Source organism: Anguilla rostrata, chromosome 16, assembly GCF_018555375.3.
Source record: "Anguilla rostrata isolate EN2019 chromosome 16, ASM1855537v3, whole genome shotgun sequence".
Taxonomy (NCBI): domain Eukaryota; kingdom Metazoa; phylum Chordata; class Actinopteri; order Anguilliformes; family Anguillidae; genus Anguilla; species Anguilla rostrata.
Genome location: NC_057948.1, coordinates 25,681,494 through 25,753,582, shown reverse-complemented (window position 1 = coordinate 25,753,582; position 72,089 = coordinate 25,681,494). Strand labels below are relative to the sequence as shown.

The following is a 72,089-nucleotide window of genomic DNA, read 5'->3' as shown; positions in this document are numbered from 1 at the left end:
ATATTATAGTGGGTTTTTTTGTTTGTTTGTTTTTTTTTCTGCGGAGGCCCTCTACTGTATGTTTAATATATTCCGAGCACTACACACAAATCAAACTTAAAGCATTAAAGTTATCTTCATGATTCAATGCTTACATTGATTGTTCCCTCTTGTTACCAGGATTGCATTTTTAAAGATGACACCACTTGATAAGTTATCAGCTCAAAACACAATTATTGCAGCCTCCAAAAGCACACGTGTACAAAAATGTATAAATCAACCCTAGACATGGCTAGATATAAAAATGTAAGATCTATACCTTTACATGTACAGAGGATATACATAGCTCATTTGATATAGGAGATATGGTATATCTCGAACAGAATATGAACTCAGTTATATTTATTTTGATTTATTTCTCTTTGAGCTCTGTACATATATACAAAAAAAAACATCAAAATAAGATTCCTCTACTTACTGCAGTGCGTTTATCTGTAGCATAGCTGATGCACAGTGCTGTGAAACTATTTTCCCCATTCATACATCCATCCATTATCTATACCCACTTATCCTGTTCAGGGGCGCAGGTGGTGCTGGAGCCCATCCCAACACGCACCAGGCAAGAGACAGAAATGCACCCCGGACAGGTTGCCAATCCATCGCAGCACACCCACACCATTCATTCACACACTCACACCTATGAGCAATTTAGAGTCTCCAATTAGCCGACCTGCATGTCTTTGGACTGTGGGAGGAAACGGGAGTACCCTGCAGAAACCCAGGGGGAGAACATGCAAACTCCACACAAAAAGGCCCAGGCCGGGATTCAAACCCACGACACCTTTTTTCTGCTACAGTGCTACTTACTTGATTGCGGCATAATGTGCTTGTAGAAATTTTGTGGTGACTACTGATGGTAAGGTTCAATATGAGTGCGGTTTAGATTCAACAGGGCCTGCTGCAATCAAGCAGAATCTAATTATCAATTAAGTCTGGCTTATTGCTTGATTGAGTGACTAAGGGGGCAATTACTTATTCACATGGAAGATATTGGTGTTTTTCATTAAATAAATGAAACAATCATTTTTTTTAAAATGTGTTTTGCATTTACTTTGTTTCCCTTTGTCTAATATTACATTTTCTATAGATCTGAAACCACTGTGTGACAAATATGCAATAGAGGAAATCAGGAAGGGGCAAATACCTTTTCACAGCACTGTATGCTGGTAAACGAATGAGTGAATTTTGAACTGTTTGCGTTAAAACTGAATGGAAATGGATAAAGCTTGCAAGCATGGCTATTAATGATTTGTAAAGCAATGTATGTGGCCCATAGAAAAAGAAGTGAGCACATAATATAAATTTCTCTTTAGAAATGTACCATTATTTTGAATCACAATGAGTGAAATTGCCCAGATGGACCATACATTTGGGTAATCCTTTGTTAGCAGTGATGAAATATAATTTTGCTCATATTCCTTCAAATAGATGTGCTCTTTATGTATTTACAATGCATATTAAATGGTCTTGGCTCATTATCAGCAGCGATTTAGCCAATGAGAGCTAATCCACACTGACAAGCTTTCAAATTACTTTTAACTGATTTGCTTTTTCTGAATCAAAGAAGCAGCATATTACGAACACTGATATTTGGTGTTGTAATACTGCAACTGTCAAATGATTGCCACCCTTCCTGTGGCATTAAACTGGACCACTTCTCCTGGGATCGTTAGTGTTACAGTAGATACGCCTTCATCCTAAAAAAAAATTATCTTTACATAGCCTGCCTTTTGTCCTTGTGTCCTTACTCTGGTTTGCAGTGGCCTTCAAGCTAAAGACCCTGGTGGTAGTATAGTGGACATCCACAGGCACAGCACCTACCTACTGTTCATTCAGTGTACCACAGTGTCCTAGACCATCTGTTTTTGGCAGATTTCAAAACTGCAGACTGAAATGAACTGCACTGAGTAAACTGCAGTAATGACAGATTACTGCACCAGACTTATATGCAGGACGGCTGAGTGTATTTCAGTTCTTAAGAGGTGAAATTCCACTGCACCACCACTCTGAGGTGTTTCGTTTAGAATATCAAAGATTATTATTACTTTTTTTTTTTTTTTTTTTTTAACAGACCAGTTGCAATTATGCAATGATCTCATGTTTCGAATGAGCACAGGAGCTGATACCTCTACCAGCAGGGTCATGTGATAATACATGGAGAGCTACATACTGTAAAAACATGCAAATATTCATCCACTGTTAACATACCTATAGGAGCATCCATGCACAGACCAATATGCACAAAACAGCAGTCATTACCACCTGCTCTCCTGCAACAAATGAATTTCCCACACCTGCGTCTGCCAGTCCCATTTGAAATCCAAACGAATGCTAATCAGATTAGACCTAAAAGAAAGTGATGCAATAAAGCGGTTCTAATCTCTGATGCACCTTGGTTCACAGCCATGAAGGACGTGGGTCCTTCCTCATCTAGATGAGGTGAAATGTCCTGTTAAAAACCTTGAGGGCCACGTGCTCCCCCATCTGTCATCAAAGTTAAATGACAGTGAAAATTGTAACAAAATTATTTGGTAAAGTGGGTACTAGGCTCTCAGCCAGCTCTCAGAAGACAGTTGGAGGAAACAACAGGGCTCTGTTTCGTAATGCACTTCCAAAGTGATGCATTTTAAGGGGAGGCACTTTATGCAGTGTTGGCCATTACCCACAATTCCATCATGCATTTGCAGCATTATGAGAGATTGAGGTGAAAGATTTCAGGCTTTCCCAAGTGAATGTCACACTGTACGGTTACTGGCTACCGGCTACCGGCTACCGCCAGCATCGCCATTATGACTGATTTTCTTCTTTCTGCAGATTCAGCTAAGATGCAATGCCTATCCTTTTTTAATGCAACACAAGTATGCATGCATATTGAGCGCAAGCACACTTGCATATCTGTTGCAATGCAATAGCCATGTTGCACAGCATATTTATTTGGCTGGTTTGATAGCATTCCTATGTAAATGGTTTTATTTACAACGAAGAAGCGATTGTCAACCAATTAGAAACCGTAATAATAGAAAAAAGACAATGACTATTAATTGATGGATACAATTTTACTGATTATAGGACTATGCCTAGCCTATTTGTAATTTGTAACTTCAGTCCTCACCTGACATTAACTGACATACTTGTTAACGTCTAACTTCAAAATGGGCTTAACTTAAAATCCACCATAATGTTGCATGGCAGAGATTGTAATGGAAAGAGATATGACATTGTAGCCTTTGTGGGGAACTCCAATTCTGTTGCTATACTGCTTAGAAGGATGAGGGGGCAATCATATGGATAATGGCTGTATGTACACCATACGGTGTAAAAAAGGCATTATTTACTCCTAATTGATCATTGAAGTGCAGCTCTAATTGGTTTAAACTTTGCTATGACTGTCCTGGGACCCAGGCACTTAATTCCAGTGAAATGCCGATATTGATGAATCTAGTGTTTTGAGAAGGAGCAGCTGTAATGATCTTAGGCCCCTTGTCTCACATTACCTTTGAAGGGAGGGAAAAAAGCACCATGGAGATGGATAAAGCTGACCCCGTGGCCACCTCACGCAGGGAAGGGCAGAGGAGAAGATTGAAATTTCAAGCACTGCCAGCCCACGCCCATTCTTTTAATTGCCCTGGACCTCTGCCAGCCCACGCCCCTTGTCAGTTTTTTATTGCCCTGGACCTTTGCAAAATGAGGTCAGATTTTCATATTACAGCAAACCAACTCTTTTTGGCACAGCTGACTCCAGTATACTCAAAATAGTCTTAATGAAATGGGCAGGCTGTAGGAGGGGGAATACAAGGGTGGATTGACAGGTGGTCATGACACAAAGAAACTGAGAGAGAGTGTACGCCAATCAGGAAGGCCTTGCTAGCTATTTTGCATCAGTATGATGTTCTCACTGGAGTTCAACCACAGCGAGCTACGGATAGTGTACAAAACTGTATCTGTACAAGCTGTTCAAGATTCAGAGAAACTGGAGCATGTCTGCTTCGCAAGGGCTAGGGTTGCTGCTAGTTTAACCTTGCACACCAATTTGTTTTAAGTGGAAAACTTTAATTAGTTGACAATTCAAATCTTTAAGGCTTTCCAGGTGCCATTTGCAGATACGTTTGTCTCTGTCAAACTCATCGATGAGTCCTACAAATAACTGTGCAATCAAATAATGGCTGGACAATTAGCAATTATGTTGAAGAGCCGTTCTGCCTCAGGCCTAGGTGAGAGATGGTCTGTACTATCATTAAGTCCTTTATCAATGTGGATTAACAACTTCTTTTCTTGTACCCATGTCCTCATAATTGAAGAAGGCCCCAGTGTTACAATCACCAGTTCATGTTTTTTAAGCTTTTCTTTCAGCTTCTTCGATCAAAGAAATTAGTAGTTCACTCATAGGCCTTGACAGAGGAACACTGATTGGGTAATCATCCTGTATTTTCATCATGCATCACTGCGTACACCACCTTACAGATGAAAACCTTCCACTGGTCCCAATGTACAACCTGCCCGGAAATTGGTTTTCATTGCAGTCTTTGTTATTGCAGGTATTTAAAAAAAATATTTGCAATTGCTGTTTGCCACACTTCCCTTTGGAATGATCTACACAATGAATGGAATAAATGCATTGACAAAGTAATCAACTGCCTTGCATCTTCTAAAGAAGCTTTTTGAAAATGGCGTCTTCAAATAAAGCGCTAGTCTTAATTATAGGTCATTGCTCCTCAGAGCTCCTGGAACGAACACAGTAATGGGAAGTTTTGAAGGGGGAAAGACAGGCACACTGACATTTGGATTATCATTATCTCCTCTGTGCACTGTCCAGTGCTTGTGAAGACATGGCTCTGCAAGGTGAAGAGATGGTCAGGTATGTCACAGCGGGTTGACAGTTTGACAAGCCGAGCTGACAGGTATAATTAGACAAGGCCAGCACAGCTATAGTTCCCCAGAGACACACGCCTGTCCTGCTCATCTCTGAAAATGTGTCAGAAAGGTGGGAAGCAGGAGGAAAGAAAAGAATGACGGCTGAGTCTGTGTTTTTTTTTATTTTTTATAAATAAGCATTTTCTTTAACAAATTGCCTCTGTCTGCTTCTCTAATATGTACTGTGCTACTGGAAAACCATGTGTGCAACTGTTGAAATAAATGGGATTGAAACATTTTACTTTCAGTAGGAAAAAAAAGGCTTGGCTTTGGATTCAACACCTACGTCCAAATTTCACCCCGAAAAGCGGCACATTTCAAACCTGCTTGAAAGCGGTTGTCGCAGTTGCTTTGAAAGCGGAGGAGAGCTGGGCACCGAGGCGTGTGATGCAAATTAAAGTCCTCTCACGGAGAATCAGATTGAAGTCAGGGAGGAAGCGGCCAAGCTTATCACAGACCCCACATGCTCCTTTCCCCTCCGATTCCCACTCAACGGACCGCGGCGAGTTGCGCCTGTCCCAGAGCCGCAATCGTGCGCTACGCACGTTTGAATCAACCGCAAGGGAACATTGTTTTTATTTGGGAATGAAAACGGGCAGTTTATATTTGAACAGAGCAGGCCTCGGCAATTCATTACGAATGTGGTAAGGGAAACCCTATCGCACAAAGCAGGTAGAATAATTGCTCAGACCAGAGTAGGCGTCTGTAAACACAGTCAGCTGTCGGCGTTGGTGCATGTGGCAAAGCGAAAGCAGCCAGCGTTCAGGGGAGCTGAGGTGGTGCCAGAAAGAGGCATGCGCCCGGTGTGACGGATAATGTCTATTTCTGAACCCAGAGGTGCATTAGCGCTGCTTATTTAAACAGCCTGGAAAAGCCTGACTGAAAATGGCTCTTTAAATGAAATAAAACGGTCCCATCAGAGATGGTGAACTGAACTCCCCTCATCCTGGCTCTTCGCCCGTCAGAAACTATGAGGTGTATGCAAGCCAGTTAATGAGAAGCAGAGCTGACTCCCTGGTAAGGCAGAGACATTGTGATACAATGGTGAAGAACCTGAGAAAGAAAACCCGCTGCCCTGTATATAATGTTAGATTTTTCTCCTTAAATCGAAATTTGGTTGACTGTCTGCATCATATATATATATATATATATATATATATATATATAGATAGATATATAGATCTCATTTGTAATACCTGTATCTTGTAATAATATAATATGTGAATTTTGCTGCCCCCTCCTGTCTCTTTTGGTATTTTTTACTTTGTTCTCCCATTTCAGGTAATTAGGTACACCTGTGTTGCTGTCTATAAAAGGTGTAGTGTTGTTGCACCTGGGCTTTTTCTCTCATATGGCTGTAGTCCTTTTTGGTTTTGCTGTTGGTATTTGGTGGAAGCTGGGTGCCTCAGCCATTCTTGTTTCACATTTATTATGTCTAAATTTTATGTCTGACCAACAACAGGGGATAGGTGTAACATAAAACGAAGCCTTTTTTGGTAGGTTTTTCCTGTATTCAGGACCTGTTTGGGTTTTCTGAGAGTCTCTCCTGCCCTCTCTGGAGGAGCTGAACACGCAGCGCCAGTTTGGGGTTGGAGTTTTCTCTCTGGGATTCCAGATGGGTTGCCTGGAAATTGATTTTTTTCTGTGTGTAGTTAAGAGTTTTGAGGAACTGCTTGATCAGCATTGCATAGATCTGAAAGTGCCGCCATTTTACTTGCCTGTGGAGGTATACCATCTAAGGCTTCGGTTGCCTTCCTTTTATTTATTTTTTGGTAACACCTATGCGGAATTCATGAGAGAAAATGAATACTTATTTGATAGGTATTATACCTCAAAATGTTAATACAAGGGGAAAATGTTACATTTGGGGAAAAGTAGTGATGTTGCATAGGATTTCCTTTGCAATTCTTATTTTTCAAAGCTTAGTCCTAATGGTTCTATATTAACAAACACCAAAAACTGCACAATAATTTAAAAACGCTGGAAGAAAATGTCTACTGGTATTGCCTTGTCCTGAATAGCAATTGGCTCACTAAATCCATAAATTGGTAGTATAAAATCATCAGTTAATTAAATCTGCTAACATTTACATGGACATTTCGGTTATAAGGGTGGTGTGTCTAGTTTATAATATCACCTGCAAGAAATGCATGCTTTCATAGCTACCTTTAGCCGGCTAAACAAAAACGGTGGTGGGCAAACCTGCAACAACCCTTCTGACTTAGCTGGAGTGGCAGAAAATAGCACTAAGCAAAGGTCTCTAGGTTCTAAGTCAATGACACTCTGTGCATCAAAAAAAAAAAGAAAAAAGTCACCAGCTCAATTAGTGTGTATTGCATTGAATACCATGCCAATTAATATGGTCAGGGGCAAAGAGTTACAATGGAAGCATTCCTACAATTAGAATGGGTTCCACGGAGTAATTACATTAACAGGTTTAAAGTTTTTCACAAATTGAACTTTCAGCAAGATGGTCATCCCTAGCACCATGCGTACCTCAAAATGAATGACCCAAGAAATTATTAACTGACCCCAATTGTTTTGCCATGACAATTTCAGTTTTCACATAAACCTGACTGAACATTAGTGGTTTGACCTGGCGAGCAAGCAGAGAACAATGGATCTTGAAAGATTCTGCATCGGGGAATGGTCAAAGTTCTTGTCCCCACCATGAATTATTCCCTCATAAAAGACTAAAGAAAGTGAATCCATTTCAAACTTCTGAAATTGCATGTTAAACAATTTAATTCTCTGAGCTATTGTATAAGTATAAAATACAAATTTCTATTTTGGGCATACACTCTCGCCATAAATTTATTTTGTACAGCCTCTTGTACTTCATATAGTGTGTGTGTGTTACGCACACACAAGTGTGCGTATATACTTTTTTTCCCCCCTATAGAATAGAACTCCACCTCTGTGCCACAAAAAACTGCTCCCTTACATATTTAATTTTTTTTCCTAGTTTCCTTGAAACCACTTTCTTTTATGTGTTTAGAAACTGCACATATATTTGCTCTGAAATGCATTACAACCAATAACACCAATTACTCTGGCTTTTACAATTGTGCCTGCTTTTAAGAATTCACTTATCCTGGGCGAAAACACAACATTATGCAACCATTAAATAGATCTGTAATTTTCCTTCCAGAAACAAACTTATTTTCAAAGCATATATCAATTATTAAATCTTTTTTTTTTCTCTCCCTTTTTCATCTTGCTCAGACAATGTATTTTGCATGCCTTCTTCCTTCAGAATCCTGCCCTGCATTGTTTGCTCAAAACTGGGCAAACCCAGAGCTTCCTCATCATATCACTTAAACATGATCTATGTTTTCATTAATTATGCATGCCATGTTGTTCTAAAATGTCCCTCTACACTCTACAAACAAAAACAAGGATGTTTTCACCAATAAATCATTTATGGAACTAACAAGCAATGCTTCCTTTGCATATTCCTGCATAGTGTTTAATGAATGCTTTCCTCTGTTTTTGGCACCCAGGAGAACAAATTAAACTTACAGCATTAATTAAAACCAATACATCTCTTAACTTTGAACTGCAGTTCACTGTCATGTTTTTCAGTTCAGGTTAAATAGAGGTGTACAATGATTTCCTTTTATTTGTTTATCTTAAAATTATAGAGGATGCTATATAATTAAAGAAAAATATAACCCACATTATTTTCAAATATTGCTTTTCTGAATATTCAATTTAATCATTTTAACCCGTCACTTCTCCACATAAAGTGGTTCCTATAAATCACAATTTCAAACATTTGATTTATTGATTTGAAGCCAAAATTACTCATTGAAACATTTTCCTAATTCATACCCTTGAATAACTAACTATAAACTTCAGTTGAAATGTCAAGAGTGGAAATTATAAGGATTCAGAAGAGTAAATCAGGGAGTTTCTCTCTTTGAGGTATTTTCGTAATAGTGTGTATGGAGTCTACCTCAGTATCTGAATGATTCCTACACTGTTGTGTATATATCTGTATATATTCAAATATATAAAGTTGGTTCCAGGTTGTGATTGTTCTTAACATAATTGTTTCTAATTTTCTGATGTGTAAATGTCTGTATTTTAATTTGTCAAAGCTGTCAGAATATTTTTTCTGACAATCTTTGACAAAACCCTCAAATGGAAAGTGAGATTGTTTAATGACATCAAGTTTCAGACCATCAAGTCTTTTCTTCAGACTAAGAAAGTCTGTTTTCATTATATCTGAAAAAAACCCAATACGGTTGTTGTAGTACATACAGTGAGCCTCAGCAATTCTGATTGAATTAATATACACGGTCGAATGATAATCTGAATATGACTACTGTGTGCTGCTGTCTGGACGTGGTCTGTGCTTGCAGAGTCTCTGTGTGAATGAAGCAACAGTGGCACAATCGGTGCCGTGAGGGCGGCCTCATTTCAGTGCTGCAGGGCTAGAGTAGTCCTAGGAGGGATGGCGAATAATTCTTTAAGAGTTGGCTCCTGTGTATTTTACTCCTGATTTAAAACGGAGTAAGGACTAACGTCAAAAAACCAAATCCCCATTCAACCCTCCTCTGATTTTCAGTTGCTGAATGCAGTCTGAATGTTAGAGCCCCCTTGTGGCTCCCAGTTAACACACCAGTCTATGGTCTATGGAAACGCTGTTCAATTTATGGCACGGCAGCTAGGAGCTCAGTCACTTTTAAGCCCCAGATATCCCTGGCAGGTGCTGGTAGGAGGGCAGTGCGTGAGCGGGAAGCGGACAGTAAGATCTCTTGGTCCGGGCTGTTTGACACAGCCGCATGCTGCCTGCCGCCTGTGAAAGATGTGCGGACAGCCCTGGGATCTGGGCCGGCAGCACCGGGGCCGGCTGTTTGCGCAGCCGTGGACGGCTCTATTCTCTCCTCCGCTCTGATTGATTTTCCTGACTACTGTGGCCTTGACGCGTTTATGAGTCATCATAGGCAGCCTTCAGCCGTCCTATGTAATGAAAACGCTTATACTTCCTCTCCCTCACTCGTTCTTTCTCCTTTTCTCGATCTCTCCATTCTCTCTATCTTATTTTTCACACACGTATGGACAAGTGTGCTCTCCGATATATTTTGCTCCAGGTCCTGTTATCAGGTACATTTTGTACATATATTCATTTTTGTACAAAAGGCTTTCACTGCCAATAAAAAATGTTTATGGTATGTCTGTCAAACTGTCTATGTTTATGATTATTTAATGCAGTATAATGCTAGTGGTCAGGAGGACTTGTAGACATATGCATTGTCAACCATGCTGCTCCCCTGCAGTACAGGCACATCGGTGTGTTGTGTGTGGATCTGAGATCTTAGAATGAAGAAATTAAACTGCCATAGCCCAAAATAGAGGTCTCATTTTCAAGGGCATTGGTTCTCTGGCACTATCTACATTGTATTGGAAAAATCTGAACCTAACTGATCCTGCAAACTGATCCTACAGTACAGATATCAAGTGTGCAAATCCTGCATGTAGCCCATGCCCACCTTTTTTTTTTTGGGGGGGGGGGGGGGGGGCGTAGATCAGTCCTCTACTCTTGTAATCTTTCCCATTGCTTTCAAAGCATACCTTGTGTTTCAGAATCCATGAATATCTGAATAAAGTAATTCTCTTGAGGAATTAAACAACACTGCAGTCCCTGAAAACCACATCCAGTGTGCTGGTGGAACGTGTTTGCGCAAATGGAAAAATGACATTCAAATTAGGCTCATTTCTGCTCCAAATCATGGAAATGGATACTTTCATGTAGACATTCGTGTGACATTGAGAATACCTGAGTGATGAAAAGCAAATGGAGGCTCTGCCTGCATGTTGTTGTCCGCATCAATTTAATGGAAAATATTGTAGTGCAAATACATAGTTTATTTTCAAGAAAATTGAGATGAATCAATGACTTCAGAAACATCTTCCACTGATTTTCTTATGTCAAATATAACACGCAAACAAAAAAAAAATATATATAATCAACACAGGCATATAAGAACACTGATATAATCAATGGGGTCTAAAGCTCGAGGAACAGCAATAGATGGAAAAAATGTGCACAGTACATTGTGTGCCGAAGAAATGAGTCGTGTAGCAGCAACACATGCCTGCTGACAAGTTTGGTGAAGGAAGCGAGTTACATTGCTGATCCAGTCAAGGCACATACCACTGAGACTGTAGATCAAGCCTTCTAATCATAATCAAATAAGAAATCACTGATTCATAAACATTTAATGTATTCCCCAGTAAGTGTCATGGCCACATAGGGACTCATTCAAAGAGAGATCCAAACTGCTTAAAGAGCCATGGATTCATGTTTAATAACGTCTAATATTTATGTCCTACTCATCCATTATGCCTGAAAAAGCATTTCTTGTCCTGCACTAGCACTTCTCTTTATACAAAGCACATGTCAATAAGCCTTTTGAACCCAGCTTAAAATATTTAGATTCTGAAATGTTTTAAATTTTTAAAGATATCTTTTTTTTTATTTTTATGATGGCAGTTCTGCTTGAACCTCTTGTGCAGATTGTAGCAGTGTGTCCTGTGGCCTGAATCCAGTGCCAGCCATAGCAACAAGTCCTGCAGGTGTGGCAGTGGTAGGACAGGTCAACAGTTGCAATTGGCCCTTCCAAATTACAGTGAAAATGGGAGAAATGTTTTTTTCTTTATTCTTTGAATAAATTGAAAAAAATGCTTGTAAGGATTTCAAACTCTTTGTGAAATCTTGTAGGCTGCGAGTGGCCATCTGAACAGTTTTCTTTGGGTTGCTTACACACCTTTTGTCCTAGAAAGACAGTTGTTATATTCCAGTTTTAAATTTTAAATTATATGAAATTCCCAATATTTTCTCTGGGTAACAAGTGAGTGCACCCATGAAAACCCACACACAAAGCAACACAGAAATTCAAAGAGATGGCTGGGATGCCACATCACCGGATGCAGGTGTGCTTTTCAGCAAAGTCACCAAAGGGAATGAAAAAGTCACAGGGATAATGAACGCTCAGGAAGACAAGCGAGTGAAAGAGGAAGGGAAGAACTAGCTGACTGGTGTGGAGATGACCTACATTGACAAGACTCTCTTTGAATTCGCAATGAAGTGGCCCAGCTCGTTAGTACTCTGGTGAGAAGGCGGGCGTGATCAGAAATGCACAGTCGGCTATCCTGGCTAACCTCTCTGCAATTCTATTACACTTGTTTATAGCTCTTGGCAAACAGTCCCAAATATACTTTAGCAACTGAGGCAATGGTTGGGTGTTAAAGGGAGGGAGTGGGTGCTAATTAGCATTGTGCAAGGAGAAACCGGAGATGGGGGGGAAAGCCAGTCCGGAAAGTAAAGGGGGATAGAGATGGAAGACAAATTAGGTGGAGAACATGAAGAGGATTCAGAGAGAGGGGGAGAAAGAGGGGAGGGGGGAAGAGATCAATAGGAAATGCATACGCACAGGGCTTGGTCACAAAGACAGTGACGTGCTACAGAGCACCAACACAACCACACCCAACAAAGTACTCTCCTCCGTAAATGCAGATCAATATCTCCTCATAAAGTATATTCCCGTTCCATACAAAAGAGGCTGGAGCACAAACAACTACAGAGAAAAGCCTTCCATATTTAACTCCTCTTAAGATGGATGCATCTTGTCTGGAGAGAGTAGACCCTGGCTTCAGACTCAGGCATGATCCATCACATGGCATTTCCAGCTTCCCGTCCGCACCCTGCTCGTCTTCACAAAAAATGGAGAGATGGAAGAACAAGGGCAATCATTTGCACACAGCCAGCAAAATATCAAAAGGTCAGAAGAGGTGCACACCTGGATATAATTATATGACAGTGTGCTCGTATAGATTGAACCTTGGCTACTCTGAGAGGTCAGGAGGATTGCAATAACCCTTGAGTGCGTCACCCGTGAATCTGTGCCATCCATGTAGAAGGCAGTAGCATGCCCTGTCCTGGCCTTGACTATTTGAAGAAGCATATTGCCTAATATACCTTTGCTCTGCCGTGTGCATAAGAAGAAACTAACACAGCCATGAACTGAAAAGGGGCTACTACAGTACCATCAATAAACAGAGATACTGAGGTCATAGAAACGTTTAATCGAGTAACCATCTCATTAAAAACTGGGCCTCATGAATGGCAGTTTGGAGATACTTTTCCACTAATTGATGCAAGGGAGTCCATGTATCATGTGCTATTTATTTAAAGAGATGAGAATTCATAGTTGCAATGTGCCTAATGCATTGGGACCAAGGAACATGATGTACTTGCAAACTGAAATATTGTTTGCAGTGTTAGTGCAGACATTCCCAGTATATGCAGTTCTCCCAATCTGTTTTCAAATGCGGCAGAATATAGCAGGTCATTAATTATTCAGATGAAGCTCATGCTGTTTAATTACTCCAATGATGGTGGCAATGATGACTCCTTCCAATGATCTGCACACACTCAAAACTTCATACTAATCCAGGTTGACTTTTCCTTTCCTCATACTATTATGTACAATATGATTTCATTTCATTTCTAGATGTAAAGTATGCTTTTTTTGTTGTTACTGCCATGCCCATGCTACAGTGCCTCACTGTGGGAAAACTATGGAATCACACTCTGGAAAATTTCTGAATAATCTTTATTAGGTAATCAGCAAGGTATTTTTTTTTTGTTTGTTTCATTTTGTTTGAACCTGTTCTGTTATCATCATAATGTCAGTGCTATTCCAGAGCAAATGTCTCTCAATGATCCTTTGAACGTCAGACCTGGATGTGTCCTAACACACCTATCTATCAAATTCCTGAATCCCAGCATCCATTTTGACATAACTGACAGCTGTGAAGAGAATCAATAGGCTACCTGTATTGATTTCTCAAGTTCATTTTCCTCAGTTTATTAGAAAAATAAATCCAAAGCTTCCCAGGTTATTGTGGATACATTGGATGAAGAATAATGCCATGATAATACAGTGATAAAAGCATCCTTGAGTCTCATAGATTCAGATATCCTATGTATGATTACTCAAAACTACATAAACACTATGACGCAAATAAACCACAGCGGCGACAACATTATGTGTCCACATTAATGGGGCAATTTCCTCTTATAATATGAGTTCATATAGAAAAAGAAATATATAGCGTCGTATAAACTCTCCATAAAGAGGCAGGCACAATAAATCCCAGGTAGAAATGGTATGAAGTGGAACCAATATTTCTCTGGACTCTCTCCAGAGCCCTAGTAAAAACTGCTAGCCTGGATGACCTCCCCATTAAAAATAGATATGATGGAGGAAGAAACATGTAATGCAACTGATTTTCAATGAGAGCATCTCATGGACATGTGCAGCTTCTGATCCCGACGGAGCCAGCCCAAACCAATGTGTGTCATAAGTGACTGCTTAGGGCCCTGTGACTGCCGAGGGGCCCTCAAATTATTCCAAAACATGTATATTATTTAGTGGGTGGAATGGGGTTGCCCCCAAATAAAATCCTGCTTGGGGCCCCTCAAAGGCTAGGGCCAGCACTAGGTCCAGGAGTCTGATTTCTTATCAGGGGGATAAAATGCTGTTAAGCACTTTTGCCTACTGCTGTTATCAGTAATTTATTCAAAACCCTTCACAACTGTTCACGGCGAATCAAGCCTCGCCTGTCCGCACGTACGCTTGAGTACACAAACTGTGACGCTTTAACGCGGTCAAGGGCAGGCAAACGATCGGGTTCGTTGACAGGGGAGCGTTGGGCGGCGCGTGAGTGGGGGTGGATTATGGCTGCAGTAGCATCGTCCTGCCATTGTCCTCCAACTCTCTCTCAGGCACTCTTCTGGTGACATCTAATGTTGCGGGCACGTGCATTACCTTATCAAGTTTCTCATCTAATGTGCATTGGTAAATTTGGATAATGCCATTTTCCCTTTTTTTAAATTTTTGCATAGCTTATACTGTATGCCATAATGTTTGTTTACTGATTATCCATGGACATAGAAAATTTACTAAAATCTACATAGGACTCAAGCCTAGAGCACAGTGCTGTACTTCTCATATATAAAGACTATGGTGTAATACCTATAACTAGACAGAGGTATATGAAAAAATTCATAAGCTTCTACAACAAATAGCATTGGTAAGCACACGCATGCCCACACACACACACACACACACACACACACACACACCTTACACATACATGTATGCAAGTATATACATATATGTATGCAAACATAGCCATTACACATACATTTAATGAACCAAAATAATGGTAACTTTCACAAGAATAAACATGAGTCCAATAATGTTGAAGAGGGCTGACAAATGCTGTACATTCAGTGATTTGCAAACAAACAAAAAAATCAAAGAGAAACATAATCATGCTGTATATTGCATGTTGTACAAATCCAATTAGGATCATTTTTATTTTTTCAAAAATTCCATACATGATGTTTTATTAATAAACGAAAACCCACAAAAGGGAATTCTTTATACAACAACATTTCCCCAATTAGCTGTGTAGGCACAGTACAGCATTGGCCCTGGCAATTAGGATCACAGACGAGTCCTCAAGGCAAGCTATGATCTAGATTCACTGCAGGCTCTCCACCCTCGTATACATTTCAACAAACAATGACGCAGAAAACCCTGAACCATCCAAAAGCTGGTGGATTTTGCATTTAAGGGATAGAGAGTTGCAATCAAATTTGGGAATTTATATTAATTTATTGATTAAAAAAAAAAACTTTTCTTGTGCATTTGCTTTCACATTCTGGTAAATAATTTCAAAGGGGTTATTTGTGAGATGGAACTATACCTGAGACACATAGTTATAAGCTCTAATACTTTGCGTTTATGGTAAACACTTTATAAATGAAACTTAATCATCAATCATTTATTTATTAATTAATTAATTTATTTATTTCCATACATGTCAACAGCATGGTCACAGCATACTGTCACTGATAACTACTGTAAAACCAGAGCAAAGAAAATACTTGAAAATGACTTGAAAATGAATTTGATGTGTCCGATGCAGTCATCCATAGCCAATACAAAGGACCAAAGAGGACACCAAAAAAAAAAAAAAACTAAGAGGTTTTATTTGCTTTCATTCTTTATATTAGATGCCTTACCTTTTTCTAGTTACAAACATTCTACACAGTTTCTTAGTAGAAATGTTAGAATGTACAGTATATTGCATAATATTCTAACATCAGCTAACAGATAGAGAGAACCCTATATCCCATAGTTTGGCTGTGGGAAAAAAACGTATCCTTTCTGTTTTGGATTTCATATTATACAGCACAGGCTTCCTGTCTGGGAGGGGACAGTGCTGGGGAGCAGCGTTTCTGAGGCGCTGTGCCTTTAAGCAGCCAGGCCCCTCCTCCACAGTGCAGCCCAGCGCCGAGCGCTAAAGCACAGAGCCCCCATAACTCCGCTAACACCCTTCCATCATCCGGCACTCGGAAAGAACACACTGGGGTGTGCGGGCAGAGAGGAGGGGACTGGGGTAAAGGACAGACACACCAGCAGGACGGCACCACTGAGCGCATTCCACATCTTTTTTTTCCCCCCCTGTCTCTCTGCTAACTGCGCTCTTTCAGAGACCGACATCCCTGCTGAGGAGGGGGGAGCATCTCTCCTGTACCACTGTGAAGGGAGAGAGTGGGAATCAGCTGTGCTAGTAGGATTCAGCTTTAGTTTAGTCTTTCTGTCTTCGTTTCTTGCCCTTCTCCCATCCTTTCATTCAGTGTTTTCTGTGTGTGACGACTAGCTGCTGTCATCTCCTCCCACCACATCCCCGAAACCTTCACATTCACATCCTCAATCTCTCACGTGTTCTCATTCCACTGAGCTCCAATACTTAATTCTCTCTCTCTTTCTCTCTCTCTCACTCAGACTCTCTCACACACACACACACACACGCACGCACGCACACAGTGAAGCAGTTCTGTGTGAACAGACAGTGAGTGAAAGGGAGAGAGCGCGGGAGGAGTGTGAGTTTGTGCGTCTGTGTGTGCGCATTTCTGAAGGATCCAGTGACAGAGGCTGCGTCGGTGCTGGCGGATTGCGTACGGCTTGGCTGCTGCCGTCTGCAAAGCCGAGCGCTCAGGAGCCGGGGACACGAGCACTGAACGCGAGCACTGAACGCGACTGCTGATCTGAAGAAGTGCGTGTGCATGGGACACACAGGGAACTGAAGCGTCACTACAGGAAGATATGCATTTTTACCGGAGCTAAAGCTTTAAGTCCCAGCACTGCAGCACACTGCATCTCTCTCTCTCTCTCTCTCTCGCTCTTGCTTTCTCTCTCTGTCTCTCTCTCTCTCTCTCTCACTCTCTCACAGAAAAAAAGAGGAAGAAAGCAGTTGCTTTTGAGTCTCCCCGTGTGTCACACAGGATTCTCTCCGACAGTATCGCCCTGGATTCTGCCCGGATTCATCACTTCCCCTCTGTGCCGCTGAGACCTGTCTCTCGGGGGAGAAACGCATACTGGATTTACCTCCTTCAACTGGATTGCCATTGGCTTTTTGTTTTGTGAAAAGCCTCTAACTACATCCTTAGGGAAAGCTGCGTTCAGTAACACAGCAAGACCACGCTCACTGGAGTCCCTTAGCAACAGCTGAAGGAGTTTATTAATTAATTTGTGTTTTTATTTAAGCTTGTATTTATTTGTCCTGCTGCCCTGGTTTTGGCGTAGGCTCTTTGGACATATGCGAGGAGATGGATTGGGAGCTCTGAACAAACATGAGAGAGGTGGGCGACAGAAACGGTGAGGACAATCAGGTCTCTGTCGTCCTGGGCTCTGGGGTCCTTCACTTCCCCTTTCCTGTTTTCCTTAATATTTTGCTCATCTTTGCAGCAAATGTCAAAGACGAGTCTCAGAGTCTCCACCATTCTTCAGAATTTGGTCTCTTCTTTTTCTTGGCTGTAAAAGCTGCAGTGCTGATAGTGTTGATTCCTTGTTACCCCCTTCCACTGTCCCTCCTCTCTGAGTGAGAAATGAAGGACACGTTTCAGATGTCCCAGAAGAAATGATCATGTGCAGAAACAGCTTTTCATGTGGTCCTTTTGGAGATCACTCCATTTTTAATCAGATCTGAAGGAACAGGAGCAGGATGTGTGGCACTACGTGTAGCATCTTCTGAATTCATTACATTTTTTTTTACATTTGTTTTTTTTTTTGCGTATGTCGATGGAAAAGCTTACCCTGAAGACAAACAATGTAAAACAAATCCAGTCAAACAATTGAGTTACTGCTGGGATCTCTATTTTTCTATTAGACATGGATATTTTATTTCTTTTGGACAGGCCATCATGAAAAGCTTGTGCCTGTCAACAAATGATGTTCTTCTTACTTTTAAAAATAATTACTTAAAATTGATTTTAAGGGCAAAGATGACATGGAAAATGACAATTTCAAAGTAGACTAGTGCCTCTGCTGTAAATCTCCAGACACACAGACGCACACACAAACACGCACGCACACACATACACACACACACACACACAGACACAAACACATACACACACACACTCGCAGTGATGAGAGGGCCATCTGTTTCATCACTTTATCATACACGGTTTTTCTTAATTTCTGCTTTTTATTTTCTGTTTTAATGAGCCTGGTCTAGAGTTGTTTGTTCTCATTGCTTTGTTGTTTTTTTCTACATATAATTTGTTTCACTGGTGAAAACCCATGGATCTACACGAGTAATACACGCAACTACGCAGGCAAGACGAGCTCTTTTGGCTGCCCAGGTGCTTTTAAGATGTTGAGATCTCCCTGCATCCCCGGGGCTCCTGTTGGGATCAGTAGTACCGTGGCTCTTGGTGGCCAGAGACATGGACCCCGAATCGGCTCCCCCCCGACCACAGCGTGCCGCCCCTTGGCCCCACGTCACCCTGTGAAGGATGTCCCACAGTGCAGCTCCGGTCCAGGATATCTCTGAGACCCCCAGCCAGAGAGAACGAATCCGCAGCCACATGAAGATGGTGATTGACAAGCTGGAAGGAATTCTCACTGAGCTCAAGGATGTGGCCAAGGAGCTTCGGGAGGTGAGGCACACAGTCTAACAAACCTTTTTTAGCCACATGTGATCGAGTTCATGGGCTTGAAAGCAGGGGGGGGGGGGTTGGGGTTAGGGTTTGCCCTCAAAAGATTACCCTAAAAGAGTAGTATAGCAGGGTTGTTTTGGAGGTGCTATAGTGCTTATGGATTGAGGATGTAGGTGTAATCAATCCTTGCCATCTGCCTATGGAAGTATAAGGAGCAAACTATTTAATACAATTTTGTACTTAAAGGCATGCACACAACTGCTGATCATATGCAAATGGAGTCGATCTGTGTTGAAATGCTTTGCCACAGGGAAAGCCAATCTAGCTAAAAATAATAATTAAAAAAATACAGAGGTTTTGCTTAAGAGGGAAGCAGGACTTAGTGTTGCCGTGGTTATATAACCAGCTTGCTATCAGATGGATTTGCACTGTATGTTCAATACTGCCATGGTAACAAGACAAAGCTGTTTTAGTCAGAGACATAAGACTAGCGTTAGCATGGTGTGTGTTTGTATTGTTCTGGAAGCCAGGGGAGCTGTATATGCTTAACTAAGACAAGGGTGTAGGATTATCCTGGCTGTCAAAGAGGTTCATGGTCTGAGGGTCGTCCAGACTGTTGGGCAGCAGGCCTTTACTGGTTGGCCACTTCACCCAGTCCGCTTTGAGCGCTGGAGATCGCAGTGGGGGAGGGGTGTAAAAATATCTTTTATCACATCAGTGATTGTAGGAGGTTTTTACAAGACCTTTCTGACATATACTCCCAACATCTATGTGATGTGCAAATGTTATAGAAAAGGTCATGTGTGCAAATATCGCAGCTTCCTGGTTCAGAGTTTGCTTCTTTAGTTACTGGCGTGGAGGAAACTGCTGTAACAGGCACGAGTGAGTGGGTGGTGCATGTGTGTGTCTGCGTGCATGTCTGTAAAGATAATCCCACGGTCTTGCCTCTCAGTCAAAGGGGCTCAGTCTCTCCCCCTTTGCAGCATTCTGCCTCTCCCTGTTAATACCTCTTGTACGGCCCTTAAAAATGATGAACACATCAAAAGCAGCTGTAATTAAACCCCAGCGACCACTGTGGGCTTCTGTATGTCACCAGCAGCATCCCTCTACCCAATCAAGGAGCTACAGGCTTCCAGGAGCCATCCCGCGCCTCCAGAGAAACCCACAGGGGGAGGACCCCAGGCACTGATGGGGGGGGGGGGGGGAGTTGGATGTCCGTAACTCATGCCGATGCTGCTGAGCCCCTCCCCAGCTCTTCCTGTCCGCTACTTTATTTACCCACACGGGGTCAAGGTCACATGCTAGGCTGCAACCTCAATGTGCTGCTGAGTAAAGCCAGTGAATGACAATTACATGATGCTCTCAACTAGAACGGCATTATAAATATGATCTCTTCTAATGTCTGCTGTCCCAGAAATCACTTTTGGTAACTCTTATATCCTTTGATGGCAGTTGTAATAATAGTTGCAATGGTGGTGGTGGTTGTATTTCTATAGTAGCAGTAGTCGTAGTAGTAGTAGTAGCAGCAGCAGCAGCAGAAGCCTGTATTTTATATCATATCTAATTTTATTTCAATTTCAGGATATTCAGCATAATCACAGAAAATGCATTAATGTGCTACGTTGCACAGCCACATTTCTGGCTCGGCTGCAGTCCAGGATGAGTGACATCATTTGAGAATGTTTCTGATATCTTAGAGAGTGGATGATTACTGTGGGATGGCAGAGATACAGAGGGATTATCTCCTGAGACCATTGGGAGCGGTGCTCAGCTCAGTGCTCAGTGCAGTGAGAGTTTAAACTAGCTCTCCGCGGCCCCGAGCAGTCAGAGCTCACATCCGCTGGGAGCCCTCACTCCACATGGCACCGGCCCGCTCCCTGTCTCTGCCCGTCCCCGATGTTCTGCTTTCTGTTCATGAGTTGTCACCCCACTCCCGTTTTCCATAAACGGCAAACATTTTTTTTACGCGAGCAAAAATAAATAAGTAAAAAACAAAAACGAAGGAACATCGACGGCAAAAGCAAAGAGAAGTTATGCTCTCATCTATTGAGCACATGCGTGCTGTAGTTCTGCACTGTGTTGCCCTCTTGTTGGATGCGAGAGCAGTGGACGTTAGCATGCGGTGACAGCTCCAGCTCGTTGCAGAATAAATGACATTGAATAAGTCATCACAGCTGTCAGCCATCAAACACAGGGATTCCTAGCTGACATTCATTCTGGCGCTCAATATATTTGTACAGCAAATACCAAAGTAAAAATGCTCCAATGCATGCATGCGTCCATGCGTCATCGTCAGCGTCTTCCATTTATTGATCCATTCATCATTCCTTCTTTCTTAAATTCACTTTTCAGATGACTGTGTAGGGCCAATTTCAAAAGGCAAAGCAGAAATTTAAATAAATATGTTACACTGTAGATTACACATTCTATATAGAAAAAAAGGACAATTATTTGGCAAGTGACCCAGCAGGTACCCAGCAGGAAGGCAATAGCTTTACCAGGATGTAACTAGGCAGAGCAATAATTTGAATGAACAGAGCCCTCTTTTCAGAGATCAGTGTGTGGCAACACAGAAACACACATGTCCACTTTCAGTACAAGAGGCTAAACAAGATTGCGTTAGTAACATAACCCTTCTCATTGGGGTGAATGATAGTTACCTGATGCTCTCAACTAGAACTGCATGCTGGCTTTATAAATAGCATTATAAATATGATATTTTCTAAAGTCTAACTGTTTTTCTGTTAGTCAAGGCTAACTAGACCTCCAGCCATTTGGACCCAAGCCTTACAGAGCTCACACAGCCGAAATATATTCAAAAGCTGGTTTTCACTGATTTGTGTGCAGCACCAGGAATCTCACCACTGTGAAAGTAAGCGGTGCACAAACCATATGTCTGTGAATCTGCCAGTGCCCTAATAGCCTAATTTATCCCATTACAAGAAACCTGAGACCTCATTAAGGATCACTGCTGATCCATGACTTTTAGATTCTCAAAACAAGAAAAAAGAGGGAGCGAGAGAGAAAGAAAAAACACTCTTGGGCCATCTTAGAATAACACAGCACCATACCACAGACAAAATGTAACCATAAAATTGGTAAACATCCAAATTCAGCATAGTATTAGCTACATAAATCTGAGCCAAGTTCCCACAATGCCATGTGCTGCTTAGGGCTTTTCATGCTCTTGTTATGCTCGGGCCTGGACTGAGGCACCAGCGCTCAGCAGGGGGGCCTTCGCACGAGGCCCCACTACAGAAGGATGTGGCTTTGACACCGAGAACGCCACAGGGAGGCTCAAAGCCATAATCAAAGGCTTCTGCCTCTCTTCCCTTATTTATCTATTTCATATCCAGGCCCGGCACACATGCTGCACGCCGCCGAGCGTTGCCGTAGGCAGCGCGGCGATGCTCAGTGATTAGGCCGCGCCGCTGCTCACGCCCGGCGAGCTGCAGATCAACCGATTCCGACGCTCGCTCGGGCTCCGTCTGCAGATCCGCTCGCTGTCCGTCACTCCCGACCGCGGGCCGTCGAGGGACGCGGCAAACCCCGTCTGGACAGCGCGTATCCGTCTTCCTGTCTCCTACTGGAGAGTAATGAATATAATAATATTGCACTCTTCATCTTCCCTAGCCCTGCTGTGCGTCTCCCTTGCTGGGAGGGCTGATCTCATACAAATGTTGTGCATACAATAAGGTTTCAGGGTCATATACATTCATAAACAGACAGTTGCTCAGTTATTGTATCCTAACTGTAATTGCTTCAGAAAGTATCCTGCTATGTAATATGTAAAATGTAATACTTCTTGCTTCCAAGATTTGGGGGCATGATTTGCATGTAATACACAGAAAGCAATTAAGCCATCATAAGAGAACTGTTGCTGTAGGAGAGTAGGACTCTTTAAGGGTCAATAATGAGAATATGTGGAAGGCTATGTCCACTTTGTGTTCAAACCCAATTCAGCTCTCAGATAAAATGTATTGACTGTGGAAACCATTCAAAACCAAAGTTATAGCAACAAAGGTATAAAGGCTACTGTAAGCCAATGTAAAATTCAGCTGCTTTGCTTGTTCATCAGCAATCATGTGCTGGAACACGTATGCCAACTGCCTGTCAGTAATGGCGGATTGTTTGTGAGCAAACCATTATCCTGCCATAAATGTGTGTCAGTGAGGCTATGTCAGTGCATGTGTGCATACTCCGTGTGTGTGTGTAATTATGTAACCTTAGGCAGACCTCTTGAGCGTGGATTTACTGGGATTTAAGAAACTATAGGAGTGTCCTGAGGAAGTCTACCCGCTAAATGAAGCAAACAATTAGATGCCTAGGAACAGCTTTCTTTTTCAAACCATGAAGTCTGTGTGCACTCAGGAACACAACCGCAACAGACACGCCCTTCCCCTGAGCTTATTTTCATGCAGGATTGTGAAGTAACTGCTTCATTAAAATGACATCATTCCCTGTGTACTGTGCATGACCATGTCATTCCCTTGGAACCTGGGTGTCCATTTCGGATAAGATTTGACGCCCCAGCTGTAGAATGTGTTGGGTTAGCAGACCCTTTCAGCTCCCAAACCCAACTCTCTGCACCTTGCACACAGCACCTAATCATTATAAATGAGGGCTCGCCTTTTTAGCCAAGAGCAGAGCAATGAAAATACGGAGCTCTCTGCCCGGTTGTTTTGTTAACTGCCGCTGACTTCCCATTTCGTTGTGTGCGCTGGTATTGTAGCATTTTTGTATTTCGCTATAGTACATTATGTTCCGTAGAGCTGTATCTGTGGGGCTCGCAGGGACAAGATAATGGTTTCCTATTTCTTGTATGACCTGTGAATAGGCTGGATACAATTGCAGAGATTAGTTGTCAACATGCTTGAGTGTAGGCTAGTTCAACAGAAGTCGTAGGTGTGTGTAGATGAGAAATATGGCATCTGCTGTCTGCCGGAGGGACAGGTGGGCTGTCAGGGATATTTGGCCCCATGAAAAGATCTGCCATTGTGCCCCATCACCCCACGCCGCCCCATCTCTACATAATTGCTGTAACCACACCATATTTTTGAGCGCCTCTGTGAGCGAGGACCATTGGAATTGGAATTGCCTCCTGCAACCAGCGCCCCCCCAACACCCACCCCTCATAATCCATGAGTGGGCTCTTAGCATTGCTCAGTATTCAATTATTCAATGTTAACAGAGTTAAGCAAAACTGACACATATTTAATAGCAAATGAACAAGCCCACAAAACAGACATGAAAATGTATGAGCCTTACTGTTGAACTGAGTGCAGTGTAAGGGCAACATCACTTCCATACCCCTCAGATGGTAAATTGCAGGGGTCTGGCTTTCACTGGCTATTTATAGATGGATTCCTTTGATTCAGTCAGGTGATTATAGGATTGTTACAAACTGGGCTGATTCATAATGTGATTGCTCTGAGAAACCAAAGGGTAACACTAAATATCAAAGTCTTAATTAAACAGCCTGCAGTCATTCCATATGACTTATTTTTTTTACAAAATTAAAAAAAAAAATATATATATATTCAATCAACAAATGCTGAATCCGTTTTTGCTACTGAGAATGATGGAAGACTCTTTCATTTCATAAAATAGTTTGATGTTTTGATCCAGCATTGATTATCTGTGCACTGACATTTCAGGAAAACTAGTTTGTCACAAGAACAAAGACTAAGACCTTCAGCATGATGGGAATCTCTTGGATTAATTTGATTTGTTACTAATCTGTCTAATTAAGAAAGTCAGGGGTTCAGTTTGTGTTTAAATGTGCATTAATTCAGTCTTGCTTGGACAGCCCCTGTGTACCTGAGAAGATTCTGGAGCAGCTCTGGACAGCATGAAACACTGGTATAGACCTCAGCCATTCACTCATAGATGGATATGACCTCAACATCCTGTGCCAATGTAACATCGCTGCATCTGTCGCCATCCACCTGGTTCAACACCAACAGACTCATGGCTTTCCATTTTTTGTGCAAGTTGCATGCAGATTTCAGACACCAGCAGAGAAGGTGACTGATATCCATGTATAGTCACTTGACTTCTTTTTTTTTTTTTTTTTGTAGGAACACATAGTTAAAAAAAAATGTAATCAATGGACATAAAGATATCATTGTGTGTTTGAGCAGTCAGTCCTTTCACACTCAGACCTTCATTCATACAGTATGAGTTGCGTTTGATGTTTTCTGCTCCTTCAGCAAAGCCATCCCTTCAGCATGCATAAACATGTCGCCCATCTGTGTGAACAGCAGAAGTGTCCCCAAATTAAAACCGTTTGGTTCTCTCAGCTGCTCAATGGTCCATGCATTTACACTGTGTTGTAAATGTACTGTATGTCTGTATGTATGTGCTGATAAAAAAAATTTAAAAAAGAAAATCATAAAGTCAGTATCCATCTGTAAAGGTCACACCGATATCCCCAAGTGTATATTGTAAATTACATCCCCCTGCTTAAATCCCTTCAATTACTTTACTGGCTTGATGATCCAGACATTTACGCTGTGCCTGTAGGTGTACTGTATATAACATGCAGTCTGTGTGTCGTGGGGTTCAGCTGGCAGATAACAGCACACAGCATCTGTACTCTCCAGAGACGAGTCTGCCTGCACCTCGCAAAGATCACACTTGTGTTTATTCATGCACTGCTTTTTTCAAATCTTTGTGTGTGTGTGTGTGTGTGTGTTTGTATGTTAAATGTTTTTTAAATCGCAGTGGCGAGACTGCTAGGTTCTCTGTCCACGCAGTGTCTGTGACTCACCCGTTCTGTTATACCAGGTTTTGGCGCAGGGATAATTCACTGAAATTAAATAGATAGCTGATGAGGAGAGGGTGCCAAGATGAGATGTAAAGTCACTTCCATTAATATCACTCTGAGGCACAGAAGGAATGCTGGATTCGAGCAGACTGCAGCATCACTGGACTGCTGTAGATGAGGAGGAATGGATGTAATTAAAGGAAAATAATAAAAAATCATATTTTCTGGTTAATTAGAATGTAGATATGAAGGCCTCCTGCTGCCAGTCCGCATAGCAGTAGATGCCCCAGCTATTAATCAGTACACCAAAATTAATGGCTGTGACTGAATTGTAATTGAAATTGGACATGCGGTGGCACATAAAGAACATGTATGAGGAATGTGAGGGAGTGGAGACCCAGAGTGTCATCGGCCATCACCCACAAATACCTCAATCCTCCCTTGCTGTGACATAAATGATGGTCAATGTGGAGCCGTTGGTCTCTGTGAATTATTAATGCTGTGTGGTCTTTGATGCTGCCAAAAGGCAAACCAAGACTAAACTGGCAGAGTGTTTAATGCATGTCCTTGTTTGGCTAAGAGCTCCAGTTGACATGGATTAAATATAGAAAGGGGGGAAAGTGCTGAGACAATGACCTCCAGCATTATATCCAAGGTCATGGGTTGAATTGCACCACTGAAATGTGTGCTTAGCGCTGGCATAGATGGAGCTGTCTGGCTGCGTATGGGGGGTGGGGGAGGGGGATGGAGGGGGATGGGGACGGGGAGGGAGGGATGGTGTCGATCGAAGGAAGTGTCGGCGTGCAGAAACAGGACAAACAACAGCAGGAGGACACAGGGAACAGCGAGTACAATGTGTACAGGATGTCTGCAAGTGTTTCAGCCTTACCTGAAACTAATCCCTGTTTGTGTGCATGTGCATCCTTATTTGTACGTGTGCGCGCGCACGCGCGGCAGAGAGAGAGAGAGAGACACACAGAGATTCACTAGAGCTTATCTCAGGGGCTGCAGGCTGCAGTTCCTTGTGGGATGCAGGAGGAGTAATTTCTTCTTCTTGCATAACCTGGAAGGTCAGTGGCTCAGCCCACATTTATATCGGTTTGACTCAGAAGCAGATGCGCTGCATTGTAAATAGGGGCATGGCTTTTAAATAAATGCCTGTCAATCCTGCTTTTTCTGTCAGGATGGGAACCATATGGGGATGCAGAGACTGGCTCTGGAATGAAGGATGTCTGGAAGTTTCATGCCTGGGACATTTGAATTTTTGAAATTGTGGTTTACTTCTGTTTTGTCTTTTGTATCATATATACGTCTATATATATATATCTTTGATCTTTGACTGCAAGTGAACTATAGCATATTCTGTTGAAAAACATCATCATTTCCTATATATTAAATGAGTGTTTTAGATTTTTTCCACTGTAACCCATAATCAGACAGTGTGCATTGGCTGAATGAAAATGACAGTGTCAGCCATCCAGAGTTAATGCAGTCACCTTTCACACTTTTAGCATGTTAAATTAAAGCTAATGCATAAGTACCTGTGCTGATCCTGCCAATGCTTAGGATTACACAAGACAATGAAAGGTCTGTCTGAAAGTGTTAGCCTGTCTTAAAAAAGTAATTGTGCTTGGGCCACACCTACCACAACTGTTTTCTGGAGGATCAGTGTTAAACAACCCCTTTTTAAAAAAAAATTTAAAAAAAGAAGTGTTAACATCAAAATACATTGTTTTCTTCGGCCCTAATCAATGGAAGTTTGATAATATCTAAACCTGTTCAGTATGAATCAGTGTCAGGCTTTTGTATGCAAGACGCAGAATACAGCAGTGTCCATAACACCATAAGTTGTCAAATGATTCATGCAATGCCAGGATTTAGAATTTGAAATGAAACCACGTCCAAACATGCACATGCCTGTTGCTCTGCTATTAAAAAGGCGTTCATTCATTCAGAGATATGTTTGTAAATGTGCCACAGCCAACGCTTTAACCTGAACATACAGGAGAGGTCCTGGCACAACAAATACACATGCTGAATTTGCTCCGCAGGAATTATGTATTCAGCGATGTACTCGCTTTTCCCACGTTAATTAAAGTGTCTCTTAACAAGCCTTGATGTGAGCGGTAATATTATCTTTCCCCAATTGCTATGTAAATTACAGCCTCATGTCCCTGCTTATCATGGTACACTGGAGAGTGTGATGTCTCCTCCTACACATGAACTAGTTTGCTGTGCTCAGGATAGTCAGCACAAAACAGAGAGTCAGCACATCGGGTTTCTCTTTAAAAGAAAGATTTTTAAAAGATCAAATAACATTTTCGAATAGAGAATTTTCTGGGCCAGACTGAATGGACGGGGCTACGGGAGGATGTGAATTCTAAAGCACGTTGACGGCATTTTACCTTGAGAAAGAAACAGGAGACATTGTAACAGCGCATAGAACAACTCTAAATGTGTTTCTCACACTGTTCAATGCCAGCACTGCTCAAAAAATATGCTGTCTGCTTTGATTCCTGATGGGGGTATTTCAAAGTAGATAAGGTACTGAAGAGCAGAGTGCTTGTGAAGTCATTTGCAGAAAAATATGACACTTTCCTCATGGACTATGTGCCAGACATCTGTTAGAGAGCAATACATTTGCTTGACATTACACAGTGGTCAATATATAACATGGTGTTTAATGAATTATTCTGGAAAAAAAAAGATTGAAACTTGTAACCCAGGCTTGTGAAACTATGTTCTGTGAAGTGCTTCTCTCTGATCACAAGCAGGTTGGCTTGGTAGGTATGTGAATGTTGTGATATTAAAAAATGGGGATAGAGCATGTTTACCTTAATCCCACTGCTGTTGGGATCATGTGTGGTTGAGGACTAGATCTTGTTTAAATCAGACTAAAGGGACTTAACATAGACAGCATGGCATCCATCAAAATAAGTATGATTTTTTTTTCAATGCAAGACGGAACTGATATTTACTGGCTCTTCCTTTTCAAGTGAAATTGGTGAAAAAGCCTTTCAATATTCAACTGAATCAAATTCAGTATTTCAATAGTATTTCACTCAGTCATGAGTGAGAAATCTTTTATAGATTTGTCGGAGGGAAGGTGATTTGCCCTGCTTTTAGAAAAGTTCACGAGCGGATACTGTACATCTGAGCTGTAAAACCAGAAATATCTGAACACTGCACGGTACTCCAATCTATGGATTTTCTGCTCATGTTTAGATTTGAAAAGCTAACGGTTTCATCAGGGGGCTACGTGTGAAACAGAGGCACTGACAAAATGGGGTATTTGACATTGGGGAGTTCTTTCTCGCCACCCTTTAAGTGTTTTTCTTCCCACTGGGCTTTTTAAAAAATTTTTATAACCTTGCTTGCTTTTTGGGGTTCAGGCCTGGTTTTTGCCCAACTTCCCTTTACGTTTCCTCAGTAAAGCATCTGTGTGTCCCTGTTAAAAGCACTATACGAATAAAATTGAATTGACATCTCACACAAGTGCCTTATAGTGTATTGAACAGTCTCATTGCCAGAATGGAATATGCAGAAACACATCAATACATTCTACATATTATTTAATTAATTATTGCATTCATTGCTTTGTGCACTGGAATAACACTTCTAACTCAGAACAGGTAACTACTGTATTATCTATATTTTGATTTTTCAATTCACAAAGATGTTCTTTTTATCTTTAAAGTGAAGGCAGGCAAAATATCCATTGATATTTGACTGCAGGACATTGTTGAATATCCTTGAGGGATAATAAATTATTCTGAACAGCAAAAGTTTGATTCTAGCAACCACATTGAAAGCGACTTGGTAAAACACTGGAGAGATGACCAAGCAGCTCAACTTTGAACTGCACATTAAGATCCACAAACTGATGATCAAGCACATTGCTAAAGGTAGCAGAACAGACCACAGTCAGCATTTAATCGGCACATTAAAGTGTGAGAGAGTGTGTGTCTCCCCCCACCCCCCCCCCCTACCCCCATTCTGTTTAGGGTTTTAAAGAATTAGATTGATATATGGTAAAACAAAAATGGAAATATATATACAGATAACCTAAAAAAAATCTTTATTAAAATATTGCCGCTTGCCTTTGCAAAAGTAAATTAAGCATACATATATCCAACAGAGCAAGCATAGTCAAACTATTGGGCAACAGATACAAGTGAAATTGTCAGAATAGTTCATTCACCCTTTAAAATGTCTTACATTCAGGTGTGATGAAACATAATATTTCAGTAGTAGTATCTTCAAACATGCAGTGAAACAAATTCAAGTTGAGGATAACCAAAGCATACATTAACACATAAAATAATGGCAATGCCATATGAATAGCCAATCTACGTTTAAAAAAAAAATTAAGAAAGCTGCAATAATTCATACCTGCCATCATCATGCCATTTTTTACTGCTTTGTACTGCTTTCATGACAGCATGAAACCCCCCCGCATATTTTCATGTCTTTTATACAAGAACATTTGTATAGTGTTTCTTCTGTCAAAATCCATTTAAAATGTAAGGGAAAACATTTTCACGTTCTGTAGGGACCTGGTTCGATAATCTTTTTGGCTAATGTCTTTGGAAAAGATTCTATTATACCAAAGGCATATGCACCTCCTGAATCAGAGCACTGACTGATATGGAAGTGATACGGAGAGAAGACCACTTTTCCAGGCCATGTTCCTTATCAGAACCTTGCCTCTCAAGTGTCTCGCTGTGCTTGCAGCAATGGCATATCAGCCCGGAGCAACAGCTGTTCATTTGTTGTTTTTGTAGTCTTTTTTTTGTCTTTTTAAATGGAACATAATGTCAGGTTTTAGTACCAACGCCTCCGAGCAGAACCAATAGATGCACTTGTTCATAGTTAGCACAAAAAATATTCTGAGCACAGTTCTGATAATTCAAGAATTTGTCTTGCATCAGCAAGAAATTACATTTCCCTTGCCCTTGAGTAGCTTGTGTGCTTTCACCAAAGTGTCCAACAGAAACAGCAAACCAAAAGTCTATAGAATATCCTGCCCAGGGATTGACACAACACTTAAAATATTAATAAATAGGCCTCAATTAGACTTGTCGGGATTACCCATACAGAAAAGTTATATATTTAAATATATGATGGAAAATTTAAATGTAATTATTGGAATATATTATGCAATGTACATATGAAATACATGAATTTAAATGTATATATGTATTAAATATACGTAAATGCATAAAATGCAGTCAATTTAGAATATTTTTAAATACTTTCACTTTTAATATATTTGAAATGTATTTAAGTATATGATGTAAAAATATAATATTAGCACACATTTTTAAATGTAATTCAAATGTAGTTTTCATATATTTTCATGTTTAATTTTTCCATATGGGTATATTTTTATTGTAGTAGTCCATTGATGAAAATTTGGTCTTAGTCTGAAATATATACTTTCACAACAGTCAAAATATAAGACATCAAACCTCAGCATATGGAGCAAAACGTGAATAGTAAGCAGTTGTTTTTTCTTTCATAGGTCTTTTAATTACTGTAATTAAAAGTCTTGAGCCTGAACAAGAGATGACATTTCTATCATTATTTGCTGATGAAAGTGAAAGTATTTATCATAGCTAATTGAATTATATGGATGAGAAAATCTTAATCTTGATTAGAAGTCACTTGTAACAGCGGAATTATTTTTAACGGGTTAAGTTGATGCTAGCTGTAAAATAATATAATACATATGTGTGTCTGAGTAGAGGTAACCATTAGTGTTGCTTACGCATTCATATGATTTTGTGTTCCTGAAATAGAACATTATTGATGCATAGACCATAGCTTTATATCATTTTTCATAAAATCTAAATATATGTGAGTTTTTTTTTTTTTTCCAGTAAAGCATGACACCTTCCTAAAAATGAATGTTGATAGACACCAAATCCCAGAAAATATAGTTTTAATCAGGTCCGATCACATCATTACGTCTAATTCACCATGATTATTCATATGGGCCAAAGAATAAACAGGCATCTACAACAGTGTCTGCTGCCAAAGCACTGATTCAAGGCCAGGATGAACCCTTTTCCATTAGTCGACTGCTGAAATTGTGAGCTAGTACGAGGTGGCACTGATGTGTGATGTTTTTATTCGCTATATTTAGGACCATCTGCTCCAACAGCAACAGAATACTAATGCAACTACTCTAAAGCCAGAGTGTTCACTGAGGATATCAGGAGCTGGTGTCCAGGCACATTCTTAATTTCGGAGAGTGCTGCATTACCATGTTCTTCTCCTTTCTCAAATGCCAAAATGAGTCCTATTAAATTCTGTCATCTCTTGCACTTAAAAGAATGTCAGCACTAAAGAATACAATTAAGTAATGCAATAATACTGTGAAAAATGCCCTTTTTGTTGTTATAAGATATGATATAAAGACACTATACCTCATTTTTAGGTGAATTCATAAGATTGTTCATTACCAATACGTTACTTCTGATTGTGGCACTTGTTGTTTATGTATCCCATTGCATTGCTTAACCGATCATGATTTTGTACTCCATTGTGCACTGGAGTAAATGAACACTCCCAAAAATGTCAAAGGATAATTCATAACCTCTTGCAGTGGACACTAAAAGCGGATATTGCCAGAAAAGATGACCTAACCTAGTTTTTACCGTTCTCTGTTGCTGAGCACCTGACCGCCATTGCACTCTTCGGTTCTGATCAGTGGTTTTTCATCCCGCACAGGCAGGGCCGGTTCTAGGCATAGGCGACATCGGTGGTTGCATGGGGCACCAATCCGGCTGGGGGGTGGGGGGAGTGTTGGGGTGGGTGCCAAGTGGGTCCACAATCATTATTTCCAGCACCCCTAAAACCCACCCCACCTGCCCACTCTCCCCAACCCCAGTCCGCAGTCTCGCCTACGGTGGCTTTAAGGCTAGAGCCGTGTCTGCACAAAGGCACTGCACAGCTGTCCTCTCTGCTTACAGGAGCACAAAGCTCAGTCCCCTGGCCAGACTCCCTGTGAAAGCATCGGATACAGTAAAGCAATACCAAAATGAGAACATGCTCACGCCAGGAGCTCTGAGGCAGGGACGTGCTCCAACTTAATCAGCAGGAGCTAAATTATATTCAGTATATGTCCATTATATTACATTATTTATTTCCTCGACAGGGCAACATACCCAGGCTGGAGTATTGCACATTATCCGTTATATATAGCTGTATATAGCAGTGCCCCTCCTTAGAATTGATCCAACCTTCTGGCTACAAGACAAGTGAGCCAAGTTTTTGTAATCTGCCTCCCCTCTGTCCATCTTGTATGAAAAGTATAATGGCATGTTTATTACACTTTTTAAAATTGCATTTACACAGTGAGGTTCCTCTGGAAGGGCTGGTGTTGTGTATTGAGATACATCTCCAAGAGATACCGCCTTCTGACAGTTTGTGTTCTCAATGATTCTCAAGGTTCTCTACAGGGTTTATGATAAAAAAAAATACATACTCCAACAATTATCCCCATGCCCCTGCTGTCTCGGTGTCCTTCAATCCCCCAAACCCTGTTTAATAAACAGACTCTGAACACTGGGGTCAGGGATTGTGACGGGTAGCAGAGTCCACATTTATTCCTCAGCATTTTCACCAGCATTTTTGACTGGGGAAGGCAGAAGCAGGGAGAGGGAGGGAGTGAGAGAGAAAGAAAGAAAGAAAGAAAAAGACTTGAGGTGATTTATCATGCTGGGCGATGTGCAATCTGCAATCCCATGCAGCCTGCTGCCAGCGGTCACTTTACAGATGCCTGGCAAACCCCTCTCACAGTAACAGCTGGCTTTCATCCAAGGGAGTGCAGTGTTCTTAATTGTGCTTAGATTACTTTTACATTTTGATCATGATCAAAGCGCCTCTGTACAGATGGGTGAAGTGCTCGAGTGTTGATGGGGGGGGGGATCTTCTTTCAGCCTCTTCTCTCTCACTACAACGTCATCATTTTGAGTGAAAGCATCCATTCAAATAGTAGATTTGTTGCTTTCTGAACAAATAAGAACATGAACAGAACTCAGCCATTATACTCCTCATTTATTTATTTATTTATTTCTCCCAGGGTCATGGAAAATACATAATATATATCAACCACAGCGTATTAAAATATGTACTAAAGCCCTCATTGCCTGTCTGTTCCTGTGCTTCCTTTGGAAAAGGATGAAAATGCATCCTCTGCTCTCCCTGCACATGGAGTAATCATACGGGATTTATGTTTGGAGCTTGTACCAAATTAATCATGCATGCGGAATGCAGGGTCAAAACAATGCCTAATGGAAATGGATTTCCCCTGTCGTGCTCTTAATTGCAAACACTGAAAACATCTCAATATTTTAGATTGATGTGTTCCATTGATTTTCACCAGATAAGCCACAGTGAATTAAAACTTTACATGAATATACATGTACAGATGTACGGGGTGTATGCCCGCAAATCCAGGCAGGGCTGAGCCAGAGGAGGAGATTAATCACAAAGGAGGGCGTCAGAGGCCATGTGAGACTGGCGCAGCGGTGGACAGGCCGTCCAGACGAGGATCCGTTTTATTGTGCCGCTCGTCACACCTGATGGTTCGTAAAAGAAAAGTCAGCAGGGAGAGTGCGCTCACAGCTGCACGTCAGCAACAGACACACACACACACACAACACACACACACTCGTATACACACACACACACGCTCACGCACGTGCACGCACACGCTAACGCTGACACCGCTGTCATTCCATCACCTGAGCACATCCCGATTTTATCATTTTAATTACTTTTCCTCGCGCGTTCCAGCTCTGTCTTTACAATTCCATGGTACGCTCTTCCTTCTTCTCCAGCGCGCAGCAGATGGCGGCACACGCACAATGGGGACCATAATAATAAAGGATACACTTTTCTGTGTTATGTTATTGACTGCAAATGGCTTTAAATTCCGATTCTTTTCACCGGGTGAGGAAACATTCAGTCGCAAATGGAATAAAATGGCAAGCATTAATTATACATTTATGGCCCGCATTAGACCCACTGCAGGTAAATGGGGGTTTATGGGTGGTTTAGATACTTTTAAGAAGCAGGGATCTGAGAATGGCAGTGTGCTGAATAATCACTGTTTGTTTACTGGGAGCTTGCGCTGTTATGTCTGATGCGTCAAGCTCAGGTTTGTCCTTTTGCCCACGGAGGGATTTGGCAAAGGGGTCCAGCATGCGCAGATCATGCAGTTGTACCCACATGCATGGACAGAGGGTGGGATCTCTCCTGCAGAAAAGAGTAACCCTTCGGCCATTGTAATGCTGGCCCGAGACTAAGCCCAGACAGACAGTAATATAATGACTGTAATGAAAATGTCACTGTGAAGGGGACATACTGTACCATGAGGGGGAGGGGGGATCGGCTGTGGGAAATAAATAAAAAATATGTCAGCTAGTGGGAGAACGCTCAGAGGTGGAGGCTGTCAGAACTATGCCACCACCTGCTGATGATATCTGTGGCTATTTAAAGAGGGATGGCACGCTAAGTACAACGGCAGCTTCGACATTGTTCCGCCCCTAGGACGCCCCGATTCCGGTAGTGACGTCATCGCTGATGATTACCCTGTTGTTGAAGAATTGTGGAGAGAAAAATCTTGTAGGGTCTTTTATCCTAATGATTTTGTTTGAGGAGTATAATAAAAATACCCCCTTGGGCTCATCTCAGTTTTACTGCCGCACAGCTAGTTAAGCTAATTGGACAAAAGCCAAGGAAGGTAGACCAGTATGCTGTAGGTACACTGAAGGCAAAGCGAGAGCAAGCCTTGTGCTCTCATTGAAAAGGCCACTGCAAAATTGTCTGCAATAGAATATACTTAATCGATCCTTAGGGGAGAAATGTTACTTTTATGGTTGTTTTCTTTTGTACACACTTCCTCCATGAAGGTAATCTGCGGCTATCCGTCTGACACAGAGCCAGCCTTAGTCAAGCAGCCAGATACTGTCTGTAGGAAAGCACCGCCCACACTGTGCGTATGTGTGTGCCAGCTTCGTGTTCACACACTGCTAGCCTTTCCTTCCCTAGCAGATTGATTATATAGCGTGCCGTCAGTATAGTGCTGGTGGCTTGCCATACTCGCCTGCCCCCAACAGGTAGTTCTGGGTCTGTGACGCCACCCCAGGTTTCTTACCACTGCCAACTTGTTTAGCCAACACGCATACCTACCTACACTGTACTGGCATGCTCCAAGTTGTGCTGTGACACTGTGGCTGGCAGTGTGAAGTAGAAGTGGAAAGACTTGAACTGTATTTGAAATGTGAAGGTTGCAGGTTCAGTTCTAACTCCCAAGCAAAAACCACAACTGAAATGTGTGTGTGCAAACATACAGATCTGTAAACAATGGCTGTTTATATGGGTGTTTCACCAAGGGCTGTAAAGATGAACATATTTATTGGAGTGATTATTTGAGTAATGCATTCGTCAAATAAACTATTTTTATTAGTTTTGTTATGCATATTAAATTAATGATGTGAAAGTGTTTGGTGACCCATTTGAGTTACCAGCACAAAGACCTCTTAAAGCGAATTTATATTTTGACTGATTTTCAGGTAGTTTACTTCAACTAACTTCAAAATATTAATCAGATTTTTTTTTTTTAATTGACTGGTGGCTCTAACAATAACATATAACCATTTAAGCATAGTCACCCTCATAAAGCATTTTCAAAGAAAAATTGAAAATGCTGAGGATCTGTGTTCCTACATAAAAATGCAAGGCCTGAATTTTATTCTGTACAACTCCCTCTTGTGCCTCCTACTGCAGTGATAATGCTTTGGGCTGGATTGCTCACGCTAAGCATGTTCCTTCAACTCCTACCTGTGGAACCATCTGTTTCCATTACTGTACATCAGGATGGAATCATTCTGCCAAAGAAGGAGTGGGAAGCTTCTACCTTTGTACAAATACGGCCTTCTGCTTTAGTCAAAATCGCAAATACTCTTTATCCAGCAGTTTTTCACCCTTTGCCAAATGCCCAGCTCAATAGTTGTATTATTGTTAGCATTCGCCATTGGAGGATTTAGTCAAACATTACAGAGAACAACGTTTGTTTTTGGAACACTAACTGCAGTGACAATCATGATTCACTTGTATATGCTTTGGGTTTAGAAGAGAATTTAACCAAGAGCAACAAAAGAGTGCAAACAAGATGCATTTTTTTTTACAGCTGAGAACAGAATCAACAGGACAACTTTGTTAAAAAGATGGAAAGTCTCTGCTCCAGGAGTAGAAGCTACTGCTCAGATGTTTTTTGAAGTCTGCAGAACTGATACACCTGACAATATACACCTGATGATACAACGTTGGTTCTGACTCATGACTCATGTCTCATAGTGATATGATGCTGGTTCAGTCTCATGGTGATATGATGCTGGTTCAGTCTCATGGCGATATGATGCTGGTTCAGTCTCATGGTGATATGATGCTGGTTCAGTCTCATGGTGATATGATGCTGGTCAGTTCATGATAGATGGGTCTCTCAGTGATAATGCTGGTTCGTCTCATGGATATGATGCTGGTTCTTCCATGTTATGTGCGGTCGTTCATGGTGATATGATGCTGGTTCTGTCTCATGGCGATATGATTCTGGTTCTCACTCATGGGGATATGGTTCTGCTTCTCACTCATGTCCATACAATGTTGGTTCTGACTCATATCAATATGATTCTGGCTATAACTCACACCTGCTACTGATGTTGAAAACAACAGAAATTACACTTTCAAAAATGGATAAAATAAAAGCAAATGTCAACATTTTGAAAAGAACAGATCACTGGTGCCACGCCTTAAGTGTTTCAAAGCACTTATTTATCAGTTTCCCTAAAATGGTGCCAGCTAAGTTTCCACCATTTTAAGTTTACAACACTTAAATGGCATTTTGGTTTCTATTGTGGTTTGATTTTCAATGTACAAGTGAGGAAATTAAGCCTTTGAAACCTATTACCACTGTAATTACGAAATGAAGATTAGCTGCAATCCACTGAAAAAAAACCCTTTCTCTGTTCCTTTTACCCTCACCATGAGAAATGTTACAAAATGAACATGGCCATGTTTGCATAAGCAAGAAGCGATTTTTCACATGCATCTGTAAATCTGCATCTTAATGTCTGCCTCTATGCATGCATAAAACATTTTCCTGCAATACACTGTGCTCTCCTTATAATACAGACTCACAACTACTTTTGGACAGAATTGCCATCTCACTGCAATTGGAGCCCTCAGGCATAACATGACCTAGAGATATAGCCTGGTAGAAACTGTACAATCAATATGGAACTACACATCTTTTTTTCTGCACAGGAAAAGTTAGTAGTAGAAGATAGTAGTTTATCATTGTCTCTCTCCAGTGATTTTGATTTTCAATAACATTGAAAAAACTCCATGATGCATATTGTTGTTGAATAGTGATGTAGTGTCATCATAGAACATCTGCTCTAGATGTGTATAATAGCTTATGCTAGTTTCACACCTGCCTTATCCCTATTTCTTTTTTGTTATGTGTATTCTGTTGGCATGTTTGGACTTGGCCCAGTTTGTATTAAATATCACTCTTTGTTTATTTGTGATTTGTGTGTGTGGCATTTATATGGTGGCTGTTTAAGAAATAAAGGAGAAGAAATGCAGTGAACTAGATAGCATATGAACTTGGGTGCAGGTCCTGCATTAAATATGCTTATTACCCATAACACCAGCCATCTAGCTAGCTGACTCTTTGATCTTTGTTACATTGTTAATGAGCAAGAAGGCAGATTATGTTCGCTAGTACGGTAAATAATGTTAAACCATCAGCAAGGTTTCTTTGCTGCCAAATGCATAAATGATCACAAATGACAGATTTAGTCACAATTATGGAGACAACAGCTTTTAGCATTGCAGAGATATTCACAAGTGCCAGACAGAACCAGTTCTGACCCATAGATAATTGTTTTACAATTACTGCTACTCACATTAGCAGACAAAGCTCCAGACAACAGTTTTTAGCTTAGATAGCATCCGAGGCATGTTAACACTGTTCTACTTGCTAACCAAATGTTTGAATTTATTGTTATAATGTAAATTTTGCTTGCTAGTGAGCAACATTACCTGGACTTTGGTTTCAAACATGAGGCAAGCCCCAGGGTGGTAACTAGCTTTGTTGTGAGATCCATGCATTGCACACAACTTTAAAGCCAAAGGGTTGTGGTGCAGAGAGAGGCCCATTCAAAGTGCTACTTATGGTTAACTCAGAACAAAATGGTTAATGGTTAGTAAAGTGGTTAACTCGTGAAATGTTGCACAAATCCAGTTCAGAGATGTCAAAACATTTTCTTACCCCCCGGAGCTTAAATATGATTTGTTTGATTTGTTTTGTTTGCGGAGGGCTTGCAATCTGCAGCAGACCTACCCCCATTGTAATATTGCAGGACCTAACTCACTACATCCCTATAGAATGTACACTACAGAACTCCCTCACCTTGTAGTGGCACTCTGCCTGAATTATGTTACCAAAAGCACTGAAACCCCACTGCTGCAAAGTCATGGAGGTGTTGTTGGAGCTTTATTACTTAGCGTGAACTCATTTCAAACAATGAATCCAACACAATCTGCTTCCGAGTGATCTTGGTGTAGTCTAATCCGTGCCACACCACAATGTGGCAGAATTCTGCTGCTTATCATCATCGTTTTCTGATTACAGTTTATGAACAGAGACTTGTACAGACACTACCAATACAAGAGAACAGCAAAAATAAGGCTTGGGTGCAATGCCATGTCAGAATATACTGTACATATGCCAGAGAATTATCCCATTAGGGGAATTTGGAGCTGTGGCAATCTATTTGAAGAATTAAGCCTCACAACTTTCTCTGTCAAGGAATGAGTGGCGTTTTTTTTTTAGTTTTTTTTTTTTTAACAAACTTAATTCACCAATATTCATTACATATTTTATATACAGTATATAGCACGGTTGTGTCTCTGTCCCTCTTGTTCTGTCTCTGTGTTCTCCGTGTCTTCTCCCTTTCTTTCCATGTCTCTGTGTTCTCCCTCTCTCTGGTTTCTATCTCTCCGTGTTCTTCTCCCTTGCACCTGTAGATGTCGCCTTGTCCTGCCCTGTGCCTGTCATCTCCTGCATTGCCTCCACCTGTGTTAATCAGTCATTCTGCTCACCTGTGTCTTGTTAGCCCTCTTTGTATTTAAGCTCTGCTTCCCAGTCACTCTCGGCTGGATCCAACTGTTGTGTTCCCTCATCGGTTGATGCCTGTGTTTCGAGTATTTCAAGTTCCTCTGCGTGCTATCTTGTTCTGAGTCTTTTGAGCGTTTTGAGTTCCTCTGTGTGTTTATCGGTTACAAGTATTTTTAAAGTTTTTTTGGATTTTCCCATCATGGCCTTATTTTGGTTCCGTTTGTTACTTGTAAGTAAAGCCTTTGTTTGAATATTACCTTTTGGGCCTCCTGTTTTTTTACTCTGCGCTTGGGTTCCACCACACAACAACCCTGACAATATATAGGGCAAAATTACATGTAAATAAAAATGTGCAATTGAATCATTATTGCAGAAGGAAGCTTAAATCTATGATGTGGAAATTGCGTGGACCTGAATTAATGTGTCGCAAAGAATATTATGCACACTATGATGTGTTGTCATGACAAATCCTGAGTCACAGTCTTAGCATAGTATGACAACATAATCAGTGTCAGACATGAGTCGGTGTCAGAATATTGCTCATTTATAATTATGTTCATTTGGCTATTGCTCAAAATATGTCTAGAACTCTAGTGGTGGCCAAATGTTTGTGTTTCCTTGAGACAGTCTGTCGACAGATATATATGTTTGTATACCATTTGGTTATTACCATTATTAGTTATGCTGAGGTATATCATAGTTATGCATGTCACACCACGACATATTTATGCCTCTGGGGATATTGGAATATCTCGTATTAATGTTATGGGCGCTTGGTTCGGTTCAGCAAGGGGGCTCGCTAATACCCGGATCAATACGTCCCTTTGACCATAACCTTTAGATGCTGCCTATGATGACACGGCTGTCAATAATTCCCACAGAATCGCACTCATTATGGCATTGTTTGCGAGCGTGCCTCGGGGGAGGAATGGACAGGGTTTCAATGAGGTTGAACCCATTTTGGAGACGAAAGGGTATGCACTGCCGCCCACGGAGCACTCCGCTTTTCGTACCCATTTACGAGAGGGTAATTACAGTAAATCCTCGCATGTAGCGGTTCAGACGTCTAAGCCCGACGTTCAGAGATCCAGCTCCCTGATTATGCTTCTCACCCATTACACCGTCATAGATAACCTATGCCACGGTCCCCATTTATAACACATTCATTATTAATCTCATTCATTATTTGTGAGCATGCAAGCTCGGTGTCATTATTTTATTCATTCGTTCGCAAGCAAACACAAAACATTGTTGCTTCCACTGCTGGCAAGCTTTAATAAGTAACACAAAGTAAAACAGAATTGCATAAGGCAAGGAACGCACCAGAGTGGGGGGGGGGTTTATTACTTGTGATGGTCTTAGTTTTTTAAAAGGACATTTAAAAAGTTTTAATAATACACACAGAATGAAGGTTATGCAAAAAGGCTACTGGGACAAACATTTTGAGTTGGAAACAAAAGCATGTTACTAGCATTACACAATAAAATGCTCAGTGTAAACTGAGTACTCGTATATAGTTCATGTGACTCCTATAAGCTCTGTTGCATTTGCACTGAGGATTTAGCATCTTTGAGTAAGCCTAATCACTTTTCTTTTGCACCCCTGAGCTTGATTGATTATATTGTTTCTTTTATCATTCACCCATACAGTTTGGTGTGTTGTCTGGCATGTCATATGAAATATACTAATGAAGATTGATTTTTGCTTGTTCATTAAGCTTTATTATAAATGAAATGAGAATCATTATTTATATATGACTTTCAATGTTTTTCATACAACTTTCATTTTCATCATTCACCCATACAGTTTGGTGTGTTGTCTGGCATGCCATACAAAATATACTAATGAAGATTGATTTCTGCTTGTTCATTATGCTTTATTATAAATGAAATGCGAATGCGAGTGTTCAATTTCATTGAACTTTTAATGGTTTTCATACAACTAAATCTACTCTAAATTCTTTTTTTTTTTTTTTTTTACATAATATCAGTAAATCAACCTCCTCTTATCTTATTCTGGCACAGAGACCTTTAAATGTTTTTGTGGGGGACCATTGGTGCCATACATAAGAGATATTGCATTCCAAAATGTTAAAACAGCATTTGGATAATACCCCTGGGAGTACAGACAAAATCTCTGGCAAATTCTTGTCTTCATTAAAACTGCACTTAAGGTAATATGCCCATTTCAAGGTGCCCAGTGAAGCTCTTAAAAGGATATTCATCACTCATGAATATGCAGATCACAATATTTTTTTTTACTGCGCATCCTACACTGACAGGGCAAAAAAAGTCCTTCACGCTTCATAACCCAAGTCAGATTCTTCAATAAATTGAAAAAAAAAAAAAAAAAGTTTTCTAAACACTTTTCACTTAAATGCTCGAAATTGGTGGAAGCTCAGCTGACAATTTTCTTTTGCTAGCATCCGGCACCCCCATGGTGCCCTTGAGCAGGATAGCCGAGATGCCCTCATGAGTATTCAGCTGTATAAACAGCTGATATGTAAAAAAAAGGTGTTGTGTTTATATTGCCATGGGAAAGGGCATCTGCAAAGCAACCAACAATAACAACATGCAGCATGCACAGTACATAATGTTCATGTGGGCTACATAGAGAGCTAACTGCTATAAATGTGCCATCAGAAATGCCATTACTCAAATGGCTTTAATCCATTTGATACCTATGCCCCAATGATGCATTTAATGAATTATGGGACTGGCTTCCATTTTTGTATTTGTAAACTATCACCCAAAACGCGAGCTAGCAAACATTACTGACTCCTAGTTGCCTGGGCTGCGCTTTTAAGGATGTAGGAGTACAATTTAACTTGCTTTAAGCAGGGTGATGTGGCCATACCTCTCCCATTTTTCATTGATGGATGGGAGGGCAATGTGAAATTTTTTTTATCTACTTTATGGATTCTGTTGCTAGTGATGTAGAGGCTATGAACAACCTGAAAAGTTCACTATCCTCATAGCAACAAAGTCGGGCATGTACTGATCAATGATGTAGGTCATGGTCTTGTCTTTCTAAAAGCCTAAATTGAGCCAAGTCTAAAGTGCCTAAAGGCCCCCCATCATCAATCCTATGTTTTAGTACGAATGTCAGACAGAGGTACAGGGAGCAGGGTGCTCTTGAATCCCTGGACAAGACTGCTCTTCTAGCCACACAGCCTACTCTGCCTATTATGGAAGATCAGCGTAGTTGGGCATATATTACGTATTATGTATAGCGTATAGTATACATATTGTGGATTATGTATAGTGCAGGTCTATTGTAAGATTTTAATTACTGCTTAGCTATCACTGTTTCAACACCCCATTATGTTTTTCATTTCCTCACCTGGCAAACAATGGTAATTATACCATTGCTGATGACAACAAATTGCCTTAGTCTGTGGTTTAAGCTATAGATTTATATTTTATGGGTTGTAGCTACAAGCACAAACAGCATAGGTTGTTCCTGAATTTCTTAGGGAAATCTTCAATGGGATAGATGAGTCATATAGACTATTGTCCATTGAAATGTTAGGCAGAATGCTCTATTATTTTCTAGATGCTACATCCACTAATTGAAGGTCTACAGTAACACACAAGAAGATATGGTGGATAGAGTATTGAATACCCTGACTGTGCTCACAACCATTTCTTTTTTTCAGTTGCTTTAATAGTATGCTCACAAATTGTACACCAAAACATTTTCCATCCTGACCTGCAATTACCCCGTCCAATCATTCCAGATGGAGTTCCACAAGTACACTTCAATGACTCAACAAAACACTGACAAAAATGACCAAATATGCTGCCTAACAGTAGAGTACCATTTTACCATTGATGTGTGATTACATCACTGATACGACTGCACAAAATCACCAAAGGCTGGGTTGACTGTAGTATTCTTCTTCTTCTTCTTTCCTTATTCCTCCTCCATTTTACTTTGATACCCCAAAAAGTATTTCACCTTACAGCAAATGTTGAGACTATACCTGAAAACAGCACGTATGCTATGAAATAACAAAAGCATACAATCACAAAATATTTTAATTATAAACGAGTTGATGTTACTGGATAAGTATATTTTCTTCTCTTTGTGATTGGTTGATCTAATCAAGAAGATGAAACAGAAAGTTAGAGTATCATATAGTAAACACTTTGAGAGTAATGTTCAGCTGGTTGGTATGCTCTTTTACATAAATATGGACTGTCCTTCACAGATTACTGTTGTGATGCTGATTAGGGTGTAGGGGGTGTGACTTAATGTGAAAGTTTTATTTGGAAATTTATAAAATGATGTGCTTTCTGTAATGTTGACCAATGAGATTTAACCTTCTATCATTGATTGGTAAATTGTGAAAATCTCATGTTACTTCAGAAAATAATTTTTGAGATACAGGTACATCTCTGCCCACCCCTACTATGGTGGGCCGTGGATCACCACAATGAGAAAAGGGAACTGTGCAGCCAAAAGGGTCATGTAATAGTGGGACAATTGCCAGACAGGGGACCTTATTTGGTTTAACCTCTACTCCTGTGTTTGAGTGGTAAATTTTAGCAAACATTTTGAGCCTTTTGTGCAGTTATGAATGTGTTGGGGGGAAATCTTAGTAAAATTAGTCTTGCTTTAATTTATTACTCCTTCCAAATAGACAAACTGCATTCGTGAAAGATTGAGTGTGTTAGACACCTCTTGAAATGTGGTCTATGGTACATAGATAAAACCAAATGCTGCTTGCACCACTATGACCCAATGTCACCTGACCAAGAAGCCTCAACTGTGTCCCACATCCAAAGCATTCAAATGCTAGTAACCTATTGTCAAGGTTATGCCCTACCAGGTTTAATGTGAAATTGTGTTTTTGCCTAATACTGCCAAAGCAGTTTACAGCCTGGACCTTACTTCAGTTCTTCTAGTAGGTATAAGGGTCCAGCTGAAATCTCCTCATGAAATTTTGTGGAGTTAAATCAGAGTTTGTAGCCTGTAATAACAGTGTAATGGGCCTGTCTCCACTGTGCCTTCTGCCCTTCTATAATGGCCTATTCCCAGTGTGTTTATTTATGTCTTCCACTGCTCTTCACCTACCATTTTAGTAGTTGTTTTGTAAATTATTAACTTGATAACTTTCCAAAGGCACACATATTGCTACTCATTATTTTATATTATAGTCCCCTTCTGACCTGCAAAGAATTTCAAAATCTTACTTGCCGAGACTGTTATGGAATTACATTACTTAGTGAGCTAAATCAACAGTGCTCAAAAAACATGCACGTATACTATTTATTCTCTATGTCAGGGGTTCTTAAAATATGTCCAGTGCACAAAGACATGCCATGTGTTAACAAAGTCGGTGTTGTTGTTTTTTTGTTTTTTTTTGTTTTTAGTTTTTTTGTTTTTTGGTCAACCAGTCTCTTTATGGTTGTCCTTATTTTGCACATTTTGATACAGGTCACAATTTTGCACCTTTTGATCACACAAAATGCAAAGTATTGGTCACATGGTTGATGCACACCTAAGTAATTTGTTGCAATCACACACCCACACGCATGCACACCCATGCATACACACACACACACTCACACAAACACACACAAGCAATCAAGATGAAACTGTAGATGAGTGAGTGGTGAGATGTGTTCAATCAGATGCTCAAGTGCTCAGAGTCAGGCCCACAGACATTATACCATATGGGGGATTATGAATAAGCCCATTTTGGAATGGTTTCCTTCAGCAGCAGCTTTGTCCAGCCCACATTCTTGTGTACAGGCTTCCATATTCAAGGCCATTCTGGCTGAGTTTCTATGGCATTGTGACGTCTGTTGAGATGGTCCTTCTGTCTGTTTATACGTCCTGGCAAGAAATACATTCCTAGGAGCTTCAGGGCGGTTACAGCTATGTTGCAGCTCTGTTGTGGGTTATTTATTCTGCTTGTTTCCTTTGCAAAAAATAAAATGAATGACTAAATGAATGAACAATAACAACAACAACAACAACAATAATAATGTCTGTGTGGACTATCCATGTCTGGTCTGGCTCAAGCATTTATTGTTATATAGCGTTTATTGTCAGCTAGTTTCCCCTTTCTCTTTTTTTCCCATCTTTCTTCTTTTTCTTTTTAGCCTAATTATCAAGACCAAGTAAAACATTGTGATTCATACATTTTTCCATAAACCAATGTCATGTGTTTCTTTATTGATAGTGAAGTTAGCAAGACAGTATCAAAGCTTCAAGCAGCCCCTCCCCTCGCCTAAATCGCCTGTAGGTGTCTTGGAGACAGCGTGGGCTAGCGGCTGCAGCATTCACATACATTGTTACTAAATTAACCTGCTAAGAATAGCATGAAGATGCAAACACAATATGTAATCTATGTTTGAATTGTGAGAAAGTATTTGACTGTGACATAAGTAAGTAGTAATACTTGGAGCATAATTGCTATAGTCACTCCTCATTAGCAGACAAGCAACACTTTCCCTGTTTCCTGTTTGAACCAAGCCCACTTCCAGTTTATATCAAATTACAAATACAAAGACTTTTATCAGTTGAACAAATAATACAGATACTGATACAAATAGTCGCATCTCTGCAAACACCTAGTGTGTGTATACAATGTATGCTGTGTGTGCACATATATACTTCCACACACTCACATACTTGCAGTTTTACAAGTTGATTATTGTTTACTCTGGATATAACGTGGATTCCAGTGCATTAATTTTTTCTTTTTCCTCTTCCTGTCCTCCTGTTTCCCTCTCCTGCTTGTTCAGGTTGTGGGTCAGATCGATAAGTTGACGGCAGACTTTGACTTTGACCTTGAGCCGGATGACTGGACAGTGGCCACAGTGAGCAGCACGTCCAGCAGTGAACGGGGGCTCAGCGACACCTTCAGGCTCGACCTCTTCAACCCAGATGTGCTCTCCGACAGCTGGGACTTCTCCAGTTTCCTGGAGGCCCCGTCTTTGAGTTCCACCCCAACGCCAAAGCCAGCATCGCGGCCAGGGGAAACCGAGCCAGGGGTGGAGCCCACGACCAATGCAGCGGCTGCAACACCTTACTCTCAGATGAACGGGGGCCTCCCCATCCCCAATGGCCCCCTGATTGTAACACCAGACTCATCCAGCGAAGAGGCCACGAGCTCCACCTACAGCCACAAGACCTCTCGGACCTCCGGAACCAGGGAGCGAGTTCGATTCAGCGACAAGATCCTGTACCACGCGCTGTGCTGCGACGATGATGAGGATGAGGGGGAAGAGGACGGCGGCCAAGCCACGCCCGACAGCGAGCTCAGCCCCCCCATCACCTCACCCACGCCCACGCCCTCGCCCCCTGAACACGTTCTCCACAACTGTTTGGACTCCTCTTCGCTCCCAACTCCCGTAAGGGCTGGGAGAGGTCAGGGGGCCACAGGGACCCCCGCACCCCCCAGGAAAAGCCTCCTTAACCCTGGCTGCCGGAAAAAACTGTTGCGGAACAGCAGCACACAGACTGTCTCAGACAAAAGCACCCAAACTGTACTGCCCTACATCCCTGTGAAACAGAAAACTAAGGACCAGCACTGAGAATCAACAAAAACAAAAACTTTAACAAAACAAATAGAGAAAACAAACTCTGTACTATTTAATATTAAATACATAGATAATAGATTAATACAAAGAAATACGTTACTTACTAAATAAATAAATGATATATGGGAAATTGTTTGCCTTCATAACGTCATTCTGGGCCTCAGGGAAACAAAGACAACAAAATTATTTTCTGTAGTAGAACACTATTTGCTCCCAATAACAGGATTTAAACCATGGGTGGAGTGTAACAACGTAGCACATTTCTACATATAACAAGAGGCTCCTATCTGAAGCGTCCAGCATTCACTGAAGCACTGTCCCTCACACTGTTCACTATTCACAAAATATTAGCATATAAATGTGAGAATTTTTCCCATGTGCAAACATATATGCTGTAAGTATATATTTTGAGTATGTGATTGCATAGCATTTTCTTTACAAAATCATGCATACATCATAGCCAGTTTCTTAAAATATCACAGTGATGCCTTGCAGTAAACATAAAAGGTTGGGTTCATTTTCGCTCCAAGAGAGGTCACACTTTACACAAAGAGTACTGTGCAAAATCTTCTATCAAGCATGTCTATTGCTTTCATTAAGATGTTGTGATATCATTATAGATCATTCCTAAATAAATTAGATTATTTAGCAAGGATGATATAGCACATGCTATATTGTTGGCCTCATTCTCAGAACACATGATGTCATATGACCTAAATCCTGCACACATTCATATGAAGAGTTTATTAATGTGTTTCGGAGTTCCTCATAGTTGTTAATTAATTTCAATTTGATGGAACATGTTTTTTGTTGTCCTGTACCATTTTTACTCTTTCCATTCTTTGAGGGGACAAGGTCATTGGATGAAATATTTTAACCTGCACTGTACACAACAAAAAGTTGCCTGTCTCCTCTTTCTAAGTCTGGGGTTTGACTCCTTAGAGTTGTATTTTCCTGGCAGAAGTTGCCAGTTGATCAATATATACATTACAGGGAACACCCAGTCTCCATCATACCTGTGATAGAGGGATGAAAAGACAGAGAGTGAAAATGTGAGAGAGGTCATGCGGGAGTGAGACAGAGGGAGATGGAAGGAAACAAAAGATGGAAGGAGACAAAACATTAATGGATGCAGAATTGCCATCTCCAGACAGATTGTTCTTAATTAATCCTCCATCCATGCTGATTTTCCACAGAACTGCTCCCAGCCCTCATGGCTGACTCATCCCCCTGATACCTACACCACAGTGGGGGGGGGGAGCGCGGGAGTGGTGGTGGATGCAGCATGTACAATTCATTCCTGCTTCTTCTATGCAACGCCCTCTGACTTAATATTACGCCACCCCCCCCTCCACCCACCCTCCCTGGATCATGAATTCATCACCCTTCCGTGTCAAATTATGCACACCCTAGCCCCCCACCCCAGCTCCCTGTATTCATCACCTTTTCATAATCCTATGTTCAACACCCTCTGGGTTTTTTCACATATCAACAGCCCTCCTCTGCATCTCGTGTTAACCAGCCTCTAGCATTCCAATATCACACACTCCCTTCATCTGCCTCAGCGTTCCCCATTTCAGTCTCTCAGTTTCCAGTGCTCCAGCCCGGCGCCCCATGCCGTCGCAGCGTGAGAGGCGTCGGTAGCCACTCTAATTCTGCAGCCAACATCTGAAGCTTCCTGTCGTTTTCTCCGACACCAAATGTGACGATGGCTTATCTTCATTTCAATTATGTAGAAAAAGGCAACATAGAAATGAAAATGGAAATGTTTAGTACTCCCATTTCAGTCGTTTGGGTTAAAAACAGAGATTGATAAATGATAGAATTCATGAAACAAACTCACGAAAGATCTTCAAAATGTTTCTTTATTTATTATTATTTTTTTTTAGATGAGGCAAAAAGATGCAAATGTTTCAGCATGTCGTCTTCCTTTAGTGAACTCCACAGGTGAAAAGCTCAGTAGAGAGGAACTGCCAATCTGATGCCAACGATTGTATTTCTTTGTTCAAAGCATCTCTGTTTTATACCAAAGGGCTAAAATAAGAGCGCAATCCATTTCTCGTTAAAATGCATATTATTTATCCATGACTATCCATAACTTTCCATGAGTTGAGTATTTCTTAATATTTTACCAAGAAATGGAGGGTCTGAGCCAATATGCCACAACCATTTAATATTTTAGGCTCATCTTCTCTAATGGTGTAGAGGCCCTTGTAGACTAATGGCCCAGTGTTCCTATAGAATAACAACAGAATTAGAATTCATTGTTTTTTTTGTTAAGACACAATCCAGGTGTAATCTGTGAATGAAATAAACACTTATTGCACCTAAGTGTTCCTACAAATTCAGAGGTGCTGTTTTTGTGAAAAACTGATACAAAAACCCAACTGTATTTTCAGAGGCAAAACACAAAATATATGCACACTTCTTAGTGCCATGCAAATGGAAAGGTACATAGATTTCTGTTATTATTTTATTTTATTTATTTATAATGTTTTATTTATTTTACCCTTTCAACCAAATTGCTTCTAGGATAAGCAGAGGTTTTTTTTGCGAGGTGCAGTTTTATGAGCTGGTCACTTCTACCTCTGACTCTTTCTACCCATCTCTATGTTTAGGCACCAATCTATAGTGTGAAAATACCCTGTGGATAAAAAAAAAAACCCTGCAATAACTCAATGAGAAAGAGTTTCTCTCCAAAAAAAAAAAAAAAAATCCTTTGCCACACAGAGTAGAAGTGTCTTGATTCATTCCCTGAACTGAAGAAAAAGGATGAAAAGCTTGGCGAGAGGTGGGTCGAGGTGTTTCCTTTGCAGATTGGAAAGGGTCCATGAAGCAGAGAGCTCAATGTGGTCATGCTGATTGGTATGGATCTGCTAACAGACCAGGCCACTGAATGTTGATTTGTTTTGTCTCTGTGCCATTTATCTCCTGCTGTGACCTGAACAAAAAAAAAAAACTGTATTTATTTCTCCTTGCGGCCTGGATTTCTTTTGCAACCGTGTCCATTCATGACCTGGGTAAATGGCATATGCATTCACAGCCCATGTACAGAGCAAACATACATCTGTATGGATTCAGTAATTGGATCCATTGGATGCGTGTGGATGAAGTGAGGGGGAAGGGCTAAAGATGGTTCAACCGACAGCTAATACATGCAATGTTAAACTATGCACTGTACATACTCACAGTGCTTATGAGGCTATCACCATGAGTGCAGGCTGGGCCCTATAGCTACAGATTCAAGGCTTGGATGTGTCATTAATACTATATGTACATAGAGTGGAATTAAATTTGCTGGGGTTCCCTGAACTGGCACTATTTGGTTACCACTGTATCCAACTCTGACTTCAGGCATCCGGAAGCTTCCGGTTGATGTCATTGACAGGTCTTTCCTCTGGTCAGTGGCAGCACTATGCTGTAGCAGTCTTTGACCTGTAGGGTGTAAAATAGTTAATGCCTCACGTATGAGCTTAAGAGCTGCTGCGCTCTGCGAATGTGAGTGGTGCAGAGCTGACTCGGGAGCTACAATTTCCATTTCCAAGTTAGAGAGAAAAACAAAAACCAATGGGTTAAAAAAAATTGCATTCACTGCAATTAAAATTTCACAAGCAACCGGTGCACCTAAGTATAGAACTCTGCGCCCCATATCATTGCACGTATTCCCCCAGTGTGATTAAGTGGTGAAGATGACATGAGTCACTGATCCACAGAGAGTTCCCGTGACGCGTGTGGGATGAAGCGGACGGCTGAGTGCCATTGTGGGGATCACCGGACAAGGCCATGCCCGGCATTACTCAGACCCTGATTAGGTTTTCAGGGGTGATTAATGAGCGCGTATGAAACGGCTACAGATTAGATGAAACGTTCACAGAGAATGAAGGACACAGCCTATGGGGAATGGCATATGTTATCGGCATATCTGGGAACCTCCTCTCAAATGAATTCATGCAATAAACTCGTTAACGAAGACAGCCAGCTACCAATATCATGTCGCATCATTGGTGATTATGTGCAGAAAAAAAATTAAATGGCAAACTGCAGTCAGGCTGTTAAGACTGGGAGGAAGCAATTTGGCTATTGACAGAGTGAGTTCTCAAATCTTCATTCCCACCCAGTCAAATAGCTACCCAATCCCAGCTACTCTATTACTTCAATCTTAAGATCCATTAGACTGGATTTACGGGGGCTTGGGGGTTAGACAATCAAAGACAAACATGCCAAACCTACTCTCCTCAAATTCAAAATATTCTAATAGAATTATTACTCATTTGTAATTACACTGACCCAATGAAATCTCCTTTCCATTTAAAATACTTTCTTGCTATGGTAATGCAAGAATATAGTGGTTACTGAATATTAAGCTGCATGAGAAATGCTAATAATTAGCAAGGATGTAAGGAAATGATGCCAGTGCAAGTGCAAATTTAGTTCTGGCACAGTGTTAGCAGTTAGGAGAGTGAAGAGCTCATCCACCACCAGCTGAGGGTTTTTAGCCTATAGAATATTCTGACACATACAGTTACAGTTCAGGATACAAAGGCATCACTGAGTGCTTAATAGGATCATAAAATGCCAGGACAAATTATAAATATGTGCGTGTGGGAGGTGGGGGGGGGGGGCATTATTTCAACAATTAATGCCAACTGTCGGTTGTTAAATTTAAAACGCCAAAGGATCTGATGTAATGATTTTCACTTTAGCACCTCTGGTCTTTAATGTGTCTCATTATTTGTGCAACATATGGCATGTTTATGAAACCTTCACTGCATAGCAGGTCCCCAGGTTTACAGGGCTGCCTTGTGTTCTGGTGCGGTACAGCACACCTTGAAATCCGGCAGAGTGATGACCGTTCTCAAATATGTACAATTAGTAAAATGTCGTGTCAGGCTCTCCCTCTCTCTCAGGAAGAACTTCATAATTAGGCACTGAATATCCACATTTATTCATGCTGCTTATAAAGAGGTAATTGGGGACAAAATATGAACCTACATAGAATAAATTAACATAGAATGTTAATTTATAGACATAAAATAAATTACTCCATTTGCACATCACAGTGTGAAGCATAGCTAAATCAGTGTGGGAACTTAAACATATCTACACACACTTACAAAATGGTAAGTAATTTGATTCATCCTAATAAAAATTCAAAATGAAGTGAAAGAGCTTTGAAAAGATTCTATTTTACCAAATGCATATTACAGTACTTGTAATAATCTGTCCAATTTAAAAAAAAAAAAAAAATAACTGGAGAGCTGGTTCTACTGCCAACAGTTAAACAGGCAAAATAAATAAATAAATAAATAAATGCTGCCTGGTGAAACCTGCCTGGATGTAAGCATATGTGGAGTATGTTGGCCAAAATGTAAGCTTAAGATGTGCTGTCAATCAACATTCTCCCTTGCTACAATACTGAACATAATGCCCTATAAAACAGTGTTTATGGGCCTATATTTCCTACAGTACATCTGTTATATGCATCCATGGTCTTATGTGGGTTTGTTTATTCATGCAACCCCCTAACATGCACTGTGCCATAAGGTTAAAAGTGTGTCGTCGTAAATCGCACAGCTATCTGAATGATGTCAGATGTTACCAGTGCAGATTTAACTCCTGCTGAAGCAAGCTACAGTGTCTCACTGCCAAGGTTATGAAACAAAGACAAACATAGGGTAAATGTACACAAGTGAAACATTGCATATTATGACTATCTTTACATTTTACTTTACTCCAGTTTGTACAGCACCATGCATCTTGTGAATTAAATAATATTTAATCTGCATCAACAAAAGAAGCCGTTTCTCTAATATCTCCAATATTATTTTCAATTGAAAACTGTCCCAAGGACAAATGTAATGTATTGAATGTTGTTTTAGTATATTGTCTGCAGTTGACCAGCAAAATAATTCAGTGGACCAGATCAGTGAAAATGATTTAGCTGTACTTTTATTAGGCACTCTGGCTATAAGCATCTGCTAAATGATTAAATTCAAATCGATGGTGTGGCTTGGTGTTTTATCACATAAAAAAATGGGATCTCAGAGAAACCAATAGCATAGATTTTCTCATGTTTGGCACTACACAGATGGTTATTATTTTTGTGCATAAATAATATGGACATTATAGACAGCAAAGCCAATGACAGCAATGGGCAGCAAAATAGCACTACCTGAAATGAGAAATAGCCAGCATCCTTCACAGTATTAGTAATAACGCTAAAAACTTCTTAATCGAGATGCACAACCATGTCACAGGGCAAGCAATAAATACAGAGAAATCCATTGATCATTACGTCCAGAAGACTCCCTGCTTTTTGGCCAATGGGAACAGTGCACTGTGAAGAATGTGAGAGAGCGATGGAGCATGCACAGCTGTAATTCTGAAAACTGTATCACAGCTGCTTCTGTTTTACATGATAAAACAAGTGAACCCGCCTCCTCCGATATTCACACACCGTTACCTGGCTGTGACTGAAACTGAATGCATTATTCAGCAAATACCACATCTCAAAGCCTCAGCCGTAGACATCCGAATCTATTCATTAATTTGGTCCTTTGTTCAGTCTTCTTGTGACTGGTGAATACAGACTGGAATCTATTCTCACATAATTACCAGTGATTCCCCTTGAGTCCAAGACACCATCAGACACTGTTTTTAGAGAGTAGGAAAAAATATCTTGGCAGCATTGAGGAATACATTTCTGCTTAATTAATCCCATTTCTTACTTTAGGTGTTAAAAGGTAATGGTCTGTTTAACAACCTTCTGAGACACTAAACGGGCAATTAGTCACAGCCTAACCATTTTTCATAAATTTTATGGATGTGTCCAGTGATGTGAGTACTTGAGAATGAGACTTCACTACTCAACTAGCTCTGTTCCTCGATCATGAGGGTTCAGCGTTAATTCAATTTAAAATGGCCTCCTTGTTCCCTCCTTAACATTGGGATGGTTCACAGTCCAACCTTCTTTCTGTGACATAAACTTCCCAAGCGCATTGGAATACCTTTAAAATGAGTTTTTCCTGATCCATATTATGCCTATAAACAGCCTTTGTCTTCAGAAAACACAGGAATGAATAAGGCTACCATTAAAATTGCTATACACTTAGCTTAGTGTTCACTCATAAATTACTGGACAATATAGAGCCTTAATTGAACAACCTAGAATCAAAATTCAGAAAGAATCTGAGCTTCCAGACTAATATGCAAAATATGAGACATTTTTAAATAGCATGATAAGCCCTTGGCAGTAAAAGTTTGTCAGTTTAGTCTGTCAGTATGGCACTAAGAGTACTTGATGATGGGTCCCTCACGCAGGGATGGATCTGCTATTTATTTGTGCCGGGGAAAAAAGAAAAGCACCCCTCCCCCCCACCCCCGTCCATGCTCGCTCACATACACATTCATACATACTCCACTTTCTGAGCACCACCAGGACCTGCTAGTGCTCAGGAAGGCTTTCCCTGCTATGCCTCCTTAGATGCATCACTGACTATGACATAAGGCTCCAACACAAAGGGTGACCACTTTTCCTTTTGACCAGCCACTCTGTCACCACACAAAAGGACAAATCAGGAGAAAATCCACCAATATTTTTTCAGGTTGGTTTTCCAGACACCATTGGCCTGCTTTTAACTTATCATCTAAGCAATGAAACAATAAACACGAGCCACGCACTGATTTGCCCACATTTTAAGACATTTTTCTCCATGAGTTCTTTTAGTGATCAAAGCCCAGACTGTTGCAGACTGTCTCCCAAGAGCCTACCTCAGTGCCGCTAATGGAAACATCGCAATTTAGATCATATGTCGGTGCCAGCCCTTAATTAACAGGGATGGGATTTTCATTTCCCCTGCTGTATTTTCAAATTGTTGGAAAATTAACACCATTTGAATAGAAAAGGCCACCCACTATCCAGGTGTAAATAGGATTTCAATAACCCTCACAGAGCGGTAAACAGCCATTGGTGGTTTATCAACACCACTCCAGAGTGCCAAAATGCCAGAGCCAAGCAGGTGGTCTCGGTTTTTAATAGACACAAGAACTGAAATCACGCAGAGAAAATAAAAACGGATTTCTCCATGTCTATAATGGAAGCCTTGTTTTAGACCAACAGAACGGAGGCTATTAATAAAAGCCATATCACACTTCTGTGTTGCCAATCCAAAAATCCATCTGTGAAATTAAAACCTATTAAGCATCCTGTATACTGAGCTATGGCTCAAAACAACATTAATAACAATATTATAATATGTGCCGTATGATATTTTTATTTCCTTTCTTATTGTTAATGTTTTATTGTTTTCTACATTAGTTTTGTCTTTTTTAAAGTTTTAATTGCTTTGGAGAGGTTTGTCTGACTCATCTGACAATAATTTCAACCGCTCATTAAAAATTATTTTGCATTGATGCTACTGATGAAGTTGACCAAATTGTTATTCCCCTCATTTCATCTGGCTTGAATATCTTGCATCCTATTTCATCAGCACTGCCCCCAATGCACCTCCCCCCCCAGACACACACACACACGCACACATGCACACATGCACACACACACACACGCATATGCGCACACACGTACACACACAGACACGTACACGCACGCACACACACACACACACACACACACCAATATTTACAGTCAGAATCAGGATTCTTTTCTTTTTTTTTCATCTCCAGGGTCAGCAGAGACTTTTATCCATAATGTCATGCAAGCCATGCCCCATCAATAACCAAACTGCCTGGGATCATCTTATCTGCCCCAGCTCATTATGCTAATCAAGGCAGAATCAATTTACAGTGTATCAATCACGGGCGAAAGCACTTTGTCAGTCCTGGCTGTGCCGGTCGCTGATAACCCCCGGAACGGCGGGGTCACCCTTGCGTGGATTACGCTGCATTATCCCGCTCCGTGTTGCTCCGCGCCGCGCCTCCCCGGCCGCCGTGACTGCGGGTCGTTTAATTTAAGTGCCGTACGAGCCGCGGCGGGCGCTAAGCCGTCTGCTCCGCGCAGCTCTGCGTCTCAGGCGCTCTCCGGCTCGGCTTCCGGCGACCGTTGGCTTTAATCTGGCGCTGAATATAACGGGCCCCGCGCAGGACAAGCGGCATGACTCAGCACGCAACGGTGAACGTGTCAGAAATAAAGGCTTTTCTTTTTTTTGGAACTGTAGGTATATGTGAAACTGCTCTTTGCTCTGTGAAACATTTTAACTTTCTTCTTAAGCCAAACTGTACCTCAGGTGCTCCATCATCTCTAGTCATGAAACGATGAAAAATTGAGCTGGACAGGTCTTCAGATGCCTCAATCGTAAATTAGAGCTAGCATTTCACAATTGCACCTTGGCTGCAAAACTGGGTCCCATTTTAAGGATAATGCTTTTTGATAGGATCATATGTATCAATGGTAAAGACCCATACAGAAATGTTTGCAATATAACACAGGAAATTATATTTTCATAAGGGCACACCATGAATGTTCTACCCCATTCTGCCATTTGTGAAGGAGTAACCCTGACAGCAAAGCCATCGTACCCACCTATAAGATTTAACATTGGGCCGCCCCATCCCTGAACAATAATAGCACAATTTCTTCAGGAGGGCTCTTGTCAGTCAGGGCCATTGGAATCATCCTATCTCACCCCCCACCCCCACCTACAGGATGTCACTGCCCCCCTGTACAAGAGCCATGATGATCTCTGCAAACAGTCAGGGACAAACAAAGCTTTAGCTCATAAACATGTTGACCTACAGGAGCAGTCATGTGGCACAGATAGATTGCTTTCTGGAATGATTCAGTCCAGTAAGCAGAAGCAACACTGGGATTCAGTATAAATCAAAAGAGAAAGAGAGAGGAAGGGGGAAAAAAATTGTATTATACTGTGTCACACAATTCATATCGACACCATGGCACAGTCCTGTCCTGTCATTGTGTGAAGCTGTGGGTGCTTCAGGGAGTTCCTCTTCTATTCCCTTTTTTTCCTCTTCTCAAGCAGTGAACTGATTCACATGTCCTAGGTAACCAATCTAAAAGGTAGTCTAGCCTAAGAAAAGACTGAATATGAACCATTTAATTCCCACTATTCATTGCCATTTGGACACAATAGCCTGTTCAGATGAGGGTCATTCTCCCAGCCAAATAATGTCTTCCCCCATCTCAACACGGTCAAACAATGGTGTAATACACTGCTCGCACATACTGAGCATCAAAAACTCAATTGATAATAAGAGACAGCTGAGACACTCAGCACAGGGCAACCAGTGCACACAGATTCTGGAGATTAGAAGAATGCATGATTGTTAATTGCAGGCAGTATGTATAGCCTTTGCTCCATCATGGATATAACACACTGCATGTACCCTCACTTGGAGTCATTACTGCTTGATGCTTAAGTATTCAGAACCCCACACATGTGGGATTAAAAGTCATGGAGAAAACAATAAATGCTGTGATTGCCATTCCTCTTCTGCTCAATTCTCTAATGCTAAGTCACTTTTATGCTGCTGCCAAACACTGCTTGCTTTTTTACAGCCCACTTCTGGGTCAATAGCCATACATGCGGCATAATGCAATCAGATAATACCATTTCATGATAAACTTGCATTCTAAAAGAGCAGTATAGAGTGAAATTGTGGTTGGGAAGCATAAAAAGAATCAGCATTTAATGTGCTAGAAAAATATAAATGACAGTGTGCACACGCATGCCTGGAATTTTGACTTGTTTATGCGTTTTTTTTTTTTGTTTGTTTTTTTTAAATTAAAAATCTTTTGTCCCTAGATGATCTGTTAGATTGCAGCACAAGCAATGTGAATAGTTATTAATGGCTTTGAGACATTATCTGTGGGGAGAACTGTTTATTGCTACTAGTTTTTCAGTTGTTAATCCTCTGGCCTTTAATTAACGTGACAAAATTTCTTAATTGGTCCCTCTTATCTTTGTTATCACGTCCTAAATATCTTTAGCAGTTGAGAAGCATGTATCATTTTTTTTTTTTTTTTTTTTTAAACGGTTTGGTATTCTGAATGACATTTTGGTTTTGTTTTCCCCAGCTATATCTAAATAACTGAATAAAGACACTGAAAAAAACATTTGTCGACTTTCTGCAGGAAGAAAATAAGAACAAAGATAATAAATAAATATACAGTGTGACCAAAGAGTACATCCTGTCCCTGCACCATGAGAAGTTGGAGAAAAAAATGAGGAGCATATTGTAGATTACCAAACGGAAAAATCAATGTCTTAACATTTTAACAAAATCAAGTTAATTTTATGTTTGAATACAGCATGTTTTGACTCATATTTACAAAATTGTAAACAGGGTGGTTTATTGATGAGCAGTTCCATGCTTGCCCTAAAAAAAAGCTATATTACTGTCTTTGAGTTGTAATAATCCAAAAGGATTAGATGTCAAAGTGTGGCAGATATTTACAAGCTGAGACATTTACTGTGGAAAAACCCTTTGAGGTAAGAAAAAAAAAAAAAAAACTTTGGCAAAACGTGTTTCACAATTGTAGTTAATGAGGAGGACTGCCAGAAACCAATGAATGACATGCAAATGAAAGTAATTGAAACAAGAAACTGTGAAAGCTGTGAAAGAAGAAGCACGATGGTGGACATGCCCATTAGCCGGAAGTGGGAGGTGAGGAGATGCTCGAGCAGTGCTCAGACTATCACTGTTTGTTTGGTCCGTCTGCAGAAAGCCGCCACCATACACAACATTATAAACACTGTAACAGCAGGTGATTTGATGTTCCAGAAAAATGCTCTGCACTTAAAAATGACAAGCTTGGCAGCAATCATAAGAGAGAGACAGAGAGAGTGTGAGAGAGAGAGAGAGAGAGAGAGAGAGAGAGAGAGAGAGAGAGAGAGATGGTTGTCTAAAACATTATTTTTGAAATCAAATTTTTTGTATGAAACAACAGTTTTGGGATGCTTAACAAAAACTGGCACTGCCCATATACATTCAGAAGACATAATAAAATATGCAGTAAATGCAGGCATGCATTGCTGTGGAATAACTGATCTACTGATAAACAGAAATGCTTACTTCTATCTATTTCTTTATTGTGCACATGCATGTTGTTCCCTTTCATTTCTCTGTTTATTTGAAAGTAAAAGAGAGAAAATCTCAGTACATATAGTTCAGTGTTTAGTTAGTTTTTTATATTGTTTTTATATTGTCTGTCTTGGCTTGTTTCAGTTTTAAAATGTTGAGCGGATGTTATTGTTTACTGGCTGTTTTATGGATATTCATTAAGATAAATAATACAATTGAATCATTATCTCTGTTTATTTGAAAATGAGACAGTACATCAAAAGTAGAGTTGTAGAGTGCTTTTATATCATATTTATTATATCTATCTCAGTTTGTGTCAGTTTCAACACTTTTCATCTTCTGTGTTGTAAAGCCCTGATGCAGCAGCGGAAGTGAAACATGTATTTACACGTGCACTGGTGTAAACATACACATGTGCACATGAACCACATCACTGCATCCCTTTGTAGTTACCAACTGAACCCATTCATCAGATCCTCTGATGTGTAATGCAGTGTTCAGCACCTGTACAGTGGGTACCGGGCAGTAAATCTGGTTTTCTCATGTGCAAGGCTTTCCCAAACACAGTCAGCTTGGAGCCTTGGCTGACGTTAAAGCAAAGGCACTGGAGCATTCATAATTGATTAAACGCTGCCTCGCTGTTTTCTTCTTTTAGCGCGTACCAATAGAATTCATTTACAAAGGAGGCACCGCACAATAGAGTCACAAGGTGCTAAATCTGTCCTTGAAACAAAGAAACCAATTACTGATGAGAATGGGGTGGCAGGGTGGCTAATTCACTGGATTCTCTCCAGCAGGACGCATAAAAGGCATCAACAGTTTTTGACAAACTTGTGGGGTCCTTTTGCTTATCCCTCCCTCCCCCTCTCCATTTCCTTAGTAAATATTAAACTCCCCACTTGTTCAAGGGTAACTTGTGGTGGAAATAATTACACATCTCAGAATATCCCTGCCCATAAATAAGAGCAAAAGACTATGTCAAGCAAGTCACAAGCTTCCTAACCCAGAATCCAGAATATTTCCATGGCAATAATCCATAGTTTGTTTCTCAGTAAATATAGCTGCTGTACAGTCTACATGTGTGGACACTCAGCATCTGGTCGATCTCAAAGTGAGGGCAGCAGTGTTTGTATTTCCTCGCAGTGCATTTCAAGCGCAGATGGTTGATGATTCTGCACTCCGCTCCCAGACTGTTTGAATGTTCATAAACATTTTGGCTATCAATGTACCGACTTCCGGCGCAACTGGTGATACCCTGCTTTAACCATACAAAGGGGGCAAGTATCTCATAATGGTTAAAACAAATAAGCAGTCTGTATATAGCTACTTGATTTGAAAAAAAAATTATTTGGTCTACTTTGGCACACTGATTCAACAATTTTGGTTTAGTCTTGCATGTGGTTTTATTATAGCTCTCTACCCATTTTGAAACATGAATCTCAGAGATTGCATTTCTCTTACTTTCTCTGTGTCCATCCATTTTTTTTGTTTTACTTTGATGAATCTAGTATAATGAAAAACCATCTCCTATGCAAAAGTCACTATAATGATATATTGGACTTTTTACGGTGTGTATATTGCCAAGAACCCATCTTATTAATAGCCTGTCCAGTTTTAAGGCTGTGCAGTCCAATGCACCATTTGGAGTGGTATACATTTATAAAGCAATAGACAAAACTATAAATGGACAAGAACAGGCATTAAAAATTTTGATTAAAAGAACGTAATCATTTTTTACTTATATGCTGTGGCATTGTTCCATTCTTCTTTACTGCATCTTATATTCTCAGCATGTCTGTAGGATCCATTTTCATTTCGTGTCATTCAATTCCAGTGGCATTTCAATGGAGACCCTGATACAGCTGGTGCTTAATTGATTCCTTAAATTGTTAATTGACCCTGCAGCCCCAGATCGGTAGCCAGTTGAGCACATCTCTTACTCTGTGGAAATGAAGTGTGAAAAAGTAGGTTTTATTAAAAGCTGAGATAGTAAATTATATAAGCAATGCCAAGTCAAACGTGCATTAGTCTCCTGCTGCACGATGCTAATTAGAACAAGTGCAAAGCACACGCTACATCTGGAAGTGCATTTTTTTCATTCAATATGTTCTCATAGACAGTGAAAAGGCATAATATTGTAACGAAACCGAACGCATACATTTAATTAATAAATGTGATGAATATTGAAATAAATAAAATGAAATGAATAAACATGCCGTGAAGCTGTAATGAAATTACCAGCAATGTGTCTATTTCTGGCACGGCTCCAATAACAGCAGAGAGAACTGAAAGCACTAGATCCAAGCTCTCACCACGAGAGGCTACCTATCATAGACTGGAGGAGAAATGCTGCTGCTGGCACTTCAGCTGGTTGGCAAGAATTAAATTTAGACTTTCTGACTTTCACATGAGATTCTTTCCCACCCACTGATTGTCTGGCAAACACACGCACGCACGCACACACGCGCGCACACACACACACACACACACACACATTTTATATATTTTCTGTATGTATTTATGGATTCATAAGTAGTGATTTTGTCATAAATAATCCTTGTGTGTGAAGCTTGTGTGGAACATGATGAATAATCATCCCTTATGCAACAAAAATATAAAACCATACATGGAAACAAACTGTTATATATATATACATATATATATATATAATTTACAATAGTCGGTAGTCAACTCAGCTAGCACCCTCCCATTCATCTTCTCCCTCCATGATCAATTTAACACTTTCTACAGGCTGCTGAAGTAACAAACTCTGGACCCTTCTGCTGCCCAAAATTATTTTACTGTCTCTTTCTGCTCCTCTTTTTCTCCAAGAACTCTAGAACGAGCTGTAACAAACCATTGCCCTCTCTGTGTCAGCTGGAGCATCTTCCCTCGCCTCAGTTCAAATCTTACTGCAGCTTTTGGCATGGCTACCCACACACCCTGACCACATATCAGGCACAGCCCTTAAATGGGATTAATCCTATATCTCTGGACACTACTTCAGGATTTCCAAGGATAGCACTTTATCTAGACTGCAAAGTCTTCCAGTGCGTTTTTCCCCAAGGCTCTGTACTTGACTTGTAGAGTCTGTTGTCATAACCTCCCATACTTTCTCATACCACTTATGTGCTAATGGTACTTTGGTTTTTCTTGGATTTCTTCAACCTAACACTGAAGTGTGACAACGCATTTCGGCTTGCCCATCCTCACCACCTCCTGTACAAAGGTTGGGGAGACTGCAGACAAGCACGCTCCCCCCCCCCCCCAACAGAATGAATAAATAAAAAATGTAATTAAATAACTAAAATAAAAGTTGTGTTACATCAGCCATTGCATCAGTGTATACCTCATTCAATTGCCAGACTACAGATACCCAACCAACCAGAGGAGTGTGCGCTGTATTAAGTCAGGAACAATTCAGCCAACCAACCACCCTCATCAACAGCACATGATTCCTATAATGTAGAGACACATCCCTGATGGATGCCCACATTTTAAAAGAGAAAGAATTTATTTTAATTGAATTAATCACAAAAGAATAATAATAATCTTTTTTTTTTTTGGTGATATTCAGTGACCTGGTGCTCCTATGCCCGACATTGCACTACATTGTAGCAACGCAATTTAAAAAGATGATTCCAGATGTGTTACAAAATGTATTACTGCAAATAGTGGAATTTTTCTTCATCTTTAACAAGTCAGTTTCATGCTTTCATATCTCCATCTATTCTCCTTGTTATTTCCCTTATACATTTCTAATGCCTGTAAACATGATTTCACTGCTGGAAGAGCAGAGATATTGAGCAGAATCTGCAGCCAGGCACTAAATGTAACAAGGATTAAATTTTCCAGTTCATTGAAGAAGCATGCATAAAAATGCCAAAGTTTTATTCTATTTTTGTTCTGTACTATGGTTTTACAACTATCATATATATATATATATATATATATATATATAGTACTGTATATATATATATATATATATATATATATACACACACAGAACACCACTTTATCATGCACACAATCTATAAAAGCATTGTACGCTTTTGCATTTATATTTAAATGCAATATAAAATTTGGGATACAAAATTTGGGATGTATATCCTTAATTTAGCTTTTAATTTTTTTACTAAGCACAGAAGCTTCTTGATGCCATCAGCATTTTGCTTGCCAATCACAAAAAGCGATTAACATTTTCTTGGTTGGCGACAAACTGAGTGAGCAAGAAAACAGCTGTAGAATTATTACCATGGTTTCAATCCATTTCAAACCGGATAGTTGTCTTGTTTAAATGGTGCATAAAATAGGTATAGCTCGTCCTTACCTCACTGAATATTTGCTGTGGTATATCCCCATCCTATAGAAACAAATACAGTAAGAATATTACTGTCATGGTAAGACATCTCTCTTGTTACCATCTCATGACCCTTCATGTACTCTCCATGGTCGACACAGAATATGCATACTGTAAAGCTGGGGTGGCCAATTTATTTCCTGTAAGGGCCGGGGTGTCTGCAGGTTTTCATTGACACTAATGACACCATAAACCATTACCAATTAGCTAATTAGCCAAATACACTTATGCTGGTTTAACTGCAGATTAGACAACGATAAGATGTTGTATGTTGCCACACGGGAACAGCTGGCATTTGTGAATGTAGGTAGAATATCATGTACTAAATAATTGGGCTAATTAAAAATAATTAAGGACAGCAGTTGGTTACTCTTTTTTGCAGGAGTTGAAGAAGCTGAGTATCTCAGTAGATTGAATTACTATTTGGCAAAATGCTTGTTCAACTTTTTTAAAAATAAATAAATTAATTAAACTAGTTTAAATTGGGACAACATTTTTATGCAAATACACTCAGAAGATTTCAGATTAAATTAGTTGTGGACCCTCTGTGCCAGGCCTATGCATTGGGTGTGATTGGTTCTTATGTACTCTGGGGATGTCAGACAATTACCTCATTTTGGTGTTGTGTGGGTGCCACAGTAGAATGTTTGCAGCAGATACCCCACTGTCTCCTGAGGTACTTCTTCAAGGGGATGACTCTGAACTGAGTTTGCCCTCAGAATTCTGGAAATTTTGCTAGAGGGATTAACTACTGCAAGGAAAACTATACTGAAGGACTGGATGGATTCCCTGAAGTTTTACAGTGCAGTACAGCAGGGCTTTTTCATTATTCTCAGCGAGAGAACCACAGCAGGGCTTCATCATTCTTCCTGTGACACGATCACAGCATGGAGGCAAATGATGGAGGTTATTTGCAAGCACAGGAATGTCAAATTGCATGTAATATCTCCTTTCTCCTCCTGGTTGAAGGAAGGAGTTTGATAACAGAAAAAGAAAATGTTCGCAAAAATGATATTACTGTCTCACAACTACTGGAGCAATAATATTACTGTCACATGGCAAGAGTATTTTGTTGAGGGAATCAAATATAATTAGAGTGTTCCTTAGGCATGTTTATTAGACAATACTTTAAATGCCTGTAGTACCACAGACAATGACAAGGCCACATTAGAGCATTAAAAATAAATTTTAAAAAAAAGATCTAAAAGACAAAAATGTATCTATTTTCCAGCCTTCAGCCTTTCAGACTTTTCCATCATTTAATTTAATAAATATTTGGATAGAGAGCTGACTCATTTGGTGTCTCTTTCAAATAAGCTGTTAATGTACAGATGACTAGAAAACCTTAAAGACTTCAGATAACCAGGGCTGAAGCCATATACCCTCGCTGTAACTTCTACTGGACAGAATAATGCACTGACTGAAATAATTAAGAAGTGGCAGCCTTTTGTCATTTGCAAAATTACCAGGATAGGGAATGAATTGAACTAATGCTAAGCAGCTATGGAACCAGCTCTCTTCTTCGATCTCTGAAACAAACCAGCACATTATCAGGGAGCATACAGTGGTTACTCCATAAACATATCCATGCATACTTTACCATTAACCCCAGTGTTCACTTAAGCAAGAGACATGTTATCTCCCGTACATTCACCGATTGCCCACTACCGGTGATTCACACAGAGGCTGATTTCATTAGAGCATGGATTATTAACGCCTCCCTCCAAAATGACCCTTCACTGAATATTGATAGCAATGGAGCTCATTAGATGAAATAAAAAAAAGGTTATTTTCAATCAATTTTAATTCTACTGGTTGAACTGTGTACCATTGATAAGTCACGGCACTATTAGGGTCAAATAAAACCGTATTGTAGCTTCGTTGCTCAATGATGACTTTAATGCCATACTCATTTTCTGAGGATTTGTTCAATGTCATGGGTGTCATTTAGATTTCATGACTGTGGTTTACATGAGCTGGTTAAGCCGGGTAGCACATTCCAATGTCTTTTCTTTGAGAAATATTGTGAAAAATGAACATATTTGCATTTCCAAGTTAGTTAACTCATATCCGACTGGTAGAGAGAAAAATAATCAAATGATTATTTTACCAGTTATAAAGCAATGCAGAGGGAAAGCAGGAAAAATTACACTGGTTGCACTGCTGAGCAGATAAGGTAATATTTAATGTTTATTAGCTCCCACTCTCTGCATATCTGCTCCATTCAGGGTGGCAATTATGAAAACTACGCGGGGCGCCTTGTGGGTAATCCTGAAATTTGTTGCTAAATGGGTGAAACAAATCATTCAACATCTTTGGTGGAGGCAGTTTTTTTCAGCAATTCCCTTGGTATCATTCATGTTTTTATGAATTCTACTATGTGCGGAATAGTTTTCTCTGAAGAGAAAAGACATTCCCACTACCTGTGCTAAAAAGAATGCTCCTGATTGCCTGTCTTCCATGTATGTGATTTCGAAGCATACATTCTGCGCATTCCTTCTCAGTACTTAGGGTACATAGGCACAGATTCTGATGACTATGACCTCTCTCTCTCTCTCTCTCTCTCTCTCTCTCGCCTGCTTCCTCTTGCAGAAACAGGGTCGAGATTTCAGAAATTTCTCCTGCTTTCTGAGTCAGAACCTTCAGCAGCCGTTGTCATGGAAATGCTTCTACCAAGCATGACCTATACTAAACGACTGTGTCCCACAGAATTGCCATAACAACCACTTCAAAGAAAGCGAGAAGGACAAAGAAAGCAAGAAAGATCGGTTATTCTGGAACACACATGGAAAACACTGAAATGAGCAACCTCCCACATGTGGGAAAAAGACAACTTCACCTGCAAGGGTCACACGGTATGGCCCAGTTATACAGCACTCTCCTCCATGATAGATTTATGGCACGTTTTCAGAAAAAGACAGGCAACACTAATGTCTAATGTTACACAATCAAAAGCAACTGCTCCAACTGCCTGAAGGGACCTTTATATTAGCAGCCCGAAAGATTTATAAGACACTTTACAATCCAGTTTTATTGCTTTCTTATTAGAAGAGAACAGGTGGAACCATTATGGTGGTGCAGTGTTTTATGTGAATGGTGGAAGGAGAGGTGAATAGAAGAATGAAGGCGAAGGTAGATATAAAAGAAGAAAGGAATTTGAATGAAGCTGAAGTGTGCTACTTTGCTGCAGTAATCAAAAGCCTTACAAAGACACTTATCGAAGCAATGAGAGCTTATGAGCTATGAGATATACACACGAAGATCAACAACAAAAAATAAAAAATATTATAATATTGATCAGCAGGTTTTATATTGGTTTTATAAGTTCAGACGATGCAAACCATTAGATTTCTTTCTTGGCCACATTCCTTCTTTATTCCTTCTGAACTATCATTCAAATTCATTAATGCTGTGACAAACAGTAGACAGAGCAGAATGTCTGCTGTGGATCTCTAAATAGTGAAGAAAATCAATATTGACATGATTCGTAAGAGCTGCAGTTAACCTCGTCTTTGCACTCCATTCTGGCTCAAGGAACTGGAACTTTATCTGTGTGAAAACTGGTCTGAAAGTGGTCCTACTTCACACATGGACAGTCCCTTAATATCCCATCAAATTCTGACATCAGCTTTTCACTAGACAGGAGGACACACTTGATTGGATAGGTTAATTACGTGACACAATTAAGCACAGATTTTCCAAACAGCAAAAAACTCAGAAATCCATGATGTCATTTCCAAATGCCACTGTAAAGCAAGCTACACTATGAAACAATTTAGTTTGTGTCTCTAGTTAGCAGATACAATACAAAACTGGTATTCAGCACTATATGGAATACATATCATCACAGAAAAACAATGTCCACTTTGCTGAAGGACAGGCTTGAGAATTCATCTCAGCAAGGACAGAAGAGACATAATGGGGGTATCAGGCATCTAAATCAATTCCACAATCCACACAGCCCTCCTCAGTTCCTAGCTCCTGTAATATTAGTCTTCAGTCACCTCTTAATCAGGAGATAATTAACACAAATGGGCTTGGAGACACACAGCTCAACTCTACTCCCTGTGCTCTGGAAAGCAGTAAGAAAAGTGTAAGCAATCCAGAGAACTGCTAATGACCCAATTTATTTAATACACATATTTAATATAAGTTTAAAATAAAACAAGACGCACAATTAGCCACAAACCTAATTTACACAATGTACACATTGGCCTTTTTTTATTATTCCTAACTCCAGAAACACACCACATAGGGTTAGGATACAAAAATGTATTAAAATAAATTTTAATAGAATGTATTGAAGTTAAATTCCAAAAAAGGGAACAAAAGAAATGTAAATTGGATAAAAATCTGTTAAGATAATGATTGGATTAAATGTACAGTTGAACCAATTCCAATAATATAGGCTGGTTCACCAAAAAAACTGACATAGCAAGTTCAAAACAGCACATTAGAAAAATAGTTATATCCTTCTGTAAAAGTAATAATATGTGTATTGAAAACAAGTCATTTTACTTTACATTCAATGACATAGCTTGTTTTGGAGAATTTTTGAATCCACTCACTAATTATACCAAGTGGTAATCACATTGTGCATGAAGTAAAGCCACATTTGGCGCATACCATTTTAAAAATACAATACGCATCAGAAGACACTGCTATGACACAGGTCATCTGCAGTAACAGAGGCCTAAGCACTATTGTTTAAATAGAAGAATTCACAGAATATTCTCAAGGTATCAACTCTTACAGTTACTTCTTACTTGTCATTTTAATACTGGCAACCAGCAGGAACAGAATGGAGAATTAGACCCTTAAATCCATTCTCCAAATCTAACCACAAGGAAAATGGTAGTGAATTGAATTCCCATTGGCTTGGAACAGGATCAATTTGAAGTATCTTTTTTTCTGAGTGGACTCAATGTGCCGTGGAAATATAAACATACAATTACTGTCAACCTATATGATTAGCAACAAGCCATGTCCTATTCCTAAGAATGATAACCGAGAATTTCATGAATAAATCTTGAAGTCAGATCGATTCTGGGTGCCATTGTTTTGAGGGTGTACTGTTGATATTGAGCTTTCCATATTCGGAAGCAACCATTTAAGCTGTCACACTGTGTCAACAAGTTTCTCTTATTCTCATTAAAATGGAATTGCCTGGTAGAAATGGCTACTTCTTTGCTGAAGTAAGATTGACATGAGTGTTTACACTCCAAAAAAAGTAAATTAATTTCACGGTGAAGTCCTTCAAGGCTCTAAGCAAACAAGCCAATACCACCGAGAAGGACTTTTTAGGCAGTATGCCATAGTTTTGTGTGTCCATTGCTCACTTTAAATATTATAGTCTTTAGGTATAAGTCCGGTCAAGGGGAAGGGTGAGGTATTGCCAAATAGCTTCTGAAAATGTGGATGTTAGCTGTCATCCTTCAGTGGGAGCACGATGTCTACACCTGGGAGCCATTGTATGGGCAAAGTTTAGATTGATGTCTGAGACTTTGGCATGAAGCTTTTGGCAAGAATTTCCTGAAGCTTTTGATTCAATCTGTCTGTCCTGACACCTGCGACACTGACCAGGAATAAGCGGGTTTGATAATGGATGGATGGATGGTTGTCTGCCTTGACAGTGGATATTTTTTATGTGAATATTTTTTTTATTTTATAAATATCTTAAACACTTAAGATACTTATACGCATCTTAAACAAGCATACATAGTTTCAATGTTTTAATATACTAGTTTCCTTTTCATATTTCAGGTGTGAAGCAATTCAGTGTCATACCAAGGACAATACCCTGTTTGCTGTAACAGCAGTAGTTGTTTTGTTCTCAGTTCTGTACATGGATGTGAATGCAACAAAAACAATACAGCACAGACAACACAGTAAATGCAAGTTGAGAAAAGTAAAGTAACAGAGTAATCTTCGTGAAAATCTTGGTGCTTTTGGTGCCGTTAGAAAATAATATTGGGAAGCTATACCTACTGATATTGATTGTTCAGCAAATTAATTTCTTGATTGATATTGATAATCAAGAAATGGAGGCAGGTTAAGCATTATAACTGGCATAAAGAATGGGTTCTTGCATCTTTTGTTTCAAGCAGGCAAACCACTGATGGAGATGCACAGTCCCACACACATACGCACACCCAGGCACACACATATACAGACATACGTCATACACATAGACACATACGCACACACACACACACACACACACAATGAACTATCCTCACTTGCTTACTTGTCAAGACCACTATTCATTTCATTGTCTTGTCTCACATCCCCTACTGATCTCCATCCCTTTTCTCCTCTTCATTTCCATCAAAACATCACACATGGGGTCCTGAGCTCAATTAATCACATTAAAAACCCATTGCACAGCCCATCCATTTATCATGTGGACCGCCATGCTCTACCAATCAAACGCCTTCTCTGCTGCACCACACTCCATCACATGTAACACATTACACTACCATAACACACTACAAAAACAGCAACCTGGCATACGCAACACTTAGCAAGCTTGCATGCTTCAAGTTGAGTTCATCTGTGTCTGTCACTTTTAGCACATGGAGGGAAAGTACATCAGGGGTGACTGACAACATTTTAACAGGATTCTCACTGTAAAGGTTTTAGAACAATCAGCGTGGATCAGAGGCAGAGCAAGATATGATCAAATGTATGCATAGTACAGCGTGACCTTATGGTTGAACTGCTGTGTCATTACTTGAAAAGAGATGTCAAATTCAAATATTATACCCTTTAGAAAATGTATACTGAATATTGCACTAAATGTCCAGCCAAATAAATTAATAATTATACTTATTATTTGCATTCATGCCCTTAAGGATTTAATTTCCTACAGCTAAAGTATCAGATATTAAGAACGAAATGAAATAAGTACTGTTTTAGTGATAAATTTACATTTCTGACAAAAAAAAAAAACATGTAATGACCTTAATCTGAGGATTATGATGTTAAAATGAGTCCCAGAATGCATTTGCTAGTAATTTGCTTGCTGCAATAGGGTGACATCAACATTCACAGGCAAGTAACACATGCACAATATGGTAGTATTACTTTGCATAATTAACTCATGTGCAGTTACATTATTTGACACTCTGGTACCATAATGGAGTCGGTAAACATAAAAATCATAAATGTTTAAAAAATTGAAAGGGTCTTGACAGGTCTGCTGTGAACCATCCGGAAAAGCTTTACTTTGCTAGAACAATCAAAGAAGAGAGTTCTCACATCTGGTGCTGTGAGTCTTGGTTAACAGTGAACAGAGGCACTGTTGGAAATGCATAGCAGCTGTCCATCACTCAGCCTCTCAGATCCAACTCAGCTGAAGGCAAAAAAGAGAAAAAAAAACCATCCCCACTTGCGCGCAGTGGTGATGACTGAGGCTTGTGTCTTACCCCAAAAGAGCAGAGGTTCAAAGACAGACCAGCCGGGGCATTTTGCTTGAACACTGCAAACAACTGAGAATTCATTTGTCTCACTTGTCCCCTCAAGACATTTTCTTGGTCAGATGGGACATGAGATCAGTCAGTTACAGTTGGAGACACGAGCTTTGGGTAAGAATGAAGCAGAGAGGCTCATGCTTTCTGTTCTATTTGTGTTTTTATTTAGATATTTGTTTTCATAGGTATAGATATAGATAAAAGGCTGTTCTTGTATATATAAACCTTTACAGTTTATTCATAATAAGTATACTATTGTATACTGTTTTAAATGGTATTTTTAAGCTTGAAAGCATCATTCATGCAAAACAAATAAAACATGAATCTGGGCGCATGCAACCTGTGAGGTAAAATCACAAAATGAGTGACTGGTAATGTAAGTGTTCTCTTACTCAAGGGTGACACTCTGGATCTAATCCCGTAAGATTTTTGTGACATGAAGCAGCCTGACCTATAAGAATGCCTCATGTAGAAGACTAACCTGATAGAGGATTCATTTTCAAAGAAAAATCAAAAGGGATTCAATTCAACGACAGATTTTTCTTATCATAAGTGTCCAAACCAACATTGATTCACTACCCTTGTTCAATGAAATCTCAACGCATTTTCACTTTAAAATGTACTTTTTTTCTTAGATGGCATGAGGACACACCAAATACTTTTACGAGTGGACTTTGTAACTCTCATATGAGTCTT

At 40.2% G+C, this 72,089-nt stretch overlaps 1 protein-coding gene and 1 long non-coding RNA gene across 2 annotated transcripts; one reads left to right on the top strand and one right to left on the bottom strand.

The window, feature by feature from the left end:
* Positions 1-16,345: 16,345 nt before the first annotated feature.
* On the top strand, positions 16,346-47,634 carry LOC135242036 (inhibitory synaptic factor 1-like). The gene is made up of 2 exons (XM_064312912.1): positions 16,346-18,982; positions 46,707-47,634. Exons 1-2 carry the CDS (start codon positions 18,839-18,841, stop codon positions 47,496-47,498), a joined length of 936 nt encoding a protein of 311 aa, XP_064168982.1. The 5' UTR covers positions 16,346-18,838; the 3' UTR covers positions 47,499-47,634.
* Positions 47,635-61,069: 13,435 nt separating this feature from the next.
* LOC135241511 (uncharacterized) lies at positions 61,070-64,053 on the bottom strand. Its single transcript, XR_010326012.1, has 2 exons — positions 63,892-64,053; positions 61,070-61,502 (listed from the first exon to the last, which is right to left on the bottom strand). It is a non-coding gene; the product is annotated as an uncharacterized LOC135241511 (long non-coding RNA).
* Positions 64,054-72,089: the final 8,036 nt, after the last annotated feature.

What these genes read in the sequence shown, in the direction of transcription:
- LOC135242036 (XM_064312912.1), top strand. Translation starts at nt 18,839, where the DNA reads ATGTCCCACAGTGCAGCTCCGGTCCAGGATATCTCTGAGACCCCCAGC. An exon ending in TGGCCAAGGAGCTTCGGGAG is followed by an intron (nt 18,983 to 46,706) that starts GTGAGGCACACA and finishes CTGCTTGTTCAG; the next exon opens with GTTGTGGGTCAGATCGATAA.